Below are 72,089 nucleotides of genomic sequence, written 5' to 3'. Positions count from 1 at the left end.
ATCCCAATGGCTGGCAGTGGCGGCCGGTGACTTCTTTTTCGAGGGCGCTTGATGCAAAGTTTGTAACTCGTCAAGTTTCGTAATTTCAATATATGTGTTCAGCGCGTCAAGTGATACTATGTGCATCACATGTCTTGTCAAAATAAGTGCCTGCTGCTCATGCGTCTAAAGGGTTTAAAATAAAAGAGACGCTCTCGTTTGCCAGATACTTGCATAATCTCATGTGTAATCAGAGTTTACTGTTAAGGGAGTGTCTAACATGTATTTTGTGAACGTGAGCATCTCTTTTATCATAAACGGTTTTGGCGCGTGTGCAGCAGACACTAATTTTGACAAAACATGTGATGCACATGGTTCACATGACGCAACAAACACATATTTTGAATTTGCGCCCCTCGGATGAGCATTCACGAGCCGCCACTGATGGCTGGGTTTGTCCCTTTTTGACCCAAAGCTGAGTTGAAAATAACCCAGCAGTTTTAGATACAGCTTGTAAAAAAAAATTAAGAGACAACTCCAAGAATATTTTCAATTTTCTAAATGTACTATTTATAGGTAGGCTACGTGTTTATGTAAAATAATCAATTTTGTTTCATTTTTTCAACTACCGACAACATTTCTGCCAAATTCCTAATAAAAATAATTATTATATATAACAAGACAAAATTATAAGCATAAAAAACAGAACAAAAAATTCAAATCTTGAAAACTGCAAAGAAAACATTTTTATGTTAGTTTTGAAACAACACAATACTAAAGGGGATCGCACACCGGCCGCGCAGCTCAGCGCAGCGCTGCGCCGTTCTAAAAAAATCGAACACATTGTTTTCTATGAGTATACACACACCGGCGCTGCCAGGTGGCGCCTGTCCGTGCCGCCCAACTGTGACTTAAGAAGTTGCTCAAATCCCTATTGCGCCACACAGCACCAATCACATAGTTTAACATTAAATAACATCATATTTGTCCCAAATCATTAACGATTAACATTGGCTGCTAACGTATATTTGCATTTTGAAGTAGACGCTATCTGACGAAGCTCGCGCTATTTAATGTGCACTTCCAGTTTACAATACCTCCGAGTTGTCCTAGACGTGACTCGATGCGGCGCGGCGCTGAGCTACGCGGCCGGTGTGCCACCCCCTTAATGTTTAAAAAAATGATGTAGTTTAAACAGAAATATTTTATGTATTTTTAATATTTTTTTTATGTTTCTTGGCATGCGCTCAGTGTTACATTGGTGACTGTAATGCTCGAGGGTGAAAACGTAAAAAAATTATCGGATGTGCCTTTCATTTACACGGCGATGGCGTTCTTGGGGCTTAAAAATGCAAAAAACTGAAACCACCCTCCAGAGTGGAAATCTTAAAAACGATCTACTGTTGCGCTCCTGTCTAAAGGGTAAAAACCCAAAAGTCTGCTCATGGTGGCTCTCGTCGCGTACACGTCACAGGCATGCGCCAGTTCAGGAAAATAATAACAAACATGTTAAGATTATTTCCATACGTCGGACAAATATACAAGAGCCTTTGCAGCAGTTGTTCGAAATATTCACAGCTAGAATTACTGATGCATTAATTGCCGCGGTAATTACCTCCATCAAATTGTTGATGCACCAATTTCTCGGAGGCAAACCAGGATGAGACCTGGAAGAACAAGAAAGAAGGTTGTACGCAGGCGCGTGGACTTGGTGTTGTTGTGTGTCAGTGCTTCACATTGCCACCTAGCCACCTGGAGTGCATACTACATCGAATATCACACACTTTTTTGTCACCATATGCACGCAGATTTCCCCCCCGAAACGCTTGTATAAACTCGGAATAAAAAGTGAAAACGCAACGCCACTATTGCGTTTTCTTTTCAGATCGTTTCCGTGTAAAGGTAGCCTCAGGTCACTCAGGTTTGCTTTCATTGAAACTCAATATAAAAAGATGCAAGAAAATGCAATATTGCTTTGATTTTTAAACATCAAGATGCAAATGGCTTATTTGAGGGGGAACATCTGAATGGGCCTGAGGCCACTGATTTCTGATTTAGATGTATGTACGCAATGTACATTGGCAATGATTAAAACCTTCTATGTGACTTCATGCCAAAGGAATCTGGGATCATCTATTTAAGATGCTCCACCATCCATCTCAACAATGCAAATCACACAAGGCACAAGCCAAAACACAATGATGTTCTTACAAACCATGAAGAATTTCATTTTAAAGGTTCTCTATTGCAAACCACACACATAGAAAAATAAGACCATCTGATACGTTCAGCTTGTCGAACAAGAATTCAGAGCCTGCTGCATAAAGCCGCTTACATGTTAACACCTCGGGGTAGCATCTTGCTCTTTCCAGTCTAAATACGGCACATTTTTTTCCCAGGATGTCTGGAACTTTCTTTCAGCGGTTCATGTAATACTTTGTATTCCTGAGGGAAGACTGATGCAAGCATTTTGATGTTCCTCCATCCTACTCCTCTATTCTGATCATGAAAGAAAAACGGTAAAGCTTTTCACAGTTGTGTCATTGCAGTTGTAAATACAACAGATAAGACAGTTGTGTTTATGTAATCTTTGCTTTGAATGACGCACAATAGCCTGAATGTGGAGATCCTGAAGGGAATGCGTGCGTTCCATCGCTTATTATATTCATAGTATGAGTATAAACCATTATTTAACACAAAACCATGAACATTAAGCCGACTCTTACTACCTCTGCTTCATTGCAGAAGTCTTTGAATCTTTAAATCAGGTCATGAAAACAATAAGAATATGCATTATTTTACATTACTTTAGCCTGGGAGGTAGATTATTTGTTTCCTGTTCTTGAGAAATTGTGTGGTTAGGAAAATAATAGCTGTTGGAAAATTGCCTATTTGTACTCTGCATGTATTAAGCCTCAAATTTATGGTTTGGGATCTTTGTTATTAACTTTGAACATGTTTTTGCATAAGACATTTAGAAGGAGGAAACGCTAAAGTTATTCAAAACAAAAGTCTTTTAGTATTCTTTGAAAGCACACAAACTTTTATCCCGCTAAATTTAACCTGTGACACACTTTATCTCATAATTAAAACTAAGTGTTGACAACTTCAAAGAGTTTAACAGGTGCTATGAACCACAAGGACACTGCGTGATCTGTATTTTTAGCAGGGTTTATTTTAACTTTCCACCTTGATTTAGATAATAATATTGTTTGACAAAGCCTGTTCAGAATTAGAGACTACAGTAATAAACCCTTACAGCGAGATTTAAGATGCCTTGACAGCACAGCTTGTGTGAATACAAACAGGTAAGTGTCAGACGGATTGAGTGGAGATATAGTAAATTACGAGACAGAGACATTTCTAGGATTTTTATTTTAGAAAGGCTCAGTCAATCCCCCACCACCCCCCAATGAGGGTACACTTAAAAAAAGTATTTTTTAAAGGTTGTTGGTTTGGCTTGAAGAAACACTCCACTTTTTTGAAAATAGGGTAATTTTCCAGCTCCCCTAGAGTTAAACATCCAAGTTTTACTGTTTTAAATTTCATTCAGCCAATCTCCGGGTCTGACGCTACCACTTTTAGCATAGCTTAGCATAATCCATTGAATCTGATTAGACCATTAGCATCGCGTAAAAAAATGACCAAATAGTTTCAATATTTTTCCTATTTAAAACTTGACACTTCTGTAGTTACATTGTGTACTATGATTGTGCGTTGCGTAAAATTATTGCACCTGCTGCACCCATGGTAAGGCAGCAAAGTTCCTTGATTACGCCTGGAATGAGAGTATAGTTCCCAGCCATATCGGACTAGAAAATCGCAACTTTACATTTTTTGTCGGTCTTACTGGAGGATACTAACACCAACCCATTCTCATGAAATGTGTATAAATAGCACGCAGTGTGAAAAGTCGTGCAATACATACGCCAAATTCAAATTTTGCATTCGTATGATGTGTCAGTCCTTCCCTTTCACTTATACTGTATGGCGCATGTTTTTGTCGTTTTATGTATTTTTTCAGTTTTTTTAAACCATTGTCACTTAGGTTTGGGGTTAGATTTTGGATTTGCTTTAGGGTGTCATTTAATATACAGGTTATGTTTTGTCTATTTTTTAAACATGGTCGCTTGGAGTTATGTAACAAAGATGACAATGGTAAAAAAAACGGAAAAAAAGGAGACCAATACATAAAACGACACAAAAAGATGCGGCATATAAGTGAACTGGCATATTATATGCACGCAAAATTAGAATTTGGCGTATGTATTTCACGACTTTTCACACTGTGTGCTATTTATACACATTTCATGAGAATGCTGACTGAAACACACATCAGATTTTTTTCGGAACTGTCTGCGTTCAATTTAAGACATAACTGACTGTTTTTATGAGAATACTTACTTGGTATTTCAAGAAAATTTAGAGATATTCTGTGTTTGTGTGGTTTCTGAATTGCGCATCTCTGTGCGTTTATGAAATGTGTGTTCATTTCAGTATGTGTGTGTATATGTGCGCACAGAACACAACTCACAGCTTAGCTTCTTATTGTGGTCAAATCATTTGAATGTTTACAAATAATAAATCTATACAAATAGTTATTTATTTATATGCGTAATTGAGTGTTTATTAAGCTATTAAAGAGATTATCATAATTTATGCATAATTTTTTTCTGCTTTTCCACAAACATATTTTGTGTCTCTTCCGACTGGGTGGGCCCACTGTCAATCTGAGTGGGCCAATACCACCCTGGCCCTTATGTAGCCTTGCCACTGGTTAAGATAATTAATTGTTTACTATAATACTTACTAAAGGGGGTCGCACAGTAGACGCTCAAAGTCCCGCCGTTTTAAATAAAATCAAACTCATTGTTTTTTTATGAGTATATGCACATCGGCGCCAACAGGTGGCGCCTGTCCGCGGCGGCCAGCTTTGACTCAGGAAGTTGCTCAAATCCCTGTCGCGCCACAGAGCGCAACTCACATAGTTTAACATTAAATAACATCATATTTGTCTCAAATCATTAACGGTTAACATTGGCCGCTAACGTATATTTTGCATTTTAAAGTAGACGCTATCTGACTAAGCTTGCGCTATTTAATTTGCACTTCCGGTTTAGGATACCTACGAGTTGTCCTAGACGACTCGACGCGGCGCTGAGCTGGGCGTCCGGTGTGCGACCCCTTTAAGACATCTATTTTGACATGTTTGTGTGTATTTGTTCGTAAACCAAAAAGACGCAAACATGAACTGATTTAGCTCTTTGCACGCACGCTGTTGTTGGGTAGGAAGTGCACACGATGCACATCGCGTTTTCAAGTTCAAGGCGGCAGTTCCATCCAACACAGTTAATCTCATCATCATTTAGTAAAAAGATCAATTCAAGAATAAAAACATGGCGTTGAGTTTTGTTGTAAAATAGTACAAAGAGTTAAAGTCTGCCCTGCTGCCGTTTTCATATGAAATTTAAAGGAGACTGAAGCAATAATGAATCACTGAATAAAAAAAATTTCAAGGGGTCTTAAGCCGCCTAAAGATGCCCTAACAATGCCCATGTTTGTTATTAACTTTGAATATGTCTTCGCATAAGACATTTTGAAGAAGGAAATGCTACAGTTATTCAAAACAAAAGACTTTTACTATTCTTTAAAAGTACACAAGCTTTTATCCCACTGCATTTAACCCGTCGCACACTTTATCTCATAATTAATACTAAGTGTTGACAAGTTCAAAGAGTTTAACAGGTGCTATGAATCACACGGACAATGCGTGATCTGTATTTTATGCAAGGTTTATTTTAGCTTCCCATCTTGACTTACATAATAATATTGTTTGGCATAGCTTGTGCAGATTTAGAGACATCTCACATCTAGATTTAAGGTGCATTGACAACACAGCTTGCGAGCGTTCTGTGAATACAAACAGGTACGTGTCAAACGGACTGCGTGAAGATACGGTTAATTACGAGACAGGTTGTGTGCATATGTTCGGCTCGGTATTTTCAGGTTGTCTCCTTCGAGTCGGCGCAGAAAAACAGAACCATGAGTGAAGTCAAATCAACGCTAACTCATTTAAGAGTCTGAGCTCTCATCAACAGAAAAAAATAAGATAAATCTGTCACACGACTGTACCACATCTGCTCTGCTTATACTGTTTGTTGGAGCAATTTAAGGTCCGACACGTACAGCAGATGTGCACGGTACCTCGCTTTCTTTCTCTTTCTGGCGTACCTTTCTCTGTAAGGTAATGACATTAAGCTGACAGTAATTTAGAGGTGGTTTACTCTTAGTGACAAGAACATCAGAAAGATCTTTCACAGAGTGACAGAAACACCTGAGAATAACTTTTAAATTGAGCTCTCTGTAAGACAGCATGCACACACAAACACACACACACACACAAGTTGTACTGAATTGGTTTTGAGTTACCTTTAACAAGATAAAAATCGATATGAGATTAAAAATTTACACTAGAACATAAGGCTGTTAATTGTTTCCAGTGGGACTCTTATTGTGAAACTGAGATTCCAGATTTGCAAGGTCAGACATGAAAATGTGGGTAATTTATAATTCTGTCTTTCTGTGATGAATCACACTGTACGTCCATAAGCGTATCAGATAGTGAATATTTTATTTTCAACTTTGCTATCCAACCTAAAAAGATCCAATTAAATCCCTATATCCAATTTAAAAAAAAGATCAACTCTGTATTTTTAACACTATGGCAGTGCATACAGTATGATGTTGTAGAACATCTGGAGTACACTGTGAAAAAAGTCAAAATGGTCCCATGCTGTCACCGGGGCAGATACATAAATTAATTTTTTTCAGGAAATGTAAAAAAACCTTGCAGAGCTAAACTTTATCTGTGTTAGCGGTGCAAAAGGTCTTGGCAATAATCAGGGCCGTTTTTAGGCATAGGTGAACTAGGCGATCGCCTAGGGCGCCACCAGCTATACAGAGCGCCAGTGAGCACATATACATTTTGACTGCTGCTTCACTGACTTGAATGATGGAAAAATGAGCACTACAACAAATTTAAAGATAAACTCAGAATGGACAGCAAAATATTTTACCAGCATCAGACAGAAGATGGTATGTGTAATTTGCACAAAACAATTGCCGCTTTTAAGACACTAACTTGCTTTCCTCTGTTTTTAACACATTTTTAATCATAAATTAATATGTAATAGTTATCAAGCAATGCACTAGTGATTATTTGCCCTCAAGAAAATAAAGCATGATTAAACTATAGCAAACATAGTAAATTTATGGTTCCTTAATACAAATAAAACAACATGATCTCACAAAATCCGTGAAATAGTCACACAATATTTTGCTCATTTTTGCGTGTCATTGTCACGAAAAAGAAAGTCGTGGCACGGGCACGTCTTTTTCGTGTCAGTTTCACGTATTGGTAACTCAATTGTTTTTCCTATTTTTAAACCCTTGTCGCATCGGTTTGGGGTTAGATTTGCTGTTTGCATTAGGATGTCACTTTAAGTATTAATTTATACTATTGGGTTTGGGTAAGGATGCCATTTTATTTAACAGAAAGTCGTTCTAACCCCAAACCGAAGCGACAATGGTAAGAAAATAAGAAAAACAGTCGAGTAACCAATATGTGAGACTGACACGAAAAAGAAAGTCATGGCACGGGCACGTAAAATGGTGGAAATGTGTGACAATGACATGCAAAAATTAGCAAAATATTGTGTGACTATTTCACAGATTTTGTGAGATTTTTGTAGTAAAAATATGCTTTTGAATCTACTAAAATTATGGTTATTACAAAAAAAACATGGTTCATTTTCCTCATGATGATAACTGTAAATATGGATCACAATGAATATGAAATTGTGTCTTACTATGAGTTGTGTTTTACTATGCTAAATATATTACTTTATATTGTAATGTTTACAGTACTTTAGAACTGTAAATATGTTATGCACAAGAGCAGTGGTACAGTTTTTGCCAAAAATTCAATTGTGTTCCTACAAGCAGGGTAAAGATAAATGTTCATGTATAACTATAGTACAGTAATAATTAGGTGTTGATTTGGAATAAATAAAGCTACACTTGTCATTCACATAGTATGCAGCTCTTTAAATGTATTTCAAAATCTGATGAGTCAAAACTATTTGCCTACCCCATGTCTCAATGGGTACTAAACCCAACCCTGGGCACAGCCACCCTAAAATGTGAGTACTGTCAATCTGATGCCTATATGCCATTGAATTATCATTAATTCATTAGATCAAAGGGTTTAAAGGTTATTTCAAATGAGGAGAACATTTTCCTAAAAAGTTATCTAGTCAATGTAGGCATGCAACATGCTAATGCTATTCCAACTGATAAGGAATTCTGCTAGGCTGAAGGCAAAGTTAGCTATATACAGTAGTGAAGTATTCCCCCCAGTCACTTAAGGAAAAAATCCATGAAGGACGAGTTACAGAAAGAAGAAAGAAAAATAGAGCGAGAAAGGAGCACAAGGTTGCTTCCTTCTTTTATGCTTTACTTGACCATGTGACCTAGTAAATCCCGAGACATTTTGTTTGATCAGCAGGCCACAGTTTATCCCGCACCACACTGAAGACAGCGAGAAAACTGCCAACCTACAAATAACTTTCCCAACAGACTTCCCATTTCTGCATTTACTGCTGACGTTTATAAAACTTAACAAAAAAAGATGCCCACATTATTTTATCAAATGTTTGAAACTTTGATTCAGGCCAATATTTAGCTTTTAGATTACTGGCACCAGCGTATAACTGTGGTGGATTAACAGACCATCAATTGAGTTCATCCCAAAACCTTTCTACAATCTAGTCAGTGGATAATTGTTGATAGATCAGTTATTTTTTTCACATGCTTGTATGTTAATAGTTGCATGAAAAATATAAGTGTTCAAAATATGTTGTTTTAACCCCAAAATTAAAATTTTTAGGTTAATTTAACCCAGTTCTTCGGTTTGTTCATATTTTACCCAGCCATAGGTTAAAACAACACAGCCTTTATTAAAGTGCACATCTTATTATTTTAACCTGTACATCACAAATGCAATACATATTGTATAGTCTATCAATATTATTGCAAATTATACCACGGGTCTGTTGCATGCTTTATTCAGAAATGTTTCACGGGTGTTGATTATTTTTCTTTATAAAACGTCTCGTTCTGGTTCTTCATTCTGGTTAAAACACGTTCTAAGCCGTGATAAAATACCCCGGTAAACCCACGGTTCAGACCGCATCACAAGTATCACTGCGCCACTGTTGCTGCGTACTGATTTATGAAAATAAACAACACAGTCTTTAATCATTTTCTACCATTGCACAATTATGGCGATATCCATATATATGTCAATAAATATTGTTGAGTCATCTCGTCGATAAAGAGAAAACGTTCTTTGAGTTGTTTTTGTCTTAAATTGATATTTCCACTATTATCCACTAGATGGCAATCTTACCCAACTTAAACACTGACGCATTTACTCAACACAACAGCGTTGTGGTGGATTTGGCATGACGTGTAAGTTTTGATGGCTCTGAATCTGATCTCTTACACAAGTTCTTCACAAAAATGGAATTATCTCCGCTTTTAGCTGAAAATTTGAGAGGTGATAACTGATAAGAGAACAAATAGAAACTTTTTTTGTTTTTTTTTGTTTTTTGTTGGAAAGCGGATGGTCTGTTCCTTCATTTGATATTTAATGTTTATTTAAGGAAGATAATTTTTCTGTAAGGCATTAAACTAAAACTGGGTGGCAACTTAAAAAAAACCGCGGACAGGGGAAAGAGTTCAGCATGCTTCCAAGCATATTTGATCATCACTTGAACAGTTGCACGATATAAATGTTAATGTATATTTTAGATGAATGTTGATTTATAAAAATAAACGCCACAGTCTTAAATCATATTTTCATTGTGTCTTTGCTGCGTCTGTGTTGGTTGTGAACTGCGCTCTGTTTCAGTCACACTTGATTCTGAGGAACTACTTTGTTTGGCGGAAGAGACATATTTGTACTAATATAATTACAACTTATTTGTGTTTCATTTTGTGAAACCCTGCTATGTATGCACTGGCAACCCACTGCTTCTTGGGGCTTATTGCTTTAGTAAAATGCACACCTGACCTGTCAAATGTCTTAAAATAGCCACTCGAGCAATGTCTGTCGTAACCAGCGGAATAATTGACTCCAGTCCTTTGAATTATTTGAAAATAATGCACACCCGCTTCACGTTGTGCTGCATTACCATGTTGGGTGTGGAATATTTTCAAATAATTCAATGGCCCGTCGTCAATTATTCCTCACATAAATTATTATACACTGTCAGAAAAAATGCTCAAAAATGGCCCCTAGCTGTAACTTGGAGCAGGAACTTTTTAAAAAGTACACCTTTGCACCTAAAGAGCTCATATTCGGGACTATTTTTATTTATTTTTTGACATTTTTTTCTGATTGTGGTAAAACCTTAAAGGCGGGGTGCATGATTTTTTGAAAAACACTTTGAAAAAGGGAGTCAGGCCGAGTACCCAAACACACTTGTAGCCAATCGGCAGTAAGGGGGGGGGGGCATGTCTACTAACCTACATCGTTGCCTGGGTTGCATATGTGTGGGGCGGGTCTATCAAAAGAAAGTCCAGATTCTATAAGGATAGGGGCGTGTTTGTTTAGGTGATTTCAAATATCAACATTGACTTTCAGAGATCATGCACCCCGCCTTTAAGTGATACACAGAGACAAAACATGATCATAAGAATAATGTACCCTCTAAAACCCCATTAACACACAAACCTTTCTGCCAATTTTACAGGACCAAAGTGCTGTGTGAACACAAACACATCCCACAAATGTTCCGGGATCGCTCCTGTAAAGAGAACTTAGTTACATTGTCGTAACATACAAGGAACACATTTTGTATGACCAAGAAGAAACAAGGCCGTAAGGGTCGTTGCATCGCAACCAGAAGTTATAGTTCAGCTCTTTGACAGAGGGATATACAAGGATATCACGCAGCACCCGAAAATAGTCCCCTTGGTTACTTTCAATAGCCGGGGACTGCTTAATATCACTACGCCTCCTGCAGCCATGTTACAGCAGCAAAGTCCTTTATTATTAAGCCAGAATGAGAGTATAGTCCTAGCCATAGCAGCTTAGAAAATCGCAACTTTTAAATTTCCGTCGGTCTTAGTACACAATGTTACTACAGAACAGTCAAGTTTAAAAAAAAAAACTCTTTGATTATTTTTTAGCGCAGTGCTAATGGTCTAATCAGATTCAATTTATTATGCTAAGCTATGCTAAAAGTGGTACCGCCAGACCCAGAGATCAGCTGAATTGACTCCAAAATGATAAAAATCAAATGATTAACTCTAGGGGAGCTGGAAAATGAAAAGTGGAGTGTCCCTTTAACACAGTTTAAATTGAACAAATGTCCAACAGATTCAGTCTGGTCCTACACACCAGCCATACTGTTCTCTATTTAATCGTTAATTAACATCATCTATAAGTCCACCGTTAGTCATGAGCTTTTAACAAAATAAATCATCATTATTCACAACATCATGCGCTAACAATGTTTTATTAATAACTTCTGTCAGTCTTATTGTGGTTTGTGATCTGAGAACTTCCCCTTCAGTCCATCAGCTGTCATCTCCATGTCAGGTAAGACATGAAAGGAGAATCTGCTTGTGAGAGCTGTTTTGCGACTCTTTTTATCAAGCTGCTGTTTTGTGACTGAATTGATGTTGAAACATGTAGATGGTCCACCTGCTGTCACTTTTACTTGTTTTCATAAAAATATGACTTGGGTAGGAGTTTGAATATGATATGTGGAGGTGGATAAGGGGAGGATGAAAATAGCGAAGCGTATATTTGACCTTTCTTCAGTAACTATGCTGATCTGAGCTGGAATACGTTATGTAGGACTTACTGTAAACTTCAGTAGCTTTCAGAGGACATGAATACTCACACTTGAAACGATCATGTCCTACATTGTTGTGGAGATTATTTTAAAAAGTTCCCCAAAAAATATAAACCCAAAGGGCTTCTTAGAGCATCATTTTAAGACGTTTTCCCAATGTTTATGTATACCCAAGGCACCAGACTCACGGAGTAGCTTCTCCTATTAATAAGATAACCAACCTTGTTTGTCTTTCAGAAGTTTTGAGGTTCTTTCAGAGGTTGACTGTGAAACTTTCTCTAACAATGAATGTAGTTATAAATGAAATCCATGGGGCATTTATTTATGCCCAATTTTCGCATTTAACATGGACAGACAAATCGTTAGCTGCTGGTTAAGACATGCAGCTTATGTCAATAGCAGACAACAACAGAACTAGAAACTTCATAATGAAAATTCTGATTTAAACCAATTTTTACCAAATGCACAAACCTGCCAGCAATAATGTTTTTTTTATTTTTCTTTAAAGTTTTCTTTAATTGTGCAGTGTTTGGTTAATACAGATTGATAGCAAAGGCTGATCATTATTACATGACTAGATTAGAATTTATAGACGGACAAAGCTATTTCTCCCGTAATTTACCATTTATAATCTATTGTCCTTAAACGTTCTGATTAAAATGCTAATGATTGAGATAACAGATTAAATAAAATTAAATTAGAAATGTATTGATACAGGAATCATAAACCGAACGTTCCTTGATCTCAGCCGAAGTTAATTGATAGTTAATTGATGCAGAGGAAAAGCCGAACGTAATCTAATTAAACCTCGTTAATATCAGTTCTTCAGACGATACCACATTGGTATGCAAATTAGACTGTGACCATGATAAATGTCTAATAAATGACAGGTACGAAACAAAAATAAAGATAAACAAAATTAAGGAGTCCCAAATACGTCCTGAAAGATAATCAGAGCTGTCAATCAAAAGTTCAGCCAATCAGTTTGATGATCACTGTAGTAATTACACGTGGATCTCCCGGTCACCTTTCAAAAGAAACGTCACTTTGTTGTCTGTAAACTATCAATCCTTCAGACGTTCCCTATCTCTCTGTTCACGTTGAATGTACGCTTTTCCGCATTGCCATGTTACATCCGACAACTTCCATGACGGATGTGTCACCACTCGACTGCGTCACTTTCCCGAGGCTGGTTAAACTGTCACTCATCCACTCTGTCACAGCAGACTAATGATGCTTGACAGACTCAACGAGGATGGATTTTGTTGTGTCTGGCTTTACTTTACATTGACGGATGTCAGTCAGACTACAGTATTAACAAAACGCATAGACTCTAAATTGTAGAGACTTTGGATGGTCTGATATGAATCCCCCACGTTGCATACTTGACAAGCTTGTCACTTTCACTTTAAATTCAATCATATTCTCCTTATATGTGGTGTGAAAGATTGCAACATTTTTTTTTATTAATCAAAACAAAATAGATAGCTACTAGGTAAAATAGCATACACACAAACACATGATCACAAACAGTTATCAGCCTGACTTCTACTTGCACCCTGTTCCTGTGTCAGACTTTAAAATGAATTATTTCTGTCCACGATTTCTTTAAGAGAACAGTTGTGGTAATAAGCATTTGGAATATATTCATCAAATAACTTTTTAAAATATTTATCAGATGAGTTAAATATTTATCAATCACTACTCCAAGTTAACTAGAATGTTAGAAGTTCAAATGTCTCTGCGGCAAGGTGTCTGGTGGGAGTGAGTCACTCATCTAGATGATGAAGAGGAAAATGTTTCTTGCAGTGAACAGAACACTCAGGTTCTCATCTTATCTGGAAAATTGCTTATGACCGTTGCAGGGCCGGCCCAGGCCTTTATGGAATTTTATTTGGGGACACTAATTACAAAACACTATTGGCAATGCTTGGTTATTAACATGATAATATTTTTAACACAGGGCCCTAAGAAGCTGCTCACTAGTTTGCTTAATGTCTTAGGCCGGCTCTTGACCCTGAACCACAAAATCAGCAATAAGGGTCTTTTTTATAAGAGATTTATACATGTATGTTAGGTTTATAAGGATAGGACATTTGGCTGAGATACAACTATTTGAAAATCTGAAATCTGAGGGTGAAAAAATCTAAATATTTAGAAAATCGCATTTAACTCATTTTTTTTTTAAAGTTGCCCACCAGCATTTTTTGTGATTTTTATTTTTCCAAAAAGTTTCACAAAATGCTTTCCAGGAAAAATTTCTTTTAAAAATATATAAACATACAAATATATCAAATGAAAGAATAGACCCTTGGCTTTTAAACAAACAATAAACAAAAAAACAAAATGGGAAAAAATGTTTCATCCTTATCTATATTTTTTTTCTCTGCTTATAAACTCTTAAATATGGATATTTTCCTTAAAGTTGAAATAATTGCATTTTTATGAAGGAATTTAGTCAGAGATCAGATTTAGAACGATGATCAAAACATTCACAGAGTTTAAAATTATTAGTAATATTTTTTGGTATTTTGCAAATATTTTCTCTTAATTGATGAGAAAGAGTCCTCAGCTATGGAAGGTTTTTTGGTCTTTTTTAAATTAATTAATTAAATTATAAATTAATTAATTAAATTATAAAATAATTAATTAAATTATAAAATAAAAAATAAAATCGCAAAATATGTCCCAAATTTGAAAATGAAATGCTAAAATAAAAATTAAAACACTATGTTAAATTATTTCATTTTCATTTTTAACGTGATGAAGCATTATTCCAGCCAAATTGAAAAATTTAATTAAATTGATGATTTGACATTTCATTTTCAATATAATCTTGAGTCAAGACTGACAAAATTAAAATAAAAAGGCAAGCTTGAAAAGGAATCTGTAAATAATTTTTTTAAAAGGCTTTTTATTCATGCCCAAGCAATAATAGGGACAAAATTAAAATGTAAAGTTCAGTTTTAATTTTAAGTTCTGTTTTTCTTTTTCATTTTCGTTTTAATTTCCGTGTTCATTTTTATTTTCAACTTGTATGCATATTCAATGTTAGTCAGTGGGTGGGGCTTACTTGCTTAAAAAAAGGGGATTGGCTGAAGCAGTGTTCAGTGTTGCCAACTCAGTGACTGTGTTGCTTGCCAACTTAGCGACCTTATTGCTACATCTAGCGACTTTTAGACTCATTTAGCCAAACTTAGCGACTGTTTGGATGAATATTAGCTTCACATCTGTACAGATAGGCTACTGTGTCGATTGTACCGGCCAACGAGTGCCGGGTGGCGCTGTCACGGTGAAATGTGCCCTCTGTGCATGGAGCAACATTTAGACTGTACGAGCTGAGGCCATATTTATAAAAACTATATTTGACGTGGAAAAGTGCTTAGCACCACATCAGGGTCTGAGCAGACGTACACAATTTTGCTTGTCTGATTGTTGCAGGTTTTTGGAAATATACGTCTTTCTTGCTGCTCGCAAAGGATTTAAACATTGACAGTTGTTTTTAAAAAAAATAAATGACATTAATTAGGCATCGTTTAAATCAGGGGCGTAGCCATGAGTGTGCAAGGATGTGTTGGTGCCACCCACAGTGGCAGCTGGCACACCTAAAAATGGATGCAAAATAATTTTTTATAGTCTCAATAAAAAAGTTTACTAAACTTGCACTTTTGTTGTTTACTTAGAATATATATATATTAGGGCCGGGACTCGATTAAAAAAATTAATCTAATTAATTAGAGGCTTTGTAATTAATTAATCGCATTTTAATCTCATATAAATATTTGACCTGAGAACATTAAGAAGTATTTTTACATGGATTTTTATGAATAATGACTGAATACATAAGCTTAACAAAATATTGTTTATTTTTGTTCAACCAAGTCGTTGTACCCGGAGTCGGGCTAATGTCCACGCTAGCTGCTGTATGTTTTGCATTGAGATTATACTTGAGGCTGGATGTGCTGCGGTGATATGTGAATTCCTTGTTGCATATCTTACACACAACCATGCTCTTATCGACGCTTACCAGTGATGCGCGGGTCAATGTATAAACAACCCGCCCGCAACTCGGACCGCAAAGAAAAAAAATATATTATACCCGACCCGCATTTCTTAAAGTAGTTTGTTTAATATTGCAGGGTTCGGGACTTCTCAGGTTTTGACTGTCTGTGTTCTGGTACCTATGTGCGCGGATGCCCCACCTCGCGTATAAAAACAACAAAACATAATATACTATATAGCCTATATTAAAATTTAAATATATAAAAATGTGCATAATATATTTTTTAAGTTGCACATCGTTTATAGGTTTCTTAAGTGGGATTCGGATGTGAAACGCGCTGCATAATGTACGCGCCTTTAGTGTTACCATTGAAACTTAACTAAATAAAAAAAAATAAGAGGTGATAGCTTTAGCCTACATAAATGCTTATTGCTTTAATGTTGCGAGTTCCTCTTCAGCTTTTCTTGCTGTTATGTTTATAATAGTTCATTGTTCAGAGTTCATATTGATGATCTTATAGTCAATTTAAAAATGTTCTTACAAATTGACTCTATTCGTTTAACTTTTTTCCTTTACCTGCCGTCGCTGTTCTCTGTGCGTGTCCTCCGTCAAAGTGGCCTATTAAAATTAATATGAAGTTGATTTTTAAAAGTCTTAAGCACACCGCAAATCAAACGTGCTGCTACAGTATGCTCTAAATGCGCGTGTAAATTTAACTTCTGGGCACTGCCAGGCTGATTTTTTGAAAAGTAAGTGATATAGGCTACTCACTGCATGTTTTGGCATTCGGTAGCATATGCATCAATGAGATGCACGGTGTTGCTTTTAATGTTCTTTTTAATTTATATTCACAAAACCTCACAACAAAACATTGTTTATAATTACGAGACAAATTATTTGAAACGAAATTTGTTTTAAAGTAGCAAACAAAACTTAAATTACACTCGTAATAAACTAATTAAATTGAAACAAAACAACATTACAACAATATTTAAACCCAACAATACTCAAACATTAACATATAACAGACATTAGGATACATGTTAAAATAATCTGTAGTTTGTTGGTAGATGTTTATTGGGCAAAACCTCCGTTGCAAACCTCCATTTACCAGAATAAATCATTTTTACTTTGAAATTGATGCGTTGTCACGTTAAAATCAGCTGTTCGTTTACAAATTGTTGCATTTGGATCTGCCTCCGCCTTCTCACTCATAACATTATGGTTATAGCATGGTTATATGCTTATGGTTAATAATTTTGCACAGTAATATGACACGTGGCACACCCAGATTTTCAGATGCACACCCACAGTCTCTTTCCTGGCTATATATATAATTTTGACCCATATGTATAGTTGGCGATTGGCTTTTGGACCACAAAATATATACCTTGTGTGACTTATGATTGGTTTTGTGGTCCAGGGTCACAGACTGTACTGTATGTCTTTGGTCTTTTTCTCTGCCTCTGTTTAAGTGAATAGAGATGTGCTCGCTGTCCCTCGGTGGTTAACTTCCAACGCTTCACCTGAAGCACAATCCATCTTCAAAAGCCAGCTGAAGTCACATCTCTCTCTGGGACACTAACTAACTTCGGCTCTAGCGTTATGCTACTTTAGTTCCAAGAAGGTCATTATTACCTGAACAGAGTTTATGATGAACATGTACTGCATCTCCCTATTGAGTTTCAAAAGTCTCTCAAACTGTTCTCAGATCTATCAAAACACCAGTAGTGTGCAATTAGGTGTCAGACTTTTTAATATGAGCCATTTTTCAAGTCAACACTTTACAGAAAGTCTCATTCATTATCATTTGTTAATGTATTAGCTAAAATATTTTTAAAAAACTCAATAATTTTTGTTAATGGTTGAAGTTGTTAACTCTTTCCTCGCCATTGACGAGTTATCTTGTCAATTAAGAAAAAAAACATTAGCATGAAAAAACATGGTACTGATGAGTTTTTATGGTTATCTGTAATACCGCAATTATCCACTATAGATACCCAATTTATAAAAAAAACTGAAGCAAAGCATTATTTATGAATTTTACACTCCCTGTATGTTTTGATAATTTTTCTGAATCGTTCTGAAACAAAATTTAAAATGCAATTATTTCAGCTTTTTGCTAAAAAAATATTTTTAAAGAAAAATACATATATTTAAGAGTTTATAAGCAGAGAAAAAATTTAGATATAATGACAAAAAATCCCATTTTGTTTGTTTGTTTATTGTTTGTTTGAAAGCAGAGGGTATTTTCTTTCATTTGATATATTTGTATGTTTATACATTTTTTAAAAGAAAATTTTCCTGGAAGGCATTTTGTGAAACTTTTGTGAAAATCACAAAAAATACTGGTGGGCAACTTAAAAAAAAAAGGCTTTTATGACTTTTAAAGTAATAATTACGACTTTTTATCTCATAATTATGATTTATCAGAGCTTGATTTTTTTCTTATGTGGCGGAAATGGGCTTCCATAGTTAACAGATTCAACATTCAACTTATAATAAAAATAATAACACTTTTCCAGTGTCTTTGTTACTTTACATATACTTACTAGTTTTAGCACTAAATTGTGCATAATTACATGCAACTAACCCAAAACCTCATCCTTACCTTAAGCTTAAGTTTGTACATTTTTCTATATTTTATACATTGTGTTTATATCTTTATATCTGCATTGTGTTTATATCTTTATATATCTTCAAGTATTTCAGTAGAAACATCTGAAACAAAGCTGATACATAAACAAAGCTATTGAACTCCAACAAGTCTTTTGAAGCTTTTGAAAGAACAACACCAAACACATGCTCCTCTGGGCACTTCGACAGTTGTCTGTTTTTTTCTGTTTTGTTGCGGTCAAAATGTGACCATCACATTTCTACATTGTGATTAAACATAGGCTTTAATAACATCTGTCAACAAATTAAATAAAGCATTTGATCAACAACATATGGGGTACATTGTGCATCCATCTAAATGCATTTTATTGTTATAGCCTTGCTTAATAATCATTACACGTTTCTTTTTGTTTTTTCTCAATCTTCAATATCCATTTCTATCTTTAACCACATCTTGTACAGCAGCTTTTCCAAATGTGTTCCAGTGCCGGTCGGATTAATTAGACAGTCAAGACCAATTAAAAGTTGAGGCAGGTGTGTGGCAGCTTCTTTAGTCATTTGCTTTATGTAAATGTGAATTGACAGCTGAGGATAGGTTGTAATGAAACACGCCTCTCTGTGGTTGACTGCAGTGCTGGAGATGAGAGGTGAACTACGAGCTACAGAAGCATGCAGAGACACCAGAGCAGTTTTCATTACTCCGTCAGTGCTTGTCCAAACGTTTTCTTCTGTGAGATTTGAGAAGATCGTCCATTACTCAGCATAATCTCTCTAATAGCTCTTTTACTGACAGCCTGAGCGATTAAAATAGTCTCAGCGCTGAATATTGGGATACACTGCATTCCACAATAGAAATGTTAGTGAAGAGCATGTGTAAAAATAGCATCACTTATTAATAGGTACTGAAAATGATATGCAATAATGAATGATACTGAAAATGAATGCATTATGATTACATTTCATTTAATTTTGTGTTGCTGTAGCTCAGTAGGTAGAGCATTGTGTTAGCAGCCGAAACGCTCGACTCCCAGTGTAGTGCTGATAATATGGGAGTTACTGCTTTTTTCTGATTGGTTGAGAAATGTTCCACAGGTATGCATTATTTTTCCTTCTTAAATCCGACTCCATGGTCATTATCTCATAGCACCTGTCATATGTATAATATCCATATCTAGAAATTTGTTTATCATATATAGGTATTTATCCTGCCTGTAGGTTTTTGCATAATTCATTCCTGTTCATTTTACATATTGCCTATTTTTAATGTACTGTTCGCATAAATAAAAAATGCAATTCATACTATAGCTTCAGTAGTCTATAAAATAAATAGCTGATTTAAAAACAAGATTCTGTCTATCAAGACTTACCTTCTTAGCATTTTTAACACCAACACTTATTTGGCCATATTTTAAAACTGTGGTGAGCATTTAGTTCAAAGCTATAGTAAGCTAATTTTTGCAAATTTGTATATTCAAAAAAACAATATAAACTGAAAAACATATATACCTTGAAATATACTATTACCGTGAAATAAAATGACTCATTCCATGAAATGGATTTTTGGTCATACCGCCCAACTCTGTGTGTAAAAGGACCATTATCCCAGCCAATGTCTTCCAACTTAATCTACTATTTTTTTTCTTTACTAAGACTTTTTCCTCCTAATAAAATTTGTTTTTTTTTCTCCTATGCGTTTTTTTAAGCCCTAGGGAGTCAGCTGACATTGGCTTAAAGGGATAGTGCGCCCAAAAATAAAAATAATGTCATTAATGCCTCATGTCGTTCCAAACTCGTAAGACCTCCTTTCATCTTCGGAACACAGTTAAAGATGTTTTATATTTAGTTATATTTATATTGTTGACCCTTCATTGAAAATCTATGTATGGTTTCCATGTCCAGAAAGGTAATAAAAACATAACCAAAGTAGTCCATGTGACATCAGTGGGTCGGTTAGAATGTGTTGAAGCATCAAAAATACCTTTTGGTTCAAAAATAACAAAAACTATGATTTTATTCAGCATTGTCCTCTCTTCCTGTATTGCGAAGCTCATGCGCGAGACTAAAGTCAAGTGACTGCTGTGACCTCCAATGCAGCTGACGTGTTATCTGGTGGCCCCAGCTGTTTGTTTTTGTGGGTTTTTTTTGTGTTATATGAGACGCATGCTGTAACACGCCATCCGTGTCACTGCAGTCACTTGACTTTAGTTCCGCACATGCACCTCACAAAAGACGCAGAAGAGAAGACAATGCTAAATAAAGCCGTCATTTTTGGACCAAAATGTATTTTCGATGCTTCAACACATTCTAACTGACCCGCTGATGTCACTTGGACTACTTTGATGATGTTTTTATTACCTTTCTGCACTGTAAAATTTTTTTTGTTAAATCAACTCAGATTTACAAGTAATGTAAACAGAGACGAGTTGTCACAACTTATAAAATATAGTTGAGAAAAGTCAACTTGGTTTTATAAGTTATAACTACTCACCTGTAGTTATAACAACTCCTCTCTAGTCAAGATAAATAATAGTAAGTTGAAATGACTTGTAAATCCGAGTTGATTCAACAAAACATTTTAAGGCAGCAAAGTATTTTTTACAGTGTGGACATGGACAGCATACCGTAGATTTTCAATAAAGGGTCAATAAGCTTTGGACTAAATATAAAACATCTTAAACTGTGAAGAACAAAGGTCTTATGAGTTTGGAACAACATGAGGGCGAGTCATTAATGACATTATTCTCATTTTTGGGTGAACTATCCCTTTAACTTAGAACTCTCTTCTATGCGTTACATTATTACTTCGCTCGCTAGTATGGTTTAATATTAGCCGCTGTACTGTCCTACTTTTGTTTTTCCCCTGATTTTTTTCCTGATTTTATTAATGCAAAGCTGCTTTGAAACAATTAAACAATGTTATATAAATTAAAATAGATTTGAATACAATTAACCCTGTGTTCGTTTGTGCCCCCCACCCCCAGAAATAAAATGTATACCTCGAAAGCACCGTAAGTTGCTTTGGATAAAAGCACCTGGCAAATGCATAAATGCAATGTAATTTCAGTTTCAGGATTTAATCCTGAATTTATAAAGCATTCTCAACCCAGTTCATAACAGTACAGAGTTCCCCTATGAGCCGTGTTTCGGGTTCAGTCATTACACCGTGATAGCAAACACTAATGACGGTTGGGCTCGGTCGCACCTTTATAAGTCCCAGAGACCTCTCAAACTGCCGACCCTCTGTGTTCACACGTACACGGTTTCACAGACCTCGCAACATTAATTTGACCTCTGAGTCATCTGGAGCTCATCCTCAATCCCAGTACTCCCTCGGAGCAGTTCATAGCCTGAGAAGCATCTGTTGACTTCGCTAAAAACCTCTCCCAGCCGCCAACAAAGATGGAGGGGATGCTTTAGGGCCTATTGCCATGGCAACCGGGGCTTTAGAAGGATAAACTCAGCAGCTGGACCGGTTTGTTATCAGACATAACCTGACACTCCCCCCTCCTTGGAGGCTAGGGTTATGTTTATGTAATATAAATTATTATTTCACATTTTTCATGTATATATTCAGCAGATGCTTTTATCCAAAGTGCAATACAGTAAGATTTTATTAGTATGAATAAGTGTGGGTAAGCGTAAACCCTTGTTCACTGTGTAATTATGCGAAGCTAAATAAGGCACAGCCTACCTAATATGGGAACGGGGTGATGAATCACTCCAGAAAATAATTTTAATCACGGTAATCTATGATATTTGTTTGTGTTGGATATAAAGCAAGCGCATCATTAGGGATGCGGGGAAGCACTCCGGAGTGTAATTATTGCCCACAACAGGAGAAATGTTAAAAGGCTATACTTATAATAATAACAATACTGTACGCTACTGTCTGTATTTTTATAAAACGCTGCCTCTCGACGGCAAGTGTAGCGCAACCTGACATACGTCTGCCCACACTTGCCTTAGATGTCTTCTCCTTTGCCTAAATTGTCAGAACAGACTGAACACAAACCAGAAGCCGTCAGTTTATGACACAATGCATAGAAAACACCAAAGAGGAGGCGGATGAGAGAGAACGGGCTACCGGCGAAGAACAGGATATATGTGCAGTCTTAATGGGAGAGTCGAGCTAGTCGTCCGTGTCACGTCAGGGTGCAAGAGATGGAGACAGAATATAGCTTCTGCCGTGTGCTGTAGGCTGGAAAAGAGACAGCTGATATTGAATGACGACTCTTCTGTCGTGCAAAGACGATGGAGATCGCCCAGATGTGGGTTTCCGTGTCGGGATGTCCAGAGAGATCTTAAGGTTGTCAAACTGTAAGGACGTACAAAAAGCAGTTAACGTTAAAGGAGAGACAGGTTTTGTGTCTACTTGCTGCCAGACAAAGAAAGATTAGAAAGAAATGTTATGAATTCATACTTTTGGTGTAAAAATAAATCCGTACGGAAGTGAGGAGACATCTTGCCATTATTAACTCACCCATACGTCCGTCCAAACTTGTATACGTTTTTAATAGTAACTACTTTTGACAAGCTCCAACAGCAGAAAAACACAAGCATGTGTGCAAGGATGTATATAGCGAGTTTTTATAAGGAGTAGACTGACATTAACAGGTTATTTACTGGCAATCTTCACATACATTTATAAAAAAAATTGTATATTCAGGTGGTTAAGAGAAGTGACAACCAATTGCATTTGGTGTCAATAGCTGCATTAACATAAGAGTTGCGCGCGACTTTACCGTTATTTTCTGAGTGTCAACCAAAAACTATTGACGAAATGACGTTGTTTCCGTTAACCGATGTTATGAGACAAAAACATAATTTCAAAAACCACGGCAATGGGTGTGACCTTTATACGGTGTTGCACAGACTGACATGCGGATGACATCAAAATACAGCGAGAGCGACCCAAAAGCATACAGAACAGTCAACTCCTGAATCACTTTCAGTATTTTCTTCTTGTGACGCCCATTTTTGTGATGCCACATGAAGTCGAATGCACTTCTTCAGTCTTGTTCTCCAATCAAACATACCACGCCATATTTTAAGAATGTGACTTTAAAGGGGTGGTTCAATGGTATTTCATGCATTCTGACTTATTAACACAGTTATAGAGTTGTTTCCTCATCCTAAATGTAGGCAAAGTGTCAAAAAAGCATTTGGGCCTGTGCCGAATGCACTTTCCCAGGGTTTTAGGGGTTTCTATACATATCACTTCTTTTTATGGGGATTTCCCCTGGAAAACTCCGCCCACCCCGTCAATCAGCGGGAGACGCTAGCACCTACAACATCACATCACGCGACAAGCTTTGTTTTTATTTCAAAACTCAACAATGGCACGAAAGAAAAAGTGTGTTTTTGGATATAAGGAGAAGAAAGCCAGCTTTATGGAAACAATGGATATAGTTTATTATCCGGGGTAGCAGCGGAGTTTTGCGTGTGTGTATGATGCGCTGGATTTTATTGAAAAGTCCCAACCGGGTCATGAGTTGCATGCAGTAAGACTTCTGTGTATTATAAAAATTACACAACCATGTAGTGAATCATAAGTTAAACAGTGTTTTATAAAGTGTTGCATGACTCGTACTCGCTCCTCCCGCGGTAGTAACTCCTACTTCTTCATTTTTCGTACGTTATCGGAAAGATACGGTAAAACTAATCTTCGTTTATAAATCTGATTAAACTAAAGACTCTTTGAAGATATAAAAGATGTAATACTACTCTATAGGTACTCCAGACTAACAGCGTGTGTTATGTGAGCTTTAATGCATGTTAGGTGACTTGCAAATGCGAAAAAAAGTTTCCATTGAAGTTTTGTGATATATTCCTCTTTCGAATTGCCTAAAAAACACCTCACCCAAGCGTAAAAGCTTTTTGCGTCATATGGGAGTTTATGCAAAATTACTGTGTTTCTATTGGGTGCATTTTCAATTAGCTATTTTGCTATGTACATGAACAAAATAAGCATATATCTATAAAAAAATCTGCTAGTTTTGTGTGTTTAGCATTTCATGCAAATCAATCCGGCTATGCAAAAAACTGCGTTTGCATGGAATTTTAAGATTTTTTAGGGTTTTTTTCGCATTTTCGCACACCAAAACATTTAGATGTGGCTGAAAATAGGCAGACGCCAACTGTCAGCTTTTTTTCAGCTGAGATCTTTGGTTGCAATGATACTTCTGCTTTGTTTATTAGTCATTGAACGATGCTCCGGTTGATTGGTGTGATGTTCCCGCCCCTCCTCCACTGTGATTGGATGGCCAGTGAGAACAGACATTGACAAGCTGAGCTTTTCACCCAAAGTTGAATATTTTTCAACTCTCTGCGCTGAGCACAAAAAATCCACAGCGCACCGGCGTTTGGCGAAAAAAAAGATGCCAGCTTCTGGCTTTTTTGAAAATCAACGCATTCCATGGGAAACAATTGAAAACATATGTTAGCTGCCGGTGTAAAAGCTTTGGTTTGCACGCCCCTCAACATGTGTGCGTTCCAATGAATCCGTCTAAATTCCGCTTATTCTTTCTAAAGGGAAATTTGTCAAAAGCTAATATGTTGTATTTATTTTTTATATCTGCACAACATGTAAATGCATCAAGAGTTTTTAATTTCGCAGTCTCTCACGAGTCAAGAGTTGACTTTTATATATGCGTTTATGCTTGCTTCAGTTTGTGACATTTATCTTTGAGACGCAGAAACATCTGCACACGGACAAAACTTTGATAAAGCCAGCCAGAAATCTACCTGTCTGTGCCAATCAGATTTTGCCTAAGCCGTTTATGAGCTTTTCCAGATTACAGAAAACTGTTTACATGCCTTTACATGTTATCAGTTTATTAAGGATGATGGGAGTGTAAACACACTCATTGTTGGTCTAATTTCGGTCTAAAAATAATTATAGAATAGCTTATGACTTCATTGCAAATAGAGACAGAAAATAGATCACTAAGAACCGTTGTTAAATACAGAAAGTTAAATAAAAGTCTTTATATTTTGTTATTTTCTGTTCCACAAAAAAACAGCATACAGGTTTGAAAAAAAAACGAGGTTGAGTAAATACACCGAATTTTCACACGCTCAAACTATTCCTTCAAGTAGAGCATCACACAACAGACAAAACCATTATTTCATCAATTATTAAAGCATCATTACGCCAGGTTCCTGTTTATGACACCGTGTTTCGTAGATAATTCTTCTCTGCAGATGAGACAGGTACAGGTAATGTCCTATTGGTCTGTGTGATATTAGTTTCTGCTATTTTAATGAGTTCTCTGTAGATCACATTCCTGAGCCAGTGATATCACTGTATGCCAAAATCATTTAAATCAAACATGCCACAAAGTCAGCATTTCATTACGAGGAAAATGCAGACCGAAAATTCACATAGACACATGAATGAATGGCTGGGCCAAAAGTAATCAGCCAAATGTCTGTGCGTGTCCGGGTGTGCGTTTGTGACATGAAACTTCTCCTGTGCTTTCTTCCAAAGAACATTTAATTATCGTTCTTAAATGAGTTGCTTTGGTGAGGGATTGTATATTCTGAGGGGTCATTATTTATGATGGGATTGTTTCACAGTTGTAGAATCTCTAATTCCCAAAGGAAAACTTTAAAGGAAGAGTTTACTTGAAAATGTTGTCGATGTGGTGCATTGTGGTTGGTTATGAAATATGTACTGTTGTACTAAGGACTAGTTCTGGATTTATCCAAACTCCGTTTGGGAAACCCTTACTGTTTTTGACATAAAATCATTTTACAAAGTGTAAAGAAGATTCTGTGAAAATATAACCCTGATATCTTCAACATTGACTGAGTAATGTCATGTCCAAGTTTGAAATCAATCTGTGAAATCAAACTGTGATGCTCCTAATCTGAAATCTAGATTATAAGACTTTAGCCTGGCACATGTAGGGGTGTTTTCACAGACAGAGATAAACTTAAACCAGGACTAGACCCTAGTTTAATTAGGAAATATAACTAGTTTTAACAAACATGCCTCAATAAAAACATTACTTGTGTGCATTTTGAGGCAAAACAAATGACACTGATGTATTTTAAAATATGTCAGTGCAAGTTGTTTTCAGTTTGGACAGCTTTTACATTTATTTTAGTCAAGGACTAGTCTAATCCCTGTCCGGGAAACTGCCCCATAAAGCTCAGTACCCATAAAAAATCACAAATGAGATCTGTTTGATATCTTAATTATTTCCCCTAGACCAGTGGTGGCCAAACTAGGGCCCACGGGCCAAATGTAGCCTGCTGGGCACTTAAATCGGGCCTGCAAAGCAGTTTATAATTATATGAAACAATGTAGGATTTTGATACAGAATGACTCATTTGATGCATACCAAGCATGCCAGATCGGCAACAAAATTGAAAAATAAACACTGACTGTTGCATGTTTAAAACAGAATGTACAGCAAAATAAGTTTTACAACATCAGACAGAAGCCGGTATGTCTTATTAGCCAAGAAGTTTTGCCATTTTAAAGACCAAAAACTGGTTACCTCTGTTTTTAACATCATGGTGATATGTAGGGGAGAGCGGGGGCGAAAGTACTATTTTTCAGAAAAACTAAATTTTACAAGATAATGTTATAGACAGAGATATAGACCGTTTAAGCAGTAACAACATAAACAAGCGGCTGTCGCGGTCCGCACGTAACTTCCAGTAAACTCCGCTAAGAATAAATAACAACAAAGTTCTTTAAACGTAGTTTATTTATATAACAAGCACAAAAAAACAACACATGGATTACCTAGTAAACCAAAACATTTGTTATTTTCGACGAGGCATTTGTTCAAGAGATCAGTTTAGCAACTAGTCAGACCATTAAAGGAATAGTCTACTCATTTTCAATATTAAACTATGTTATTACTTTAACTAAGAATTGTTGATACATCCCTCTATCATCTGTAAGCGCTGGAGCGCGCTGCAACACTTCGATAGCATTTAGCTTAGCCCCATTCATTCAATGGTACCAATCAGAGATAAAGTTAGAAGTGACCAAACACATCAACGTTTTTCCTCGCCTGAAAGGTCCGCTCCCCTTCTCCCTCTCATAATGGGAGAGGGAGGGTGTTACTGCGCCGAGGCGAAGTACTCCCAAAAGTGCTATTACACCATAAAATATAGTTCCTCTTTTAAATCCGCTTAGAAAAGCGCTACGTTTTATTTTGTACCACCAAACTTGCTCGTATAACTACTCGTCTTAAATAGGAAAAACGTTGATGTGTTTGGTCACTTCTAACTTTATCTCTAAATGGTAGCATTGAATGAATGAGGCTAAGCTAAATGCTATCGAAGCGTCGCAGCGCGCTCCAGCGCTTACGTGCACGCACACAGATGATAGAGGGATGTATCAACTCTCCTTAGTTAAGGTAATAACATAGTTTAATATTGAAAATGAGTAGACTATTCCTTTAAAAAAATGAAAGCGGAAGTAAGGTTCAGATCCAGACGTGTATCACGTGCGTCCGATGAAACCGTCTATATTTTTGCTGTGGTCAATAACTCACAAGTGTGGTCTATCAATACAAGCTGGAATTTTGTAAAAATGTAAAACGACTTCAGTGTAATTTCACAAACATAACTAGTGAATTGTTACTTTCGACCCCACCTGCAGGGACAAAAGTAACACAAGAAGATAGATTTTGGTGTTAAACGTGTTTTTATTAATTATACATGACTATAACCTCGTTAATATGTAACTGCAAACATATTTTGTCATTTATCTTTGTAAAAAATAATGAAATTACATTTTAATTTTAAATTTCAGTTTTATCAAATGTTTCAAAAGCAACCAACAGCACAAACTAGAATTGTAGAGAATAAAACAACTTTTAACAGTTTGAACACTATGAAAATGAAATTAAATCAAATTAGAATAATATCAATTTGTTTAACATAAACAACAGTATAAGCAGCGGGACAAAAGTAACACGTGTTACTTTCGACCCAACAGGATCTTCTCACATTTAAACGCGATTTACTTTTATTTTGAAAAACTCAGAGAGGTCAAACTTCAGGATTTGTTAGAGCACCAAATAACCTGTAGATTGATCAGTACTTTAACACATGAAACCAGAAACACAACGAAATGACCGCTTTAGAAATGTACTTATCATGGTTGAAAACACCTTTTTGGAACTACACGTGGAAAACAGTGAGTAATTAGCGCGATATTTGTCAGGTCTGTCAGGGGTTGTGTGCCTAAGATGCTGTCATAGTTTGGGATGCAAATGTTATCAGGGATCAGAGAAAATCGTTTTGTTACTTTCTTCAAGCGTTACTTTTGCCCCGGTTCTCCCCTGATATTATCTAGCAAAGCACATGAAATTATTTGCACTTAAGGGAATTTAGCATGGTTTTACGCATATTCCTTATTTGTATTTTATTTGTAGTAAAACTGTGGTAATACAAATGGAAATTAATCTGCTAAAAACATGCTTACTACACTAATAAAACCATGGATCTTCTTTCAAGATTTTTTTTTATGAAAGTAGTGAAAAGTGTTGATAAGCGTAGGGTGTAGATGAAAGTCTATAGTACAGTATTACCTGATTATTTATTTGGAATAAATAAAGAAACATTTGTTGTTTATAGTAGCCTATGCCAGTGGTTCTCCAACTGGGGTCCGGGGCCCCCAGGGGGGCCGCGAGATGGTGCCAGGGGGGCCCCAGTTTTACGACATTTTTATAAAATACGTTAATTTATCATGAATTCTGTGAAGTTAAACCTAAAAAAATAAGGCGGCACTACTTTGTATAAATTAATGTTTTGGGGGGGCCGCGAAGGAATGCACCGTACACAAAGGGGGCCGCACGCTGAAAAAGTTTGAGAACCACTGGCCTATGCAACCCTTCCCTTTTATTTCAAAACCTGATGTGGCCCTCAAATTTGAGAAACGTTTGCCCACCCCTGTAAAAGACAATAATGATATTAACTCTTTCCCCGCCATTGACGAGATAACTTGTCAATTAAGAGAAATAAAGATTTTCCGGCTTTCCGCAATACCCACAGGTGGATTATCAACTTATACAATTAGGAAGTAGCACCTCACATCGCTCTGCATCTGATCTCTATCAAAAATGGAATTATCTCAGCTTTTTGCTCAAAATCAGTTGTTTTTGAAGAAACCTACCCATATTTGATAGATGGTAAAAAGAGAACTAATGAAGGTAGGATGAAACGTGTTTTTTTAACTTATTCACCGCCATTGACGAGTTATCTCGTCATTTATGAGTTCATATTTAACTAATAAATATGCCTTTTTGGACGAATTTCAAAGTGAAAGTGCCACCAGATGGCGCCAAATCGAATTTATCAAAAACGGAAGTTAAAAAGAGTTAATGGTTTATTTTAACTGCCTTTATGTTTGATAGTCATTCTGAGTCTGATCTCTAACATAAATTCCTTTACAAAAACGCAATTTTTTAAGCTTTTTGCTCAAAATGTTGTATTTTTAAAGAGAAATATCCATATTTCAGTGGTTAAATTAAGTAGAAAAAGTAAATATATAATGAAACGTTTTTTCCCCATTTTGTTTGTTTGTTTGTTTGTTTGAAAGCAGAGGGTGTGTTCTTTAATTTGATATAATTTGTATGTTTATATATTTATAGAAAATGATTTTTCCTGCAAGGAATTTTGTGAAAATTTTGTTAAAATCACAAAAATGCAGGTGGGCAACTTTTCTCAAAAAGGCTGTCGGTGAATGAGTTAAGCAGAGGGTCTGTTCTTTCATTTGATATATTGTTTGTTTATATATTTAAAGAAGAACATTTTCTGGAAGGCATTAAACTTTTGTGAAAATCATGAAAAATGCTGGCGTTGGATTGCAACTTTTTTTAAAAAACACTGGCGGGGAAAGAGTTTAAAGGAGTTGAAATATAAACCTTTGGATTAAGTCTCCTGTGTCTCAGATAGTTATTTTGAGAAAAGACCCAGAAATCTCACAAAGTTCTCCACTTAAATTTCAGAAGAGCTCTCAACAATGTCACAAAATGTGCTCAGATAAGTCAATATTATTGGAAAAAATTATTCAATAAAAAATTCAATATTTCTATTTTAAAATATTTGAGGCGCTCAGATGCAAAAGCCACTTAACTCTTTCACCGCCATTGACGAGATATCTCGTCAATTAAGAGAAAACACTTCCCCGCCAATAACGAGATTTTCCGTCTTTCCGCAATACCGCTATTCCGCAACTTTTTAGACCCAGAAGTATTGCCCTATGGCAAGTGCCTGCATGTCCGTGTTTGTTTTGGGATCTCTATGAAAAGTCCGTCACAAAAATGGAATTATCTCTGCTTTTTGCTCAAAATGTATTGTTTTTGCAGAAACCTACCCATATTCAAAAGCTGATTACAAAAGAACCACTGAAGGTAGGATGAAACGTTTTTTTTTTGTTTGAAAGCAGAGGGTCTGTTCTTTCATTTGGTGTATCGTATGTTTATATATTTAAAGAAGAAAATTTTCTGGAAGGCATTAAACTTTGGTGAAAATCATGAAAAACGCTGGCGCTGGCTGGCAACTTTAAAAAAAAAAACGCTGGCGGTGAAAGAGTTAATGCCACCTCCATCAAAAATTTTATTTCTTCATCGAATGCTCTCGGCACGCATTATACATTTATCAAATACTTTCACTTCAAATGTGCTAAATCCTCTCAAGTCTCAGGTCATTCAGAAATACTGCTTTGTTGGTAGAACCCATAAAAAAATCCTCATTTACAAGACAACATGTCAGACGCACTTCATATGAAACCCAACTGAACTCCATCAAATCTCTTGCCCTACAAAAGAGCAACATCTGAGCAATAACGTTTTTATCTGGGATGCACTTGCGTGTTGAAAATCTCCAAAGCTTCACTGAGTCGGAGGCTAACAGGCTTTTGTAGAATCACAGACGTTTGTTATTAATCTTACTGTGGTCTGTTCTCTCGCCCTGTTTCTCTCCCCCTCTCTCATGGCTGTTTAATGGCCCTTGTCCCCTGTTTGATTAGTTCATTTCTCTGGCCTTTAAATAATAATTCACCAACTTCAAGCTTTGCCGTTGCTGGTGATGCTAGAACTGTGTATGTGTTTATTGCATTAAGTGTGTATAAAGTTAACTCTTCCAATAAGGATACAGGACGCATGAATGTAATTACACGCCATCTAAAGCCGTGATGAATGTTTGGGTATAAGTTTGTCAAACGTTGCACCAGAGAGCAAATGCTGGACTCTTACAATATCAATATTAAGTCTGAAACTGAATCTGGAATAAAAAAATGTAACATAATATTTCATTTTACCAATAACCAAATTTTTATTTGACTATGTAACTCATGTATTTATAATGCATAAATAGGAAGCACCCCTTGCATAAATAATCAGTTTAAGTGCATTTGTTTTTGTTTTTTTTTTACTTTTAAATACATGACAATTATAAAATGCATTATTGCATAAGCCTGTGATCCCTTACGAAAATTAACCATGGTTTTATTGTGGTAAAAGTGTAGTAACCATGGTTTTTTGGTGTATTGATAAGCAAAACTATGGTTTTACTACACTAACCATGGTTTAACTATTGTTTTTGAAAACCATAGTTGTCAAAACCATGGTTATTTTGTGGTTACCATGGTTTTACTCAGTTACCATGGTGTTTTGGTTTTAACTGTAGTAAAACCATGGTTAATTTTCGTAAGGGATGGACTGGCAACATTTTTCCCTGCCTCGCCCTAAGATAGCTGGGATAGGCTCCAGCACTCCTCGTGACCCCAATAGGGAATTACGCATAAGCAGTATAGATGATAGATGAATCATTACATAGGTAATTTTATGTGCAATACACAATAAAGTAACTGACAGTCCTTTACCAATCGCTGTATGCTAGGCTACATCCATTATTCTGAGTCGAAAAGAAAAAAACATAAGCTTTCATTTCCCTTATGGAGTAAGGTAGAGCTTTTAAAATTTCACAAACCCTAATGGATAATAAATGAAAGCGTTTCATCTTTGTAGTTGTCTAATTAGAACGCATTACTCGGGGTAATGGAACCGCAGATGGAATCATATCTGCTGTTCAAAGTGTTCACAAGAGAAGGTGCGGTTTGAAAATAATCGTCGAAACACATCGTAGTAAAATTGCAAAGGAAATTGTGGCTCTTTTATATTCTACAAACAGTCGTGTCATTGGCAACAAAGCAGCTACATCACATGGTGGATCTTTTGAATAACACTATTCACAAATCAATTTCAATTTCATCCCCAGCTTGACGAGGTGAGATGCGTATCGATCATGTTAGACAAACGTGATTCTTTCAGCACCAGGACACACGGTGCACCATTAAGACCCAAATGTTACTTCTGCAGAGAACAGAGCTCATTATTCTCAAACAACTCAGGCTCTAAGTGTTTGTATGCAGTGCCATCTGATGGCCATTTATCAGAATGCAATTTGTATTTATTAATTATATACTTAGAATAAACTTATTGATAGTTTTTTAATGCAATCTAAAATAGTCTCTGTGGGTCTCTACTGGTAATGTATTGGGTTCTGTTGGTGAAATTTTATCTGATGAATGGGAACCAACAAAACACCATTAGCCTACATCCTACTGGAGTAAGATACAATACACACTACATGAAGGAACTTTGTTTTAATGGTAAACCGCTGATAACGTTGCTGAAATGGAAACCACTGTAAAATAAAACAGACAGAATAAATAACAAAAATAATATGGGATAAGCTCAAACAGAATGGTTTCTTTTGAAACTATTACTCATCTGTTTTGGGACTGTCATTAAACTGGAGTGATATTGAATTACTAATTGTCCAAAAGATTCTTTCAAATTTTTTTTAAAATTAAAGAATGTTGATGACAAGACAATATTCAATGCAAGCTTTTGTATAAATCTTCTTTTATTTATTGGAAAGTTTCATATCCATAAATGTGTACAAAAAATAATGCCCACTTCAATATCTTCCAACAAGAACTGAATTTGAATACAATTTCGACATCTGTTAATAAGACAGCATAAAACTATTAAAATGTGTGTTATTCAATTTTTTACTTTAATTTGCTTGTAAATTTATTTATGCCCTCTCTGTTTTACCCCCCCCCCTTTGTGATCTTAATGTGAATTTCATGTACACTCTATGCACTTATGTTGTCTGATGGTTTATTACTTGAAAAAATGCTTATTTGTTGCTGTATCTTAGTTCATTTTGATTGCAATAAATAAAGTTAAAACAGAATGGATATTAATAGTTATGCATAAGACTTGAATAATACATTTGTGTATAAGTATGATGCTAGATTCAGTCGATATTTCAACTTATTAAAGATATCGAACATGGACTGAGTATTGTGATGTCATATGCAGCTCCGTCTGCGCAACGCTGCATGAAGTCGAACACGCATTAAGTACGTGTTATGTTAGATTTAGCCTACATGGTAAGGTCTTTATATAAACAATAGACCACCATACGCATTAACACATAGAAAACAAATTTACTTAATCAGTAAGTGAGTAAAGAATGAAATTACCTTGAACTTCCCACCTGCTTCCCGCAAATTCATGTGACGTCAGACTTATTGGGGGTAACTTCACGAACCCAGAAGTCCTTGCGAAAGAGTAATCCTTTTACTCATTCATTTTAGATACTCTGCAAATGTGATATCAGTTTCTACTTTAATTTACATTTAGTATACGAAAAAGATTTAGGATGCAATGTATGCACATGTTTACCGAGCCCCTAAGGTGACATTGGAGTAAAAAAAATCTAAAGTTTAGTTTCATGTGCTCACGTGAAACTTTCATGAGCTCACGTAAAACGTTCATGTGCTCACGTGAAACTTTCATGTGCTCACGAAAACCTTCATGTGCAGAATTTTTGCTTTAAGTTTAGTTTCACGCGAGCACGCGAAACTAAACTTTTAAAAAAAAATTCTGCACACGAAGGTTTCACGTGAGCACATGCAACTAAACTTTATTTAATTTTTGCTCCATGTCACCTTAGGGGCTCGGTACATGTTTGTATGTTTGGGTGAGGTTTGTACATGGTTAAAATAATAAAAGTTAAATTCTTAAAAAGAAAAGTATATATATATATATATATATATATATATATATGCCACCATTGACCACTGAAGTTTATTGTAAGTTTTAACGTTTGTAAAAAGTTATTTCTGGGATGTATTTTGTTGGTTTTTATAATCACATGTCTATCCCAGAAAGTATTTGAAAAATACATTAAAATTAATATTGATTCATATTTTAATAGAATCATGTGTTAATAAAATGTTGACACTAAAGTTATTTTTAGTTTTATGTAATTCCTGTGAGCTGCATTTTATAAGGGATAATGTATAGGCAGCAGGTTGTTATTACAGAAACAAGCCCCAACAGTGTGAACTTTTATTACAATAACAACCAGCTGCCTGCACAATATCCAGCTTATCACACGGCTATTTACCTCATAAGAAACATTTAATATTGATGTGAAATATTTTATTTGCTCTTTATTAATGAATGCAAACCTTCCGTGAGGAAAACCCATTTGGTTTTATGATTTGATGTCATGTTAAAAGACATATAATATTTGAGTACAATTTTAAAAAGAAAATGAAGCATCCAGGTTACCGTGTGTTAATATTTTTTAGCAGAACCAAGCTGTCATCTATAGAAGTTGATATATCAATATTGTTTTTATGAAATGTTTTAGAAATGTATCATCTTTAAAAATTGTAGGACCCAGAACAAACTTTCAAGACCTTCCCTGCCTTCTTATTTGAATACTATTCATACTAAATAGTAGTCATTTAATATGCCCCAGCTCTGTTAAAGTAGCCTCAAATGTCCATACTTTCCCATAGAAAAAACAGTGCATAGGAAATAATAGGTAAATAAGGATGCAGCCAGGAATATTTATTTTAGACTTGAGCTTAAGACTAATCCCAGACTAACTAAAATGTTGGTGTTGTCTTGATTGTAAACAACTTGTTCTGACATATCTTAAAATATATCTGTGTGAGTGTTTATTTATAAATTATGCTTTTAAAAATGACATAAATAGTCCCTAGTCCTGCTTAAATTAATCCCTGTCTGGGAAACTGCCCCATAATCTTTTTAACTCCTGATCAATTATTGCTTCTCCATCTCATTCCAGCAGAGGGCAGTATTAACTATCAGAAACTACAAAAATCAGGACAGAAAAAAAAATGTTGTTTAAAGGTTTTATTATATGAGCAATAACTTTTACCATAAGATCATAAAACAAATAATAATTTTACATTGACCATTTTGCACAAGTCGTGTCAGCCTATCGATTTATGATTATGAAGAATTATGATTATATGCGATTATTACAATAAATCACTTTCTATAACTAAATCTCCCTTTGCACACCAAAGTATAACATTCAAGTTATTTATTATTATAGTACTGTAGAGAACAGAAAAACTTAATAAAGATTATGAAAATTAGATTTTGTTTTTAGACATCAAGGAGTAACATAGACACGGGACTGTCTTGGGGGATCATTGGAGACCTCTAACCTCTGGGGACAAAATATGTGTAAACAGGAAATAGAAAGTGGTTTAGTTATAAATGTGCCTTTGAAATATCTGTTACATACATATAAAGTGACTTGACTGTAATTATATATTATATAAACGTGAATCTAATTATATAAAGTAACTTATGTTTACCTGAGTTTCCTTTAGACCAAACCAGTGGACCCATAGATATGGAGGCAGTGTCATGAAAGTTCACAGATCTGCGCCGTCTCGCTTGATGTCCAGGGTTACAATGCTAAAAAATGTAAATATATCATCTGAATTGACGTTTAAGGGAGATGCCAAAAATTAGCACATTGCTTTAATTAGTTTAAAATTGCTTTCACAGTGATGTGAAATAATCTTCAGACTAAGACTCACAAATCAGATGAACTACTTTACTGGATTAAAAAAATTCACATATAAATATGTAATATATAAGTAATGACCAAACAAATCTTAAACATTCTTTACTATATAAGCACCATTGTCAGTTCAAAAAGAAGTTTAAAACTTAAGTTTAAATAAAATTAGACAATATCAGAAATAAAAGGATTTATGAACCTACCGATGAGCAGTCGTTTTGGCTCAAAAGACAAAGATGAATGTTACAGTGCAGGTAAACTTTATTGGAGTCTGCAGTAAAGACGAACATCCTGAAGGAGAAACGGCTGGATGTAGAGTTGCCATTCTGCAAAAGCTCGACTGTGTTGTCATGTGGATTTGGACACCTGTTGAAAATGATCAAATCATAAAGGATTTAACAGAACATAATTGTGATAAGTGTTAAATTATATTAGACAAACTCACAATGCAATTTACATATAGTCTTAAAGGTACATCAGGAAAAAATAAACCCCTTTAGGTCTATCAAACACAAATCATCATCTTACCCTCCAGTGATGAGATCCCAGCGGAGAGATGACAGAGGATCATTCACAGGTGTAGCCCAACATCCGTCAATCACTGAGACAAACTGATGACTGTCAACTCCACCAACACCAACTTCAACAAAAATCTTCTCATCCACCACCACATCAACACTTCCATTGAAGGGTTTGGAGAATTCAGCATCCAGATATGGAACCATCCTGACCTGATACGTTCCTTGACCTTCAAGATTTCTGTTCACGATACTGTTGAAATGTTCGAAAACAAAATCTGTTTAACCCCTTAACTTTTTGGTCTAGAAGCCTACTCTTGGTCTTGTTTAAAAGAAAACACTTTTCAAGTTTTTCATGTGTCTGGAGGTTAAAATATTTAATATTTTTTTATAGCAGTTTACATTTATTTTAATAAATAAAAATAATTCAATAAATTATACATTTTATACATAAAATGATCACAAAAAATATGTTTGTTACACTTTTAGTGGTTTTACCAACAATGGTTTGCTGCATACTTTTGTCACAAATTAATCATTTACTGTCACTGCATTATTATTACTGCTAAAAAGTTTTTAGATATGAAAACTACATTCTTAGACCTTTCCAATGACATACAGTTTGTCGTAATAGATAAAAATTTACATAAAAAATATTGAAGTAAAACTTTAAATCGGTTATATTTAATAAGGCCTACATTACCTCCCCAGAGGGTGCATGTCCAGGGAAACCGATTGGGTTTGTTGGTAAATACAGCTGAAATGCAAGCTCAGAATTCTCTGTCTGCTGATTGGACCTTCATGGGATGTTAAGTCTGGCTCACCGCGAATAAAGTTTTCATAGATGAAGTGAGTACCATTGGCCTGTAGAGTAGAGACATAAAGTAATATCTGATTTAGACCCTGTGATATCCGTGACCTACGTCCTTTTGGAGTGAAAAAGCCTAATATTTGTGGATCAGGGTAATCTATAGGATGCTACAGTATAGGACAGCAATGTTTTACTTCTGACTAAATTTTCCAACATGTTCCTTCTTTCAAACTATTTCAAATGAGTCAATTGTAAGTCAAATACTTGAATCAAACAGTAATCTTACCATAAGACTTGTACCACAAATGTGTTCATTGTTATCAAAACCGAATTCCACTCTGCCATTTCGGACAGTTCCTTTACAGCTGGGATCATTCAGGTGTAAGAGATCAGCAGGAAAACCAGCTTCAAAGAGCTGACAGCGCGACAAAGACACGAACGCAGAACTGCTTTCACACGTCTCATATACATCTGAGATATAAACACAATACAAATAGTATATTAGTGCTGATTGATTAAAGAAACAGATCATTATTTATTTGTTTGAAACTTCATTTATTGTGTCAAACCAAAAGTGTCAGGGTCGTATGTGGGGTGATCTCCGTTACAGAAACACCCGTAAACGCCATTCTGTTCTCCACACCACTCATCCTTAGTACAGTTGAGTTCAGAGCAGGAATCTCTAACAACTAAAACAGCCTTTTGTTTTTAAACCGCAGGGTGAATAAACACAATTATTTAATTCACTTAAAATCAAATCCACAACTATTGGAAAGATAAAAAGAAAACAAATTAAGCCAAAGAGACTATTTAAAAAAACGAACTTATGTTTTACACACTTAGAAAATTAAAAAAATTCTAATTACCTGTACTTTGTGCTGGAGTTGTCCAGCCAACTAATGAAAAATAGAGATTGTTAAAATTTTAATTTACAACTTCTGTTGTACAAATGTAGAAATAAATGAATAAAAACTGTATTTTAAGGAATAAATACGTTAGATTATGTGATTCAAAACTCAATTGCAATGCAAAACATAAAACACATCTTAACATTGTTTTGTATAAATGTTTAACTCACATTGACAGATGACTCCAGCATCTTCATGGTGTCCACAGTCGTGAGTTCCTATTGATCTTGATGAACAGTTTGTCAATGTAGTTTCATTTCCTGTACACTGTACATCATCCATCCATATTTGTCCTGATCCTTGACCAAAATAAGCATCGCTTTTTGCCTCTGTAGCAACACCACAGCCCAGCTGTCGACAAACCACTGCAGCATCTGATAGATCCCAACCATCATCACAGACAGTTCCCCAAACTCCATTATAAAGAACCTCCACTCTTCCAGAACACAAGTTGCCACCATTCACCAATCTGATGTCTATTATCAACAAAACAATATAAAAAACAGAAGTGTCAGTGTGGGTTTTAATGCTGTGACCTGTAACACTGTGTTAAACATGTACATGTGATAAAATTATAATAATAATAATAGTGGAACTTTAATAAACCTGAACTTCTTTACCTTTGAATCCCGAGATGGTTGTGTTCAATGTCTCTGGTGTAGCTAAAAGATTAAACACACAAATACACACAATTGAAAAAAATGCTAAAGATGATAAAACCTCATGTCTGTTTAAATCCATCAATTTAACTAGGCTTTATTTTATACCATATGAGAAAAAGATCTGCTTGTAATTCAAATATCTGTACTTACATGTATTTGGTGTTGCAGTTGTTTGTGTCCTGCCAACTGAAGATAGCAAGAGATTGTTAAAATATTCATACAGTACACTTCGATAACAGATTTACAGTACAATATCAACCCTGACAAATTAAATGGATGTTAACTAAGACACTGAACTTTTTAATAAGAACTGTTTGGCTAGTGTAATATTAACTGCAAAGTTGCCAAGCATCAAGTGATGCTGTATCTTGACAACATTTGTCATATTGAGAAAAAACGCAGGACATTGAGATCAGGACAATTCATATCAACCAAACTAAACAAATTGTCGAAAGATAAAAACGTAAGAAGATTTTTGTTTTTGTATGTAATATTGCATGTAAAATTGTATGATCTTTTTGCCAATATAGGGGTTTTATCTAAAGTGTCAAAATGGCTAGAAACGGCCCTGTCTTTATAGTATGCAAAATTGTATAATCATAAAATTTAACTCACATTGGCAGATAACTCCAGCATCTTCATGGTGTCCACAGTCGTGAGTTCCTCTTGGTGTTGCTGTACAGTTTGTCAATGTAGTTTCATTCCCTGTACACTGTACATCATCCATCCATATTTGTCCTGATCCTTGACCAAAATAAGCATTGCTCTTTGCCTCTGTAGCAACACCACAGCCCAGCTGTCGACAAACCACTGCAGCATCTGATAGATCCCAACCATCATCACAGACGGTCCCCCAAACTCCATTATAAAGAACCTCCACTCTTCCAGAACACAAGTTGCCACCATTCACCAATCTGATGTCTATTATCAACAAAACAATATAAAAAACAGAAGTGTCAGTGTGGGTTTTAATGTTGTGAACTGTAACGCTGTGTTAAACATGTATATGTCATAAAAAATAATAATAATGATAATAATAATAGAACTTTAATAAACCTAAACTTCTTTACCTTTGAATCCTGAGATGGTTATGTTAAATATCTCTGGTGTAGCTAAAAGATTAAACACAAAAATACACATTTGAAAAAAAATGATAAAGATGATAAAACCTTAAACTTATTTTATGGCGCTTTTCCATTGCATAGTACCCCACGGTTTGGTTTAGTTTGGGTCGGGTCAGTTTACTTTTGGGAGCTTTTCCATTAGGTGCAGTACGTGGTACCCGATACTTTTTTTCGTACCACCTCGGTTGGGGTTCCAAGCGACCCGAGCTGATACCAAACGTGACGCGAAAACACTGTAGATCACTGATTGGTCTGAAAGAAACGTCACTATCAGCGTCATTGCTAGAATGTAAATTAGCTTTACCTGTGCTAGGCTAGCTTGCGCTGTCTGGAGCAAACATGTTGTCATCTGCTCTGCTATAAGTTCCAAAACTCCCTTTTAGCGATGAAAAACATCCACATGTTGAGAATCAGGGACACCTTAACAGTTTCTTCCAGGCTTGCAGTTTGTGGCGGAACATTCGCGACGAGCACGTCAGCATTATGTGCTTAAATGCAACTTCAGTGAGGCTCAGCGGAGCGCCGTCAGCTGACGCCAGGGCTGGACTGGTAATCTGGCATACCGGGCAAATGCCCGGTGGGCCGACGTCCTTGGGGGCCGGTGAATATATTATGATATATATATTTTTTTAATTGGCCAACAACCGGCCTCATAAAGCATGGACAGCGGCCCATTGGTTCATTTTCCATACTGACACTGGGCTGGCCCAATCATCTCTTAACAAGCTCCACCCCTCCCCTTCTGTTTCTTGTGTCAGATGGAAACAGAGAGCGATGATCTGACACACACAAGAAACAGAGCGCGAGTATCATACAGACGTATCATACATCTCGCACTATTCTGACCAGCCCATAACACTCGTTCATCGCTCAACGCAGCCCGTTGCTTTCTTTCTTTGTTTTAATGTAATTCATTAATGGCGCTAAAAGGTGCGGTGGCAATGTACTGCACTTTCCAAAAAAGTTAGCGTTAGATGTTTTTTTTCCAGACAGACCGGCCCAAGAGACCTAATCAGCAGCCCATTGGTTCTTTTTGATTTGACATTTGGCTAGCCCAATAACAACTTTTAGGGCATTTTATGAAGCATGCAGCGTTGTTGTTAGATATCCTCTTAATAAAACACAGTCAAAAACACAAATGATAGATCAATGGCTGTTTGCAACATGACAATGATTACACTGCTATAAAATACAGTGTGGTCAGAATTATTACATCAAACTTTTGATCACAGTTTTTATCAACATATTTTACTAATTCCAAACCAAATAAATTTTAATAACTACCATTAATTTTGTAAATAAAGCATTTATAAGTAATACATTATTGTTAATGATGGCTGACTGGCAGGGGCGTTGCACAAAATCTCGGGCCCTATGCATAGGCAGTCCTAATGGGCCCCAATGCCCCACCCCCATAATATATTCCAGATTTTCAAGGGACCTCTCTTCCTTTGGGGCCCTGGTAATCAGTACTGGTTTTACCCCCAGTCCGACGCCCATGCTGACTGGAGAAAAAAGCACCTTATTTTCAAGTGTGCAGAATTATTAGGCACATTTTCTTTTACATTTAAAATGGGCCAAAAATGTTAACACACACTGGACATTCATTATTTGATGTCCATAAGAAAGATGCCATGCATGGAAATTGAGATATGACCATTATACAAGAAATCCTGATTCGGGCAGCAAGGGCATAAAATAGGATGAAAGGAAAATATATATACAAAATTAATGTTGGTTATTAAAACCACTTTGGTTTGGAATCGGCAAAAGGCGTTCAGAAAAAAAGTGATCAAAATTTTCTGCACACACTGTAATGGGGCTTGTGGCTTGTCATTGTAACATTTATCTTGTCTCGGTGTTATCATAAGGTGCACAACATTGTGCACTCACTGGCTTATACTATTATTTTTAAAACCTGCAAAGCCTTTTACAGCGCTTACATTTTTGTAATGTCACGTGTCAGCTCTTATACTTTTCTACTTAATCATTACACGGAGTTATAGTCAAGGTTGCACAAAGATTTGTGATCCTATGTAGTGGGCCGGTCTGGGCCAAAATGCCAGGGCCAATTTTTTGTCCCAGTCCAGCCCTGGCTGACGCCGCGGGTGTTTGGACAGAAACTGTCATGTGAGACAGAGGTAGTGATAAACGCGATGTGTAAACATCTATTTGTGGTGGCCAATTTTAATTTTGTGCCGGACTGAGAAATAAATAAATGAATGGGAATGTAGAACAACGCTCTCCTCTCACTTGTATGATGTCACAGCCGTATGCAGCGCAAATTTTACGACACGCCTAAAATCCCTCCCACTGCGAAGTGATACTAAACTCAATGGAAAAGCTAACCACGCCAAAGTGAGGTGAGCTGACCCGACCCAAACTAAACTAAACCGTGGGGTATTATGCAATGGAAAAGCGCCATTAGAGACCATTCTCTGTTTAAATCCTTTATTTCAACAAGGCTTTATTTTATACTCAATGAGAATAAGATGTGGTTGTAATTCAAATATTTGTACTTACATGTACTTGCTGTTGTAGTTGTTTGTGTCCTGCCAACTGAAGAGGGCGAAATATTGTTATAATTTTCCCACAGTATACTTCGATAACAGATTTACAGTACAATATCAACCCTGACAAATTAAATGGATGTTAACCAAGACACTGAACTTTTGGTGGCACTTTATTTTACAGTACGTGTACTTACATATATGGTAATGTTGCACTTACAGACAAATATGTGGTTTTTACTTTTGAGTATCTTCACAGTAATTAAATGGTATCATTACTGTACTTACTAGTGGTACATACTTAGTAGTTATTATGTAACTCTATGTAAGTACTGGGCAATACCATATACATACTTACAGTGTAGGTATACTGTAACTTACAAGAAACTACTGTACTTACAAATAAATGTACTATATATATATATATCGTACTTACAGGCAAGTGTGGGTTAATAACAGGTACTTATAGTGTATATATATGATAACTAATAACAAACTCTACTGTACTTACAAATTGTATGTTCATGATAAGTGTATAGTACTTACAGGCCAGTGTATTAATGTCAGATACATATAGTGTATGTTTATGATAACAAAGATTACTGATATGCAATTTTGTACTCATTGTACCCTTTAAACCCAACACTGCATCTTATTTTATGATCTGACTAGTAAATATAACTCACAGTGGCCTATGTATACCATGTGAAATCTTAGGTTGTAGGTCCTGTGTAATAACTGTGTAAAATACAATAATTTATTTTTATTTACATTTTTATTTAACTGCTTTGTTGAACTTAATGCATTTAATATTCAAGTGTTACATGATCACATGATTTTTACATGATTTTTGTATGTAATATTGCATGTAAAATTGTATGATCTTTTTGCCAATAGAGGTTTCTTCTAGTGTGTCAGAATGGCTACTGTAGATATGTCCCTGTCTGTATAGTTTGCAAAGTGTGTATCATCATAAATAAGTTTAACTCACATTGACAGATGACTCCAGCATCTTCATGGTGTCCACAGTTGTGAGTTCCTCTTGGTGTTGATGAACAGTTTGTCAATGTAGTTTCATTCCCTGTACACTGTACATCATCCATCCATATTTGTTCTGATCCTTGACCAAAATAAGCATTGCTCTTTGCCTCTGTAGCAACACCACAGCCCAGCTGTCGACAAACCACTGCAGCATCTGATAGATCCCAACCATCATCACAGACGGTCCCCCAAACTCCATTATAAAGAACCTCCACTCTTCCAGAACACAAGTTGCCACCATTCACCAATCTGATGTCTATTATCAACAAAACAATATAAAAAACAGAAGTTGTCAGTGTGGGGTTTTAATGTTGTGAACTGTAACGCTGTGTTAAACATGTATATGTCATAAATAATAATAATAATAATGATAATAATAATAGAACTTTAATAAACCCGAACTTCTTTACCTTTGAATCCTGAGATGGTTATGTTAAATATCTCTGGTGTAGCTAAAAGATTAAACACAAAAATACACATTTGAAAAAAAATGATAAAGATGATAAAACCTTAAACTTATTTTAGAGACCATTCTCTGTTTAAATCCTTTATTTCAACAAGGCTTTATTTTATACTCAATGAGAATAAGATGTGGTTGTAATTCAAATATCTGTACTTACATGTACTTGGTGTTGCAGTTGTTTGTGTCCTGCCAACTAAAGAGAGACATAGTTTGTTAAAATGTTCACAGTACAATATCAACCCTGGCAAATTAAATGGATGTTAACTAAGACACTGAACTTTTTTATAAGAACTGTTTGGCTAGTGTAATATTAACTGCAAAGTTTCCATGCATCAAGTGATGCTGTATCTTGACAACATTTGTCATATTGAAAAAAAAAACGCAGGAGAGTGAGAGGACAAATCATATAAACCAAACTTAACAATAGTGTTGTAGTCAAGACCACCTAAACCGAGACCAAGTCATGACCAAGACCAAGACAGGCCAAGACCAAGTCAAGACTAAGACCATTGCAAGTCACTGCATTAAAACACTTATGATAAAATGTGGAATATGCATATGATTAGGCACTTCTTGTCTGTGTGTGTGTGTGTGTGTGTGTGTGTGTGTGTGTGTGTGTGTGTGTGTGTGTGTGTGTGTGTGTGTGTGTGTGTGTGTGTGTGTGTGTGTGTGTGTGTGTGCCATCAGAGAAGTTAATAAAATAATCGAAGGCATTGCAGATATGTGGGAATTTATCTTTGTCTATAAGCAAATAAAAGTGAACAAACACTAAAGAGAAACTGTCTTTGCATGACTTGCCATCCACTTAACACAATGCAGGTGTTTTGGTAATAAAATTAGAAAAACTGTCATTGGGAGAAACTTAAACAATGCTTAAACAATGCCGACATCATATGCCAAACCTGAATAAACTGCATAAAATTAATGATAAAAAAATTGTGATGTGCACTGCAAAAAAAATGATTTTCACGAAAAAAAAATCACGAAAAAAAATTCTTACAAATTGTACGGCCCTGTCTTTATAGTATGCAGTATAATCATTAAATTTAACTCACATTGGCATATGACTCCAGCATCTTCATGGTGTCCACAGTCGTGAGTTCCTATTGGTCTTGATGAACAGTTTGTCAATGTAGTTTCATTCCCTGTACACTGTACATCATCCATCCATATTTGTCCTGATCCTTGACCAAAATAAGCATTGCTCTTTGCCTCTGTAGCAACACCACAGCCCAGCTGTCGACAAACCACTGCAGCATCTGATAGATCCCAACCATCATCACAGACAGTTCCCCAAACTCCATTATAAAGAACCTCCACTCTTCCAGAACACAAGTTGCCACCATTCACCAATCTGATGTCTGTTATCAACAAACAATATAAAAAACAGAAGTGTCAGTGTTGGTTTTAATGTTGTGACCTGTAAAACGTGTTAAACATGTATATGTCATAAAATAGTTCTAATAATAATAATAATAGTGGAATTTTTTTCAACCTTAACTTCTTTACCTTTGAATCCTGAAATGGATGTGTTTGATATATTTTGTGTAGCTGAAAGATTAAACACACAAATACACAACATTGAAAAAAGTGCTTAAGATTCTAAAACCTTAAACTTATTTAATATACTCATGTCTGTTTAAGTCCTTTAATTCAACAAGGCTTTATTTTAAACCATGTGAGAAAAAGATCTGCTTGTAATTCAAATTCCTGTACTTACATGTACTTGGTGTTGCAGTTGTTTGTGACCTGACAACTAAAGAGAGCAAAAGATTGTTATAATTTTCACGCAGTATATTTCAATAACAGATTTATAGTACAATATCAACCCTGACAAATTAAATGGATGTTAACCAAGACACTGAACTTTTGGTAGCATTTTATTTTACAGTACATGTAATTACCTTGGACATATATGGTAAATATGTTGTACTTACAGACAAATATGTGGTATTTACTTTTGAGTATCTACATGGTAACTAAATGGTATCATTACTGTACTTACCAGTGGTACATACTTGGTAGTTATTATGTAACTCTATGTAAGTACTGGGCAATACCATATACATACTTACAGTGTAGGTATACTGTAACTAACAAGAAACTACTGTACTTACAAATAAATGTACAATATAAATATTTAGTACTTACAGGCAAATGTGGGTTAATAACATGTACTTATAGTGTACATATATGATAACTAATAACAAACTCTACTGTACTTAGAAATTGTATGTACATGAAAAGTGTATAGTACTTACAGGCCAGTGTATTAATGGCAGATACTTATAGTGTATGTATATGATAACAAACATTACTGAAATGCCATTTTGTACTCATTGTACCCTATAAACACAACAATGCATCTTATTTTATGGTCTGACTTGTTAATATAACTCACAGTGGCATGTATACCATGTGGTAGGTCAGGTGTAATAACTGTCTAAAATACAACATTTTATTTTTATTTACATTTTTATTTAACTGCTTTGTTGAATTTAATGCACTTAAGATTTGAGTGTTACATTATCATATGATTTTTACATGATTTTTGTTTTTGTATGCAATATTGCATGTAAAATTTTATAATCTTTTTGCCAATTGGGGTTTCGTCTAGTGTGTCAAAATGGCTAGAAACGGCCCTGTCTGTATAGTTAGCAAAATGTGTATCATAAATAAGTTTAACTCACATTGACAGATGACTCCAGCATCTTCATGGTGTCCACAGTCGTGAGTTCCTATTGGTCTTGATGAACAGTTTGTCAATGTAGTTTCATTCCCTGTACACTGTACATCATCCATCCATATTTGTCCTGATCCTTGACCAAAATAAGCATTGCTTGTTGCCTGTGTAGCATTACCACAGCCCAGCTGTCGACAAACCACTGCAGCATCTGATAGATCCCAATAATCATCACAGACAGTTCCCCAAACTCCATTATAAAGAACCTCCACTCTTCCAGAACACAAGTTGCCACCATTCACCAATCTGATGTCTATTATCAACAAAACAATATAAAAAACAGAAGTGTCAGTGTGGGGTTTTAAGGTTGTGAACTGTAACGCTGTGTTAAACATGTATATGTCATAAAAAGAATAATAATAATGATAATAATAATAGAACTTTAATAAACCCGAACTTCTTTACCTTTGAATCCTGAGATGGTTGTGTTTAATATTTCTGGTGTAGCTAAAAGATTAAACACACAAATACACACAATTGAAAAAAATTGCTAGCTAAAGATGATAAAACCTTAAACTTATTTAAAGGAACAGTATGTAGGATTGTGGCCAAAACTGGTATTGCAATCACATAGCTTGTGGCCAATACACAAAATGACAACATAAACATCAGTTGAGGGCTGCAACTCCACTTTTTAAATGACAATATCCTGGCCAGACCACTGATGTGAATGATATAAGTATTTGAAATTAAAATGATTTCTTAATGTCTAGTGACGTATCAGGGCCATTTTATGGTTAATTGATATACATTTCTTACATAGTGTTCCTTTAATATGCTCATGTCTGTTTAAATACTTTTTAACAAGGCTTTATTTTAAACCATATGAGAAAAAGATCTGCTTGTAATTCAAATATCTGTACTTACATGTACTTGGTGTTGCAGTTGTTTGTGTCCTGCCAACTAAAGAGAGCAAGAGATTGTTAAAATATTCACAGTACAATATCAACCCTGACAAATTAAATGGATGTTAACTAAGACACTGAACTTTTTAATAAGAACTGTTTGGCTAGTGTAATATTAACTGCAAAGTTGCCATGCATCAAGTGATGCTGTATCTTGACAACATTTGTCATATTGAAAAAAAACCACAGGACACCGAGATCAGGACAATTTATATAAACCAAACTAAACAATTTGTCGAAAGATAAAAACATAAGAAGATTTTTGTTTTTGTATGTAATATTGCATGTTAAATTGTATGATCTTTTTGCCTATAGGGGATTTGTCTAGGGCAGTGTTTCCCAACCCTGGTCCTCGGGCACCCCCTCCCAGAAAGTTTTAGATGTCTCCTTATTAAACACACCTGATTTAACTCATCAGCTTGTTATGGACACGTCTTTACCATTTTGGAAGGAGGCTTATGAGTCGAATCAGGTGTTTTAAATAAGGAGACATCTAAAACTTTCTGGCAGGGGGTGCCCGAGGACCAGGGCTGGGAAACACTGGTCCAGGGTGTCAAAATGGCTAGAAACGGCCCTGTCTGTATAGTTTGCAAAATGTGTATCATCATAAATAAGTTTAACTCACATTGGCAGATAACTCCAGCATCTTCATGGTGTCCACAGTCGTGAGTTCCTATTGGTCTTGATGAACAGTTTGTCAATGTAGTTTCATTCCCTGTACACTGTACATCATCCATCCATATTTGTCCTGATCCTTGACCAAAATAAGCATTGCTCTTTGCCTCTGTAGCATTACCACAGCCCAGCTGTCGACAAACCACTGCAGCATCTGATAGATCCCAAAAATCATCACAGACGGTCCCCCAAACTCCATTATAAAGAACCTCCACTCTTCCAGAACACAAGTTGCCACCATTCACCAATCTGATGTCTATTACAACAATATAAAAAACAGAAGTGTCAGTGTGGGGTTTTAATGTTGAGACCTGTAAAATGTGTTAAACATGTATATGTCTTAACATAGTTCTAATAATAATAATAATAATAATAGTGGAATTTTTTTAAACCTGAACTTCTTTACCTTTGAATCCTGGTATGGATGTGTTTGAAATCTTTTGTGTAGCTGAAAAATTAAACACACAAATACACAACATTGAAAAAAGAACCTCCACTCTTCCAGAACACAAGTTGCCACCATTCACTAATCTGATGTCTATTATCAACAAAACATTATAAAAAACTGAAGTGTCAGTCTGGGTTTTAATGTTGTGACCTGTAACACTGTGTTAAACATGTATATGTGATAAAATAGCAATAATAATAATAATAATAATAGTGAAACTTTAATAAACCTAAACTTCTTTACCGTTGAATCCGGAGATGGTTGTATTCAATATCTCTTGTGTAGCTGAAAGATTAAGCACACAAATACACAACATTGAAAACAATGCTAAAGATTACGAAACCTCAAACGTAGTTTAGAGCCTCATGTCTGTTTAAATCCTTTAATTCAACCAAGCTTCATTTTATACCCTATGAAAAAAAGATCTGCTTGTAATTCAAATATCTGTACTTACATGTACTTGGTGTTGCCGTTGTTTGTGTCCTGCCAACTAAAGATATCAAGAGATTGTTATCATTATACAATACTTTATTTTTATTTAGATTTTTATTTAACTGCTTTGTTGAATTTAATGCATTTAAGATTTGAATGTTACATGATCACATGATTTTTACATGATTTTTGTTTTTGTATGTAATATTGCATGTAAAATTGTATGATCAATAGGGGTTTCGTCTAGTGTGTCAAAATGGCTAGAAACGGTCCCGTCTGTATACTTTGCAAAATGTGTATCATCATGAATAAGTTTAACTCACATAGGCAGATGACTCCAGCATCTTCATGGTGTCCACAGTTGTGAATTCCTCTTGGTGTTGATGAACAGTTTGTCAGTGTAGTTTCATTCCCTGTACACTGTACATCATCCATCCATATTTGTCCTGATCCTTGACCAAAATAAGCATTGCTCTTTGCCTCTGTAGCATTACCACATCCCAGCTGTCGACAAACCACTGCAGCATCTGATAGATCCCAATAATCATCACAGACAGTTCCCCAAACTCCATTATAAAGAACCTCCACTCTTCCAGAACACAAGTTGCCACCATTCACCAATCTGATGTCTAATATCAATGAAAAATATGAAAAGAGAAATGTCAGTATTTGTATATGACAAGATTTCTATGTTTTAGAATCTTGTGCAACCAACTAAACAAAAAAGATTGTTAAAATTCGAAATTAATTTTAAACATTTTCTAAATTTTTCTCTCTAAAGTTAAAAATGTTTAGATAAATGACAACCAGACATGTTCTTTTATCAAGCCATTTTCTCTAAAAACAACCCAACTGACTGTATTTTGGCAGCATGACTTTGAGATCAGATCAGTTCATAAAAACTAGTCACAAGGTATTTTTTTCCCATGATCACCACCGGAGGTGTCATAAACAAACTTGCTCTACATTACAATGCGCCAGCCATAAGTTTGCTTTACCACACAATTGCTACAGATCTTTAAAATCACATAAATACAAAAGTGATAACAGCATTTAAATGTATTTTCTTGAATTAATACATTATAATATTATATAATTAAAAATCTGTATAGTGTGCAAAATATATAACATCACAACAAATTTCAACTCACTTTGGCAGATGACTCCAGCATCTTCACCATGAACACAGTTGTGAGTTCCTCTTGGTGTTGCTGTACAGTTTGTCAATTTAGTTTCATTCCCTGTACACTGTACATCATCCATCCATATTTGTCCTGATCCTTGACCAAAATAAGCATTGCTCTTTGCCTCTGTAGCAACACCACAGCCCAGCTGTTGACAAACCACTGCAGCATCTGATAGATCCCAATAATCATCACAGACAGTTCCCCAAACTCCATTATAAAGAACCTCCACTCTTCCAGAACACAAATTGTCTCCATTCACCAATCTGATGTCTATTATCAACAAAACAATATAAAAAACAGAAGTGTCAGTGTGGGTTTTAAAGTTGTAACTTGTAACACAGTGTTAAATATGCATATGTGATAAAATAGTAATAACAATAATACACGTGGAAATTTAATCAACCTGAACTTCTTTACCTTTGAATTCTGAGATGGATGTGTTCAATATATATTGTGTTGCTGAAAGAATAAACACACAAATACACAACATTGAAAACAATGTTTTAGAGATTCATGTCTGTTTAAATCCTTTATTTCAACTTTTAATTTTATAACTTATAAGAAAAAGATCGGCTTCTAACTCAAATATTTATAATTACCTGTCCTCGGTGTTGCAGTTGTTTGTGTCCTGCCAACTACAGAAAACAAGAGAATAATAAAAGTATTATACAGTACACTTTGATAACAGATTTACAATAAAATATTAAATCTGACAAATTAAATGGATGTTTACCACACTGAACGTTTTATAAGAATTGTTTGGCTAGTGTAATATTAACTGCAAAGCTGCCATGCATCAAATGATGCTGTATCTTGACATCACTTTGGCATATTGAGACAAAACGCAGGACATTCAGATCAGGACATTCATTTAAACAAAACTAAACAATTAGTCAAAAGATAAAAACTCAGTGCCTGCATAAACCTTCCCGTCTCTAGATCTAAAAAGGCGAAAACTGGGCTTTATGCAGATGGCCAGTGATCTAGGCAAACTGAGAAAGCCAACCCATCTAGGCGGAACTAGGAACGCTGCCCAACATTTTGGCTCCGCAAGATCGACTGCAAAGTGCGGTGTAAGAGTAAAAAAATCTTCTTTTTGAAAAAAGGATTTTAGGCACTGATGTAGCGCCACATGGCACTGCAACCCAACACATGAAACAATTTCTCAATGTTTCACTGGTTTTAGGAGAGAACATGAGATGAAACCATCCCGACACGAAAACTATAGAATCTAGTAAACGTGTAAGGTGTCCCCCAACCCGTAGCTCTACAGATGTCTGTCAGTGAGGAACCATGAGCCAATGTCCAAGATGATGCAACATTTCTCATGGAGCGCCCTCTCAAGTTAAACGGGCATGGTGTGTTCTGCATTTGATAAGCAAGGGCGATGGTGTTTGCTATTCAGTGAGACATTTTCTGATTATAGACAGCTTTCCCTTTCTGCTGTCCACCATAACAGACAAAGAGCTGGTCTGAGGTCCTAAAGCTTTGGGTTCAGTGTACTTACAACCACAGTGCGCGTACGGGACACAACAAAGCCAGGGCTGGGTCTGCTTCCTTCGGGATAACACTTACAGGCTCACCACCTGATCTCTAAAAGTAGAGGTGAAAACCTTGGGCATGTAGCTGAGCCTGGATCTCAGGGTTATGCTAGAATCAAGGGGCCCAAACTGATTGAATATTTTGCTAATTTTTCCGTGGCATTGTCACGGATCTCCACATTTTTCTGTGGACATACCACAGACTTTCATTACCGTGTCATTGTCACGGATTGGTTACTCAACTCTTTTTCCTATTTTCTTACTATTGTTGCTTCGGTTTAGGGTTAGATTTGGTGTTTGCGTTAGGATGTCACTTGAAGTATTGGTTTACACAATTTTTTTCTGATTTAAGTATGAGAGCGGGTGTGCCAGAGAGCTTGGGTGTCCCACATCAGAGTCCCACCTACCCAGCCACCCATCAGTGGAGTCAGGTGAGTGTTAAACCACAAAACGCCTTCACTTGTGTAGCCACAATGCACACACCGGTGATGACACCGAATATAAAGTCTGTGGTACAGACACAGAAAAATTGGGAGATCCGTGACAATGCCACAGAAATCTTAGCAAAATATTCTATACCACAGAACTTTGTGAGATCATGTTGTTCAGAGGGTACACCAGCCTGGAGAAATGATGGGTCTGACCAAGGAGTGAAAGTGCACTGGCACACTGTTGTGATGGTCACACGGTGCAGGCCTCTTTGCCACACCCCCTCTTGACTCTGCCGTGAAGCCAACGCTAAAGCAGTCTTATGCGGCTTTCACATAGGATGCGGTGTGCGCTGCGCTCGCCGCTGGGTTCGGCGCAGCCAAGCGATTTGTTCTCTGATGGCCAGACCAAAGTAGGCGGGGATTTCAATAAATTACTAAAGTGTTTATATTTGCGTTAAATAGTCGACGAGGAATACAGATACTGATGTTGCTCGTCTCCATTTCACGTAACTTTAAGCATACCTACAACATGCTGCTTGACTTAAAACACACCTGACATGCCAACTTGAATTGCTACGTGTTTCCATGAGACGGCTTTCCTTCCGATGTCTCTGTAGGAGCATAAACTTGTATTATAAAGCTCTGAGAATCCAGAGTATAAGCTTTCATCCATTTTGCTTGTTTGGATGCCCCGTTTCTATTGGCCGCGTGGGTAATCGTCACAGAGCGCAGCGCAAAAGTTAAACTATATTGAACTTTGACCGCGGTGTGAGAGCAAGCTGCGCTCCGCTGCGCTCGCGCTTTGCTCGGCGCAACAAAAAAAACGCCCTCGCGCGGCGCAAGCCATTGAAATGAATGGGTTTCATAGCGCAGCGCACACCGCATCCTATGTGAAAGCCGCATTATATAGTGCGACTCGAGCGGTTTCACGATCGCTGCTGCTGCCATGTTAGGACGTGCGTGCTTTCAATTGACTTCACTTGTCTCCATTGAATCCAATGGGGTTGCTGTGTCCATTTCTTTTACTGTCTATGCATGTTACCCAGGAGCCTTTGAAATGAAGTTCTAAACGTAGGTTCGAGAAGGAGCCTAAACATTCAGTCCTGTCAATCATCCTGAATTTAAGCCAATTTAAGTGAGTCAGTCCTTACGCCTACCAGTGACGATTCATCCGACATCCCTCCTCCGCCCCAAATCTCCTACTTTTTTTTGCTCATTTCTCTCTCTATACAGTCATTCCATGGGGGGGTTTAAACTTGGGTCTTGAGTCGAGCCTCAGGTTCGAGCTCCCTCTGAGGAAAGCATGCAAAGTCTTATTTTACCATCATTCAATAGACTGAATACGCAGACGAACTTGTGAAATAGTTTCAGTGAGACCGCAGTGTTACCACAGAACGTATTTAAGCAAGTAAGAACTGACTGTATAAGTGCTTCTGTTAGACATGTCATTACTTTGACTGAGTCCAGTTCCATACAGATAAAAGAGATCTTCTGCATGGGGGAAAACTTGCTCTTCTCCCAGTTGACCCAAAGTCCAAAACGAGTGAGGTGCCTGAGCACTAAGTCTCTGTGTTCGTAAAGTGTCTGCGAGAATGAGCTATTATAAGCCAGTCTTCAAGATAAGCTAGAATGCATACACTGCACTCTCTCAGGGGGTGTGCGAGAGCCCCCTCCACAAAATTGCGAATACACAGGGAGAGAAAGACATCCTGAGTTGTAAGACTTTGTACTAATATGCCCAACGCAAAGCGGAGAAACTGTCTGTGCCAGGGGAAAAATCTAGACATTAAAGTAAGCGTTCTTCAGGTCAATGGATGCAAATGAATTTTGGGGACAGATGCATTGAAAAATACTTTTCTGCATCAGCATCTTGAACAACATTATGTGAAGTGCACGGTTCAGTGAGTGCAAATCCAAGGTTGGTTGTAACCCAATCGCCTTTCTTGGGTACTATGACGTAAGGGCAGTTAAACCCTGGCCCCATCTGGGCTATAGGGACTGGCTCTATTGCATACTTCTCCAGTAGGACAGCGATCTCTGCATGCAGTATGTGTGCATCGGCATCTTTCACCAAAGTAAAATGGATGCCCGAAAATTTGGAGGGACATGGGGCAAACTGAATCCTGTATCCAATATGATGGATCTGATTAGGCGTGTAAGCCAACGTGATGAGCTGTGAAGTTTTTGCCTGGCTCCCAGGGACAAAGCGAGGGGAATTAACAGCACTACCAGTGTACAAACAGTGGGGCAGCAGAGCAGAGGTGATCACCGGTGTGTGCGTTGTAGCTACCCAAGTGAAGGCGTTATATGGTTTAACACCTGACTCCTCTGATGGGTGGCTGGGTAGGTGGGAGTCTGATGTGGGGTACCTAAGCTCCCCGGCACACCCGCTGGGGATAGAGGAAGGGGAGGACAGGCAGTTTTATGGCCACTCGTAATTCCCAAGTTCCTCTGAAGAACTGGAGAAGGAAGGAGTTCATGACCATCCGCGGGACCCAAATATTTGCTGCATCAGAAACTGCATGGACACAATTACATCTTTAAAAGACGCACTCGCCGTGACACAAGAAAATTGCCGTCTTAAAAAAGACACAAATTCAACTCGTGCTTGCTCTTTTAGGGAAATTGTTCTTTATTGTGCTGAAGTTATGAAGCACGCAGGGGAGTGGCAATGCACACACTCAAATTCAAAACAAAGGAGAGAGATGGAAATCTGCGAGCCTCCACTGTGGTGCCTTTAAGCCAACAAACTTCAGCAATCGCAGCGTACTTCTGAGCAGGTAAGGGAGCTTCCCAATGGCAGTTGATCTGAAGTGATAAAAGCTGATTTGGTATTGCACCTGCCTCTCATTTTATACTCGTGTGGTGGGGCAGCACCAGCAGATGCATATACTGCATGCCAATGTTCATTCCCAATATGTTGTTCACAACGTGACGTTGTACTGGCCGACGGAAAGGGAACAGTATTTTCTTGAACAAATACTTCATTATATTGTATTATTTAAAGCGACACCATGTAATTTTTCAACCTTCATAATACATTTTCAAGACCCTTTACACTCACACAGTGTAAAACCAAACCCTATTCATTCACCAATCAGATCCGAGCGTTTCTCTCTTCTCTCTTCCTCATTTGCTGCGTTCCGCTGTCACTCTCGTGACGTATTACAAAGCGGCAGACCTAAACTCTTGGCCTAAACACATCGGTTTATAGGATTTGGAGCGACAATTTTCACACAAAAGAGAGGAAAAACGAGTGCCATTGCGGAAAATCCTGGTGGCGAGGGAGAGAGAGACAATGCAACAATATTTGTTTCGAAAAGGCAAGAAATACTTCTGGTAGTTTCTCAATTGGAAGGCTGCAGCCTCCGGAGGTCAAATATGCAGGCTGCATTCGTCATCAAGCCTGGTTTATTCAGGTAAACTGAGCATTACATTCGCAAGTCATAAGCATACTGCAACAATTTACGATTAACTAAGTATAATAGTCCACTTTATAATTGTTAATATTCTGAAATAAGACAGTCTTGATGACGTATGCAGCTTAGAAATACGACATCCGGAGGCTGCAACCTTCAGATTGAGAAATGGCTTCTGCCACGAAGAGTTCCTTATCAGAAAGTGACTACGTTTCTCCCTGTTGTCTCAAAATGTTGATCGTTTAGCGTTTTAAATGTTTAGTCTTTAGTTTAGTTTTAAGGTTGGCCAGTTCCTTTCCTTTGCGACAGTGCTGCAGTGCTTGTGGCCTCTAGGGGCGCTAGGCGTGAAAAATACATGTCTAGCACCCCCTAGTGGCCAAAAAGTTCCATTTAATATTTGTACAGTATGCAAAATGTGTATCATCATGAATAAGTTTAACTCACATAGGCAGATGACTCCAGCATCTTCATGGTGTCCACAGTCGTGAGTTCCTCTTGGTGTTGCTGTACAGTTTGTCAGTGTATTTTCATTCCCTGTACACTGTACATCATCCATCCATATTTGTCCTGATCCTTGACCAAAATAAGCATTGCTCTTTGCCTCTGTAGCATTACCACAGCCCAGCTGTCGACAAACCACTGCAGCATCGGATAGATCCCAACCATCATCACAGACAGTTCCCCAAACTCCATTATAAAGAACCTCCACTCTTCCAGAACACAAGTTGCCACCATTCACCAATCTGATGTCTATTATCAATGAAAACATGAAAAGAGAAATGTCAATATTTGTATATGACAAGATTTCTATGTTTTAGAATCTTGTGCAACCAACTAAACAAATAAAGATTCATCTTGAACATTTTCTACATTTTTCTCTCTAAAGTTAAAAATGTTTAGATAAATGACAACCAGACATGTTCTTTTATCAAGCCATTTTCTCTAAAAACAGCCCGACTATTAAACAGCTAAGCAGAAAGTGAGACTGTATTTTGGCAGATTGAAACTAATTACTGTACATGACTTTGAGATCAGATCAGTTCATAAAAACTAGTCATAATGTAATTGTTTCCCATGATCACCACCGGAGGTGTCATAACACAACAAACTTGCTCTACATTACAATGCACCAGCCATAAGTTTGCTTTACCACACAATTACTACAGATCTTTTTCATATTTCAAACACCAAGTACAAATATTTAAAATCACATAAATACAAAAGTGATAACAGCATTTAAATGTATTTTCTTGAATTAATACATTATAACATTGTATAATTTAAAATCTGTATAGTGTGCAAAATATATAACTTCGCAACAAATTTGAACTCACTTTGGCAGATGACTCCAGCATCTTCACCGTGCACACAGTTGTGAGTTCCTCTTGGTGTTGCTGTACAGTTTGTCAGTGTAGTTTCATTCCCTGTACACTGTACATCATCCATCCATATTTGTCCTGATCCTTGACCAAAATAAGCATTGCTCTTTGCCTCTGTAGCAACACCACAGCCCAGCTGTCGACAAACCACTGCAGCATCGGATAGATCCCAACCATCATCACAGACAGTTCCCCAAACTCCATTATAAAGAACCTCCACTCTTCCAGAACACAAATTGTCTCCATTCACCAATCTGATGTCTATTATCAACAAAACAATATAAAAAACAGAAGTGTCAGTGTGGGTTTTAAAGTTGTAACTTGTAACACAGTGTTAAATATGCATATGTGATAAAATAGTAATGACAATAATACACGTGGAAATTTAATCAACCTGAACTTCTTTACCTTTGAATTCTGAGATGGATGTGTTCAATATATATTGTGTTGCTGAAAGAATAAACACACAAATACACAACATTGAAAACAATGCTAAAAATTATAAAACCTTAAACTTGTTTTAGAGATTCATGTCTGTTTATATCCTTTATTTCAACTATTAATTTTATAACCTATAAGAAAAAGATCTGCTTCTAACTCAAATATTTATAATTACCTGTCCTCGGTGTTGCAGTTGTTTGTGTCCTGCCAACTACAGAAAACAAGAGAATAATAAAAGTATTATACAGTACACTTTGATAACAGAGTTACAATAAAATATTAAATCTGACAAATTAAATGGATGTTTACCACACTGAACGTTTTATAAGAATTGTTTGGCTAGTGTAATATTAACTGCAAAGCTGCCATGCATCAAATGATGCTGTATCTTGACATCACTTTGGCATATTGAGACAAAACGCAGGACATTCAGATCAGGACATTCATTTAAACAAAACTAAACAATTAGTCAAAAGATAAAAACTCAGTGCCTGCACAAACCTTCCCGTCTCTAGATGTAAAAAGGCGAAAACTGGGCTTTATGCAGATGGCCAGTGATCTAGGCAAACTGAGAAAGCCAACCCATCTAGGCGGAACTAGGAACGCTGCCCAACATTTTGGCTCCGCAAGATCGACTGCAAAGTGCGGTGTAAGAGTAAAAAATTCTTCTTTTCGAAAAAAGGATTTTAGGCACTGATGTAGCGCAACATGGCACTGCAAGCCAACACATGAAACGATTTCTCAATGTTTCACTGGTTTTAGGAGAGAACACGAGATGAAACCATCACGACACGAAAACTATAGAATCTAGTAAACGTGTTAGGCGTCCCCCGACCCGTAGCTCTACAGATGTCTGTCAGTGAGGAACCATGAGCCAATGTCCAAGATGATGCAACATTTCTCATGGAGCGCCCTCTCAAGTTAAACGGGCATGGTGTGTTCTGCATTTGATAAGCAAGGGCGATGTGTTTGCTATTCAGTGAGACATTTTCTGATTATAGACAGCTTTCCCTTTCTGCTGTCCACCATAACGGACAAAGAGCTGGTCTGAGGTCCTAAAGCTTTGGGTTCGGTGTACTTACAACCACAGTGCGCGTACGGGACACAACAAAGCCAGGGCTGGGTCTGCTTCCTTCGGGATAACACTTACAGGCTCACCACCTGATCTCTAAAAGTAGAGGTGAAAACCTTGGGCATGTAGCTGAGCCTGGATCTCAGGCTTATGCTAGAATCAAGGGGCCCAAACTGATTGAATATTTTGCAAATTTTTCTGTGGACATACCACAGACTTTCATTACCGTGTCATTGTCACGGATTGGTTACTCAACTCTTTTTCCTATTTTCTTACTATTGTCGCTTCGGTTTAGGGTTAGATTTGGTGTTTGCGTTAGGATGTCACTTTAAGTATTGGTTTACAAAATTTTTTCTGATTTAAGTATGAGAGCAGGTGTGCCAGAGAGCTTGGGTGTCCCACATCAGAGTCCCACCTACCCAGCCCCCCATCAGTGGAGTCAGGTGAGTGTTAAACCACAAAACGCCTTCACTTGTGTAGCCACAATGCACACACCGGTGATGACACCGAATATAAAGTCTGTGGTACAGACACAGAAAAATTGGGAGATCCGTGACAATGCCATAGAAATCTTAGCAAACTATTCTATACCACAGAACTTTGTGAGATCATGTTGTTCAGAGGGTACACCAGCCTGGAGAAATGATGGGTCTGACCAAGGAGTGAAAGTGCACTGGCACACTGTTGTGATGGTCACACGGTGCAGGCCTCTTTGCCACACCCTCCTCTTGACTCTGCCGTGAAGCCAACGCTAAAGCAGTCTTATGCGGCTTTCACATAGGATGCGGTGTGCGCTGCGCTCGCCGCTGGGTTCGGCGCAGCCAAGCGATTTGTTCTCTGATGGCCAGACCAAAGTAGGCGGGGTTTTCAATAAATTACTACAGTGTTTATATTTGCGTTAAATAGTCGACGAGGAATACAGAGACTGATGTTGCTCGTCTCCATTTCACGTAACTTTAAGCATACCTACAACAAGCTGCTTGACTTAAAACACACCTGACATGCCAACTTGAATTGCTACGTGTTTCCATGAGACGGCTTTCCTTCCGATGTCTCTGTAGGAGCATAAACTTGTATTATAAAGCTCTGAGAATCCAGAGTATAAGCTTTCATCCATTTTGCTTGTTTGGATGCCCCGTTTCTATTGGCCGCGTGGGTAATCGTCACAGAGCGCAGCGCAAAAGTTAAACTATATTGAACTTTGACCGCGGTGTGAGAGCAAGCTGCGCTCCGCTGCGCTCGCGCTTTGCTCGGCGCAACAAAAAAACGCCCTCGCGCGGCGCAAGCCATTGAAATGAATGGGTTTCATAGCGCAGCGCACACCGCATCCTATGTGAAAGCCGCATTATATAGTGCGACTCGAGCGGTTTCACGATCGCTGCTGCTGCCATGTTAGGACGTGCGTGCTTTCAATTGACTTCACTTGTCTCCATTGAATTCAATGGGGTTGCTGTGTCCATTTCTTTTACTGTCTATGCATGTTACCCAGGAGCCTTTGAAATGAAGTTCTAAACGTAGGTTCGAGAAGGAGCCTAAACATTCAGTCCTGTCAATCATCCTGAATTTAAGCCAATTTAAGTGAGTCAGTCCTTACGCCTACCAGTGACGATTCATCCGACATCCCTCCTCCGCCCCAAATCTCCTACTTTTTTTTGCTCATTTCTCTCTCTATACAGTCATTCCATGGGGGGGTTTAAACTTGGGTCTTGAGTCGAGCCTCAGGTTCGAGCTCCCTCTGAGGAAAGCATGCAAAGTCTTATTTTACCATCATTCAATAGACTGAATACGCAGACGAACTTGTGAAATAGTTTCAGTGAGACCGCAGTGTTACCACAGAACGTATTTAAGCAAGTAAGAACTGACTGTATAAGTGCTTCTGTTAGACATGTCATTACTTTGACTGAGTCCAGTTCCATACAGATAAAAGAGATCTTCTGCATGGGGGAAAACTTGCTCTTCTCCCAGTTGACCCAAAGTCCAAAACGAGTGAGGTGCCTGAGCACTAAGTCTCTGTGTTCGTAAAGTGTCTGCGAGAATGAGCTATTATAAGCCAGTCTTCAAGATAAGCTAGAATGCATACACTGCACTCTCTCAGGGGGTGTGCGAGAGCCCCCTCCACAAAATTGCGAATACACAGGGAGAGAAAGACATCCTGAGTTGTAAGACTTTGTACTAATATGCCCAACGCAAAGCGGAGAAACTGTCTGTGCCAGGGGAAAAATCTAGACATTAAAGTAAGCGTTCTTCAGGTCAATGGATGCAAATGAATTTTGGGGACAGATGCATTGAAAAATACTTTTCTGCATCAGCATCTTGAACAACATTATGTGAAGTGCACGGTTCAGTGAGTGCAAATCCAAGGTTGGTTGTAACCCAATCGCCTTTCTTGGGTACTATGACGTAAGGGCAGTTAAACCCTGGCCCCATCTGGGCTATAGGGACTGGCTCTATTGCATACTTCTCCAGTAGGACAGCGATCTCTGCATGCAGTATGTGTGCATCGGCATCTTTCACCAAAGTAAAATGGATGCCCGAAAATTTGGAGGGACATGGGGCAAACTGAATCCTGTATCCAATATGATGGATCTGATTAGGCGTGTAAGCCAACGTGATGAGCTGTGAAGTTTTTGCCTGGCTCCCAGGGACAAAGCGAGGGGAATTAACAGCACTACCAGTGTACAAACAGTGGGGCAGCAGAGCAGAGGTGATCACCGGTGTGTGCGTTGTAGCTACCCAAGTGAAGGCGTTATATGGTTTAACACCTGACTCCTCTGATGGGTGGCTGGGTAGGTGGGAGTCTGATGTGGGGTACCTAAGCTCCCCGGCACACCCGCTGGGGATAGAGGAAGGGGAGGACAGGCAGTTTTATGGCCACTCGTAATTCCCAAGTTCCTCTGAAGAACTGGAGAAGGAAGGAGTTCATGACCATCCGCGGGACCCAAATATTTGCTGCATCAGAAACTGCATGGACACAATTACATCTTTAAAAGACGCACTCGCCGTGACACAAGAAAATTGCCGTCTTAAAAAAGACACAAATTCAACTCGTGCTTGCTCTTTTAGGGAAATTGTTCTTTATTGTGCTGAAGTTATGAAGCACGCAGGGGAGTGGCAATGCACACACTCAAATTTAAAACAAAGGAGAGAGGTGGAAATCTGCGAGCCTCCACTGTGGTGCCTTTAAGCCAACAAACTTCAGCAATCGCAGCGTACTTCTGAGCAGGTAAGGGAGCTTCCCAATGGCAGTTGATCTGAAGTGATAAAAGCTGATTTGGTATTGCACCTGCCTCTCATTTTATACTCGTGTGGTGGGGCAGCACCAGCAGATGCATATACTGCATGCCAATGTTCATTCCAAATATGTTGTTCACAACGTGACGTTGTACTGGCCGACGGAAAGGGAACAGTATTTTCTTGAACAAATACTTCATTATATTGTATTATTTAAAGCGACACCATGTAATTTTTCAACCTTCATAATACATTTTCAAGACCCTTTACACTCACACAGTGTAAAACCAAACCCTATTCATTCACCAATCAGATCCGAGCGTTTCTCTCTTCTCTCTTCCTCATTTGCTGCGTTCCGCTGTCACTCGCGTGACGTATTACAAAGCGGCAGACCTAAACTCTTGGCCTAAACACATCGGTTTATAGGATTTGGAGCGACAATTTTCACACAAAAGAGAGGAAAAACGAGTGCCATTGCGGAAAATCCTGGTGGCGAGGGAGAGAGAGACAATGCAACAATATTTGTTTCGAAAAAGGCAAGGAAATACTTCTGGTCGTTTCTCAATTGGAAGGCTGCAGCCTCCGGAGGTCAAATATGCAGGCTGCATACGTCATCAAGCCTAGTTTATTAAGGTAAACTGAGCATTACATTCGCAAGTCATAAGCATACTGCAACAATTTACGATTAACTAAGTATAATAGTCAACTTTATAATTGTTAATATTCTGAAATAAGACAGTCTTGATGACGTATGCAGCTTAGAAATACGACATCCAGGGGCTGCAACCTTCAGATTGAGAAATGGCTTCTGCCACGAAGAGTTCCTTATCAGAAAGTTGTAACATGACTGCGTTTCTCCCTGTTGTCTCAAAATGTTGATCGTTTAGCGTTTTAAATGTTTAGTTTTTAGTTTAGTTTTAAGGTTGGCCAGTTCCTTTCCTTTGCGACAGTGCTGCAGTGCTTGTGGCCTCTAGGGGCGCTAGGCGTGAAAAATACATGTCTAGCACCCCCTAGTGGCCAAAAAGTTCCATTTAATATTTGTACAGTATGCAGAATGTGTATCATCATGAATAAGTTTAACTCACTTTGGCAGATGACTCCAGCATCTTCATTATGTCCACAGTTGTGAATTCCTCTTGGTGTTGCTGTACAGTTTGTCAGTGTAGTTTCATTCCCTGTACACTGTACATCATCCATCCATATTTGTCCTGATCCTTGACCAAAATAAGCATCGCTCTTTGCCTCTGTAGCATTACCACAGCCCAGCTGTCGACAAACCACTGCAGCATCTGATAGATCCCAACCATCATCACAGACAGTTCCCCAAACTCCATTATAAAGAACCTCCACTCTTCCAGAACACAAGTTGCCACCATTCACCAATCTGATGTCTATTATCAATGAAAACATGAAAAGAGAAATGTCAATATTTGTATATGACAAGATTTCTATGTTTAAGAATCTTGTGCAACCAACTAAACAAATAAAGATTAATCTTAAACATTTTCTACATTTTTCTCTCTAAAGTTAAAAATGTTTAGATAAATGACAACCAGACATGTTCTTTTATCAAGCCATTTTCTCTAAAAACAGCCCGACTATTAAACAGCTAAGCAGAAAGTGAGACTGTATTTTGGCAGATTGAAACTAATTACTGTACATGACTTTGAGATCAGATCAGTTCATAAAAACTAGTCATAATGTAATTGTTTCCCATGATCACCACCGGAGGTGTCATAACACAACAAACTTGCTCTACATTACAATGCGCCAGCCATAAGTTTGCTTTACCACACAATTACTACAGAACTGTTTCATGTTTCAAACACCAAGTACAAATATTTAAAATCGCATAAATACAAAAGTGATAACAGCATTTAAATGTATTTTCTTGAATTAATACATTATAACATTGTATAATTTAAAATCTGTATAGTGTGCAAAATATATAACTTCGCAACAAATTTGAACTCACTTTGGCAGATGACTCCAGCATCTTCACCGTGCACACAGTTGTGAGTTCCTCTTGGTGTTGCTGTACAGTTTGTCAGTGTAGTTTCATTCCCTGCACATTGTACATCATCCATCCATATTTGTCCTGATCCTTGACCAAAATAAGCATTGCTCTTTGCCTCTGTAGCAACACCACAGCCCAGCTGTCGACAAACCACTGCAGCATCTGATAGATCCCAAAAATCATCACAGACGGTCCCCCAAACTCCATTATAAAGAACCTCCACTCTTCCAGAACACAAGTTGCCACCATTCACCAATCTGATGTCTATTTTATTAACAAAACAACATAAAAAAACAGAAGTGGCAGTGTGGGTTTTAATGTTGTGACATGTAATACTGTGTAAGACATGTATATGTAATAAAATATTAATAATAATAATAATAATAATAATAGTGGAAATGTTATAAACCTGAACTTCTTTACCTTTGAATCCTGAGATGGGTGTGTTTGATATCTCTTGTGTAGCTAAAAAATTTAACACAAAAATACACAACATTGAAAACAATGCTAAATATGATAAAACCTTAAAGTTATTTTATAGACGTATGTCTGTTTAAATAATTTAATTCAAAAATGCTTTATTTTACAACCTATAAGAAAAAGATCTGCTTCTAATTCAAATATCTGTACTTACATGTACTTGGTGTTGCAGTTGTTTGTGTCCCGCCAACTGAAGATAGCAAGAGATTGTTACAATATTCATACAGTACGCTTCAATAACAGATTTAGTAAAATATCAACCCTGACAAATTAAAAGGATGTTAACCAAGACACTGACTGGACGTGTAATTACCTTGTACATATAAATATGTTGTACTTACAGACAAATGTGTGGTACTTACTTTTGAGTATCTACATGGTAGGTAAAGGGTATCATTATTGTACTTACCAGTGGTACATACTTGGAAGTTATTCTACAGTAGGTATGTTTTGGGTAATATTAGATATATACTTACAGTGTAGGTATATTGTAATTTACAAAACACTACTGTATTACAAATGAATCTACAATATATGTTTTTAGTACTTACAGGCAAGTGTGGGTTAATGACAGGTACTTATAGTGTACATATATGATAACCAGGGCCAGACAGAATTTGCAGACTTTTTTATTTTTCTGTGGAAAATGTTTGGGAAAAAATCTGCAGAATGATTTTAAATGTTTTAAAGAGATATTAGAAAATTTAAGCGGTAGCTACAGTATTACAAAATTGCATCTAAAATAATTACTTTTTAAAGGCTTACAATGAAAATGATGCACCAAATCAATGAGTCCTCTGAATTAAACTGGACCAACATGAATGTGCATGTCAATATATTATTATATTTTGTATATAAAATTACATATATTATTGTTTATAGTGATATCTATTATGGCAGAATATAAAGCTTCTGCTAATATTTTCGCATTATACATTTATACGAATGTTATAATTTTTTCATTTTATATAAATCATGACAAGAGCATTGTCTTGTAGAATCAAGTGAGATCTCCTTAACTCCGAGGTAAGTTTTATTTAATCTCAAATATCAAACGGTTTGTGCTTTCATCATTAAAAACAATCACAGCAAACAGCACGCGGAGTGTTTATGTACTGATTGTCAATGATGACTCACAAACACGTACGGGATAGGCTATGTATGTGTGTTGTTGTCAATGACGGCTCACAAACACGCACAGGGTGTGTGCTTGCTTGTCAATGACGGGCATTAAATCCGCAGAGTTTTGTGCGGAAATCTGTGGGCGTGGATTCTCTATAACTACACCATAAGTATCTGGTATTACCCATTATTTAACTAGAGTTTCATAATAACTACCAAATAATGTATGTAGCCTCAGCCTACCACTGGTAAGTACAGTAATGATATCCTTTAATTACCATACTCAAAATAAGTATCACACATTTACATTTTATTTAACTGCTTTGTTGAATTTAATGCATTTAAGATTCGAGTGTTACATGATCACATGATTTTTACTAGTGATGGGCAATCCGGCTCTTTTCATGGATTTGACCCTTACGGCTCCAGCTCTTTATGAACTTTTAGTATCTGGGCGACTTCTTTTTAAAGCCTAATGTAGCAATTGTGAATGGTTTGGTATGCAATTTTTGTATCAATTGTTTTTATAAAAGCTGTATTTTTATGATTTTTTGTCAAAAATTACATAGTTATTTAATTAACGTTATAATAAAACTTTAATTAAACAATTGAACAATGAACACAGAACCACAGCAAACCAAATAAATAAAGTCAAAATTAGTCTTTAGTGTAGGTTAGCATTTAGAAATATTTAATGCCTCAGCTTGCCTCAACTTTCTTCTTCTTTTTGGTAAATGCCTTACATTATACTGGCCTGTTACTGTACCACTACACTGGCTTTTTGCAGCATATATCCCACATTATTCTTTCACATAACAGTATAATCCTAGTCTGTCTTCCCATTTGATTGGATGCATCTTGTGCCACATACAAATAGGTCCCGCCCCTGCCTGCGGCTGAAGATTCGGCTCTCGTTGACGGGAGTCGGCTCTTCTCGTTCACTACAAAGAATCGGCTCTTCGCGAATGACCCATCACTAATTTTTACATGATTTTTGTTTTTGTATGTAATATTGCATGTAAACTTTTATAATCTTTTTGCCAATTGGGGTTTCGTCTAGTGTGTCAAAATAGCTAGAAACGTCTCTGTCTGTATAGTTTGCAAAATGTGTATCATCATAAATAAGTTGAACTCACATTGGCAGATAACTCCAGCATCTTCACCGTGTGCACAGTTGTGAATTCCTCTTGGTGTTGATGAACAGTTTGTCAGTGTAGTTTCATCTCCTGCACACTGTACATCATCCATCCATATTTGTCCTGATCCTTCACCAAAATAAGCATTGCTCTTTGCCTCTGTAGCATAACCACAGCCCAGCTGTCGACAAACCACTGCAGCATCTGATAGATCCCAATAATCATCACAGACGGTCCCCCAAACTCCATTATAAAGAACCTCCACTCTTCCAGAACACAAGTTGCCACCATTCACCAATCTGATGTCTATTATCAACAAAACAATATAAAAAACACAAGAACACTGTGTTAAACATGTATACATGATAAACATTAGTAATAATGCAGCTTTGATGCAGCTGAAATATAAACCTGATAAATACAAAACATTGAAAATATTTGATGAAGAAACTTCAAACCTATTTTAGACTTGTGTCTGTTTATATCCTATAATTCAACTAGCATCCATTTTATATGAAAAAATATTTGCTTTTAATTTGAATATCTGTAATTACCTGTACTTGGTGGTATAGTTAGTGTCCAGACAACTACGTAAAGAAAAAGAGAGCTGTTTACATTTTCATTCAGTACACTTCGAAAACAGATTTACAGTACATTAGCAACCCTGGCAGTACAAAGAACATATGGATGTTAACCAAGAAACTGAACTGTAATTTTTTTTAACTATGAATAAGTTGTTATAACTTATAGTTGAACAATATAGTTGAAATAAGTCAACTTCATTTTAAAAGTTAAAGCAACTCATTTCTTGTCAAGATAAATAATAGTTTAGAGTTGATTAAACAAGAAAGTTAAGGCAGCTAATTATTGTTTACAGTATTTTATGTAACATTCAGTCAATAACAATGTTATTTTAGTGTAGTCATAGTCCCTTTCACAGCTACGGTCTTTCCTGGTAATTAACTGGTAAGTTGCCATTAACGGGTCATGTGTGAACAGAACCTTTCCGGTAAGGTTGTAAGATTACCAGTAATTTACCGGTAAGCGCTATGTGTGAACGAAAAATTTAGGATTACTGGCATTAATGCTGTGTTCCAGGCAGGTTCCAATGGCTAAAGAGAAACTCCAAAGCGATAAGCATTTCTGTAGTCTAAAGCTATACTTCACCTCTTATTATGTTTGATTGAAGTTTGCATTTGCTGAAATTCATTTTTGCTTCAAGTTCGCTTCTTTTTAGTACTGTTCACTTGAATGCTTCCTTTTTAAATCATAAAGACCTTTCTGTTTGGTTTATAACATCAGCATTAACCTATTAATCATATTAATATGTTATAGGTGGAGCTAAGACTTTCCCAAACACATTTTCGAAAATAGTGTCTGTTGTAGTTGCCGGCAAAGGATCCAGGTATGAATTTTTGTCAATATCACACACCCCTAGGCTGCATAAATGTGCAAAGGTAAGCTATTATTAGAGTAATAAGTTATTTTACACTTTTATGTGCATGCCCAGTTACTTGATTGGTCATGTTTCATGCGTTTATGGTCGTGTATAGTGTGAATGGAGATTTTTTTTAAATGCCAGTATAAACGAGGATCATATTCATTTTAAAATGCCGTTTTAAAACGCAAATGCTCTAATGTAAACAGGGTTTACTGTTATTTTGATTCTGATGTGTGAATGACGACTCTCTGGTAAAAAGACGGAACGTCACTGCATGTGTGAACAGCACATTTTTGTATTTACTGGTAAATTCATTCTGGTAAATTCATTCTGGTAATCTACCAGAATTACTGTGTGAAAGAGGCTATTGACAATGTTTTTAATTAACTTAATTAAATTCTTTTAGTCAAGATAAAAAAGATTAAGTTGAAATGACTTGGAGTTGGTTTTATTAAAAAAATGAAGGCAACCAGTATATAAAACTCTTACCATTAGTCATCAGCAATAGCGACACATACAATAAGATTAGAAACCTCATAGTGACAAACTTTACTTCTTGCACCTGCATTTAGACACAACAAGAGGTAATGTATACTTGTTTTACATTCATTTTAATGATTTGTTTATTTATAGAGTTAATGAAGTACAACAAACAATATATCAGTATATCAGAATAAAATAATTGAAGAGAAATCTCTTTTTATATAATTTTACCTGTGAATGAATGTAGATTGTGGACTCTTTTCATCAGTCTCTTCAGGATAAAGTGATGCTGAAGTACATTCCGATTCATATGAGCACTTCAATATATATATATGTGTGGGTGGACCTTGACTAAAACCAGAATTACTAGAAGTTTTGGTAACAATGTAATAATAGCACTAACACCAGTCTATTGTTCTCATGAGAATTCCTATTGAAAATGATGTACACTTTTAAATAAAATCAATCATATCTTTCAAATCAACACAGACAAAAGGTATATCAATAATAGTTAAACTTCTCATTCTTACTGAGATAAAGGCCTTGTGACAATTCTTCTGGCATCACTGAGATAAAGCAAATTATTATTATTTTTTTCAGGTTAACCAGAATACAGCAGTGTATATAAAATGTTTTAGTAAATGTGGGTGGGTCGAAACTTGAACTGCAAATACTGTTTAAAAAAGACCATTAATCAGTTCTTTTCTATCATTTTTTACTTCCTTGTAGAGCTGAAAAAAGACTTCCTGTTCATACAATGTACTTATTGTATAACTTTGTAAGTAGGTAACACCCCTGGCCTGAACCAAACCCTAAACCGTATATATAAAGATATGTTTCCAGTATTTATTTATTTTTTACTAATGTTAGTGCATTGCAAGTTCACACACTGTATGCTAAAGAGCAACCCAGGTTCCACAGTAGTCATCAAATCATAGGCAATCTCAAATGAAGCTCTCTTTGATTGAACAGGTTTAATAAAAAATTAAAATATCATTATAAAACAATTTTGTCAAATGATTTAATATAAACATTTTATGACAAATCACTAGTAGGACAGACAGAAATGTATAACATTAATGTAATATGTGTTATACAGTAACCATCTTAATGGGATCAGAGAGGTCCAGACATAAAAAAAATTATCATTGTTGATATTTGAAATCAAAACTCCTTGCTTCATGCTCTGCCCCCATATTAAGGAACACCAAACATCACTCATTAGACAGATCACTAGGAAGTCTGATTTATTGCCCATGTACAATAAAAGAGTGCATGGCCCTACACAAACAATCCAATTTCTGATTTAAAAAAATTAAGAGTTTTGTTCCAAGACGCTATAAATCCATTTTGACTAATTTCGGTAAAAATGTGTGATTATCAAGATAAAAACCAATATGTTCTGTAACAACCGTCCACATAGCATCTTTAGGTTATAATAACATAAAAAATTCAAATCCATAATTAGATTTTTAAAGATTTATGATAAAAAACTGTTCTTTTTTTTCAAAATGCTATAAATCTATTGCATGAATATATATGTGCATTCATCTTTGCCATGTTATATTCATTTAGTTGACTAGTGGTATACACTGATTACAAAATAAACATTAATGGCATTAATCAAAACACTTACTTTGTCATATTAAGAACACTGTCATTGCTGCTGTCATCCTTGGGACGCTGTTGCTGAAGTTTTTTGACAGGATCAGCTATAAAATGTTTTAGTCCTGTTCGATTTTCGTTGACTTTGAGTAAAATTAAAGGAAAAGAAAAGGAAGACTGGCGTTTGTCGAGTTTTGGGAAAAAAGAAAGAAAAGATTACAGAATAACACGGCGGATATTCTGATTTTGCGTAAAATGAAGATTATAAAACGGCTCGTTCTGGTTCTTCATTCTGATTGGTTGAAACGCGTCATAGATCATAGATATTATTGAGTCATTTCGTCAATAAAGAGAAAACGTTCTCTGGGTTGTTTTGGTCTTAAATGGATATTTCCGCTATTATCCACTAGATGGGAATCTTACCCAACTTAAAACAAACTTGGTGGATTTAGCGTAAAGTGTGAGTTTTGATGGCTCTGAATCTTATCTCTTACAAAAGTTCTTCACAAAAATTGAATTATCTCCGATTTTGAAAATTTGAGAGGTGATAACTGATAACGGAGAACAAATGAAGGTAGGATGAAACGTTTTTTGTTGTTGTTGTTGGAAAGCGGATGGTCTGTTCTTTCATTTGATATTTTATGTTTATTTAAAGAAGATAATTTTTCTGTAAGGCATTAAACTAAAACTGGGTGGCAACTTAAAAAAAAAAACGCTGACGGGAAAAGAGTTCAGCATGCTTCCAAGCATATTTGATCATCACTTCAACAGTTGCTGGATATAAATGTTAATGTATATTTTAGATGAATGTTGATTTATAAAATAAACACCACAGTCTTAAATTATATTTTCATTGTGTCTTTGCGCGTCTGTGTTGCTTGAGAATTTCACTCTGTTTCAGTCACACTTGATTCTGAGGAACTACTTTGTTTGGCGGAAGAGCAATATTTGTACTAATATAATTACAACTTATTTGTGTTTCATTTTGTGAAACCCTGCTATGCATATGAAGTAACCGTTTTATAAATGCAATAAACCCCTGTGAAGCAGTGGGGTTCGCGTCGTGCCTAACAACGCCCCTTAGCTGTTATAAAATGCACTGGTAACCCACTGCTTCTTGGGGTTTATTGCTTTTATTTACTTTTTAATACTGACCTGATACAATACTGATTTTGGTGGTAACTAAGTGGTGTTTATCACGTTTTGGAAATAAACTTTTCATATATTAGTATAATTCATAATGTAAAATGAAAGATGCCCAGTTAACATTACAATTCGATCAAGTAAAAACAAGTTGTACAAGTAAGGGATAATGTATTGGCTGTTACAGCTTTTAAGTAATGCAAGGAACATTTAATATTGATCTGAAATATATTATTTGCTAATTTTTAACAAATACTAACCTTCCATGCGGAAACCATGTTTACTTTTGGTT

The 72,089-nt window shown here is 36.5% G+C and overlaps 1 protein-coding gene across 14 annotated transcripts; it reads right to left on the bottom strand.

The window, feature by feature from the left end:
- Positions 1–35,754: 35,754 nt before the first annotated feature.
- LOC129420804 (scavenger receptor cysteine-rich domain-containing protein DMBT1) lies at positions 35,755–69,410 on the bottom strand. 14 transcript variants are annotated; one of them, XM_073867146.1, is made up of 43 exons: positions 69,281–69,410; positions 69,056–69,128; positions 67,680–67,712; positions 67,126–67,431; positions 65,022–65,057; positions 64,811–64,852; positions 64,346–64,651; positions 63,456–63,761; positions 58,243–58,278; positions 58,035–58,076; positions 57,582–57,887; positions 56,692–56,997; positions 51,456–51,491; positions 51,274–51,315; positions 50,821–51,126; positions 49,993–50,298; positions 49,692–49,727; positions 49,481–49,522; positions 49,196–49,237; positions 48,740–49,045; positions 48,077–48,112; positions 47,615–47,656; positions 47,157–47,462; positions 46,187–46,222; positions 45,976–46,017; positions 45,522–45,827; positions 44,624–44,659; positions 44,414–44,455; positions 43,954–44,259; positions 42,976–43,011; positions 40,399–40,440; positions 39,944–40,249; positions 39,479–39,514; positions 39,287–39,328; positions 38,837–39,142; positions 38,625–38,654; positions 38,328–38,447; positions 38,045–38,229; positions 37,651–37,811; positions 36,958–37,200; positions 36,633–36,795; positions 36,218–36,320; positions 35,756–36,066 (listed from the first exon to the last, which is right to left on the bottom strand). In XM_073867146.1, exons 2-43 carry the CDS (start codon positions 69,102–69,104, stop codon positions 36,047–36,049), a joined length of 5,829 nt encoding a protein of 1,942 aa, XP_073723247.1. In that variant the 5' UTR covers positions 69,105–69,128; positions 69,281–69,410; the 3' UTR covers positions 35,756–36,046. The 14 variants fall into 14 exon arrangements, with proteins under 14 accessions (XP_073723249.1, XP_073723253.1, XP_073723254.1 ...); XM_073867148.1 differs by lacking the exon at positions 56,692–56,997 and having other exon boundaries at positions 35,755–36,066; XM_073867147.1 differs by lacking the exon at positions 49,993–50,298.
- Between the last annotated feature and the right edge of the window lie 2,679 nt (positions 69,411–72,089).

Source organism: Misgurnus anguillicaudatus, chromosome 4 (assembly GCF_027580225.2).
Source record: "Misgurnus anguillicaudatus chromosome 4, ASM2758022v2, whole genome shotgun sequence".
NCBI classification, from domain to species: domain Eukaryota; kingdom Metazoa; phylum Chordata; class Actinopteri; order Cypriniformes; family Cobitidae; genus Misgurnus; species Misgurnus anguillicaudatus.
The sequence above is the reverse complement of the archived record's forward strand: the minus strand, read 5'-3'. Positions and strand labels throughout refer to the sequence as shown.

Coding starts and splice junctions, on each gene's coding strand:
- LOC129420804 (XM_073867146.1), bottom strand. CDS start 69,104: ATGAGGTTTCTAATCTTATTGTATGTGTCGCTATTGCTGATGACTAAT. Junction 45,828..45,975: donor ATCCATTTCAGGATTCAAAG/GTAAAGAAGTTA, acceptor TGTTGATAACAG/ACATCAGATTGGTGAATGGT. Junction 38,230..38,327: donor ATACGACCCTGACACTTTTG/GTTTGACACAAT, acceptor TTTATATCTCAG/ATGTATATGAGACGTGTGAA.